The sequence below is a fragment of the Benincasa hispida genome, chromosome 6 (genome assembly GCF_009727055.1).
Source record: "Benincasa hispida cultivar B227 chromosome 6, ASM972705v1, whole genome shotgun sequence".
Classification (NCBI taxonomy): domain Eukaryota; kingdom Viridiplantae; phylum Streptophyta; class Magnoliopsida; order Cucurbitales; family Cucurbitaceae; genus Benincasa; species Benincasa hispida.
The window spans coordinates 22,974,233-23,046,321 of NC_052354.1; the positions used below are offsets into that span (position 1 = coordinate 22,974,233).

At 34.9% G+C, this 72,089-nt stretch overlaps 1 protein-coding gene across 1 annotated transcript; it reads left to right on the forward strand.

The window, feature by feature from the left end:
• The first annotated feature begins 22,330 nt into the window (after positions 1 to 22,330).
• LOC120079810 (probable apyrase 6) lies at positions 22,331 to 44,076 on the forward strand. The gene is made up of 8 exons (XM_039034220.1): positions 22,331 to 23,219; positions 23,376 to 23,488; positions 29,036 to 29,143; positions 31,275 to 31,332; positions 42,534 to 42,716; positions 42,829 to 42,926; positions 43,110 to 43,306; positions 43,401 to 44,076. The coding sequence occupies exons 1-8, from the start codon at positions 22,625 to 22,627 to the stop codon at positions 43,678 to 43,680; spliced, it is 1,632 nt and encodes a 543-aa protein (XP_038890148.1). The 5' UTR covers positions 22,331 to 22,624; the 3' UTR covers positions 43,681 to 44,076.
• The last annotated feature ends 28,013 nt before the right edge of the window (positions 44,077 to 72,089 follow it).

Here is a 72,089-nt window from a genome sequence, read left to right on the forward strand (position 1 = left end):
GGACGAATCGCTCAGCGATGCCTGGGCGAGGTTTAAGAGGCTGGTAAGGGACTGTCCACACAATGGATTACCAGACTGCTTGCAAATGGAAATCTGTTGTCACAGATTAAATCCCGCTTCACAGACCGCTGCCAATGCGGTAGCCGCTGGTGGTCTACTAGACAAAACATATGATAAGGCTAAGAACATCCTCTATCGCATCTCTAAAAATCACGAGGACTGAAAAGAGAGAGATCAGAGACTGAGAATAAAGGATAATGACGCAAACAATGGTGCTATCGCATCACTTCAGAGTCAAATGACTGTAATGATGAACCTAATTCAGGGAATCGCAATCAACAGCCTAACACCGCATAATGGACAAGTAAACACAATTAATCAGACTATCACAAGGTGTGCGACTTGCGATGAAGGACATGCAATGGAAGAATACCCACAGAACCCACAGTCTATTTATTTTGTGAGAAACAATCCATTATCTAATATCTACAACCCTGGATAGAGAAACCACCCCAACTTTGCGTGGAAAAATCAGCAACAAAATTTTCAATCAGTGGCGTAAAAAGAAGGGTCACCTGGATTTTTCCCGTAAAACAACGGTCAGACGAGTAGTCAAGCTAGCAATTCGCAACCACCGCAATCTTCCTCCTTGGAAAGTTTGTTGAAGCAGCATATCGAGAAGAACGAAACTGTGCTTCAAAACCAGACGACGTCCATCCGCAACCTGGAATTACAGATAGGCCAGATTGTAAGCAAACTTAAGAACAAACCGCAAGGGGCCCTGCCGAGTTCAACAGAATTCCCACTCAACCTAGGGGGATCAAGTAAAGAGCAATGTCAAGTCGTGACATTATGGAGTGGAAAAAATGTGGTTAGGGAAAGAAAGAAGCCCAGCCGGATGACTCCAATTGCGTTGGAATCCAAAATTGCGGTGACTCGAGAAGAAGAAGCGATAGAGGCCAGAAATTGCGTCCACTTCAGAGCCAAGAGAAAAAGGGACCGTGAGAGTACAGTTGCCACCTTTCTCGCAAAGACTCAGAAGAAGAAGAATGACGAGGTACCAGTACCAACGCTTCATGACTATGTTAAAAAAATTGCATATTAATATTCACTAAAGCGATTGAGGAGATGCCACAGATGCGAAGTTTCTGAAGGATATGGTAACCAAGAAGAGAGGCATTGGTAAGTTTGCTACGTGGCTTTGACCTAGAATTCGAAATCATAATCCCACCGAAGATGAGCGATCCTGGGAGTTTTATTATACCTTGTTCCATTGGAGGATTGTACATCGGGCAAGCATTGTATGACCTTAGAGCCAGCATCAATTTGCTCTCTGTCAACTTTTAAGCAACTGAATGTGGGGCAATTTGCACTCACGACTGTGACTTTCCAACTAACAGATAGATCTCTTGGTGCATCCAGAAGGGAAGGTGAAGGACGTGTTGGTTACAATTGACAAATTTATATTACCACCCAACTTCATTGTCTTAGATTACGAAGCCAAAAAGATGTGCCCGTCATACTGGGGCGACCATTTTCATCAACAAGTTCGTGCCCAAATTGATGTGCACAAAGGAGAAATCACCTTGAGTGTAAAAGAACAAAAAGCGCAAGTTCAAACATCATCCGTGCCATGAAGTTTCCTGACGAAGAAGACCTGAATGAATCTGACGACGACTAGAATTTGAATGAAGAAGAGAAGCCTGACAATGAAATCGAAGATGAGGATGCAAGCACATCCATTGTTGCATGTAATGCGATCATAAAAAAAATAAACAAGGAAGATGAGATGATCGCAACCCAAAAAGAAGAGCTAACAATAAATGAAGAAAGAAAAACAATGCAACCGTCCATAAAAGAACCACCAATAATAGAGTTGAAGACCAGAGAATGTGTTGGTGAGCATTCTGAGAAAGTATGCACGAGCGATTGGATGGACACTCATAAACATTCGAGGAATCAGCCCTGCATACTGTATGCATTGAATTCGTCTTGAAGAAAACCATAAAAGGATCGATCAAAATATCAGTGCAGGCTCAAACCTGCAATGAAAGAGGTCGTTAAGAAGGAGATAATCAAGTGGTTAGATACGGGCAATTTCATTATCCGATAGCAGACAGCACGTGGGTCAGCCCCGTGCAGTGCGTGCCGAAAAAAGGTGGGATGACGATAGTCCCTAATGCAAATAATGAGCTGATACCGCAAAGGACCATCATCGGATGACGTATTTGCATGGACTACCGCAAGCTGAATGCGGCCACGAAGAAAGATCATTTTCCTTTACCATTCATTGACCAAATGCTAGATCATCTAGCTAGAAATGACTTCTACTGATTTTTGGATGGGTATGCCGGCTATAATCAGATTATAATTGCTCCCGAAGATCAGGAAAAGACCACATTCACCTACCCATATGGAACTTTTGTTTTTCGCCGCATGTCGTTCGGCCTCTGCAATGCGCCGAGCACGTTTCAAAGGTGCATGATGGCCATCTTTTTAGAATATCTTGAGGACTCTATTGAAATATTCATGAACGACTTCTCTGTCTATGGGCACACATACGTTTTTATGTACACATATAATAGTCAAGGGACTTAGGTTATTAGATTTCTAAAAAACAATATATTCAACAACAACTTTATTGAATTCTCAGAATAAGTTCAAATGTTTACAAACCACGAGTTTTAGGATATAAAACCCAACAAACTCCCACTTGGACTTAAACTCCAGTGGTAATGTATATATCTGATATATAAGACTGAGTTTCTAAGTTTTACTGAGAAATACAATAAACTAGAGCATCCTATACCCATGGTTTTACCATTCAGTATTCCTGATATTTCTCCCACTTGCCCTAGGTTATTAACCTCTGGTTTTTCTAGTCTTACTAGATGATTTTTAAACACTTTAGCTGAGAGAATCATTATTAACATATTAGCGTACAATAAGCTTCTTATGGGGAATTCATCTAATTCTCAATAATGGCTAGGAAGCACATTTTCCTCCCACTACATTGAGGTACTCTAACTCTTTGATTAAGATGGTCTGACCTGCCTTAACAACTATTGTTAACAGTCAGAGCTAGAAATCTTAAATTCATTATATTTCGATCTTAACTGTTTAAATAACTAAATATTCGCAGATGGCTATTAACAGTTTGATTCTCAACAGAAGTTGCTATGAGATAGAACAAACATATTTCTTGAAAAAGAACATTTCATTCTAAACAAAAATATGTACAAAAGGTTCATTACAAGTTTTACCAAAACAGGTAATTTATATCTTCATCAGCAACTTCTCCTACTGAATGAGCTGAGCAAACGGTCTCCAGGATCTAAGCAGCCTGTTTTCCTTTCTCTACTCTCTTCTCTGCAAGATATTTAGGACAATTTCTCTTCTAGTGCTCTAGTTCGTTGCAGTGTTCATTTCCCTTTCTCTGCAGCGATTTTCTTGCTTTTCTTGCTAGTAGGCTTCTTTTTCCCATTCCCTTTGTCTTTCTTCGCTGGAACACTCTTAGTCTGCGAAGACGAGGCAACTTCAGGCTCGGAGTACATTTCTCTCTTTTTCAGAAGAAGCAACATTTACTTCTGGTACTTGTTTCGGACCCTTAGTTCTCAACATGGTCTGAAAAGCTTGCAGCTTATTAAGTAGAGTTGTCAAGTTGTATTCGATTTTATTCATCAAGGAATTGGTACAAAATTGTAGAAAACTCTTCAGAAGAGATTCTTGAATAAAGCCAATTTGACTTCTCTCATCCATCATAACACCGTTCACTTCAGCCACATTAAAGTAGACCATTATGTCGAGGACATGTTCACGAACATTGGTCCCCTCTTTCAGATGACTATTGTAAACGTATTTGACAACTTCATGCCTCAGAGTGAAAGACAACTGTCCAAACATCCCTCTCAGAGATTCCATAATCTCTGTGGTAGTGTTCATATCCTCATGTTTTTTCATCAAAACGTTAGACAGGCTGGCGAGAATATAAGCACGGGCTTTATCATTCGCCCTGATCCATCTATCAAACGCTTCCCGAACATACAGTATGAATGAGATTCATATAATAAAATTTTAGTATAAATATGATTTATGTTAAATTCCATGCATAGTTGAGAGAAAATAAAACTATAGGTTATATGTTATATTTGATATAATATACAGTATGTATATATAATAAGGTAATTATTATATATAAATATATATTAATTTTAATTAAATTATATTTTATTTTATTTTTAGGAGGGAGTTACAACTCCCTCCCCCTAATTTTCTCAGCAAAAAACGTGTAATGTGGGTGGTTCAAAGTGTTGAACGTTTTCATAATCTTCTTCCTCTGGATAACAAATGAGAGTTCTCTCGGGGAAAAACCCTCTCCTTCCTCTCTTCCCTCTTCCAAAAGTGTAGAGCCCACCACTCCTGCACATTCTGATTTCCAAGAGAATACAGAGGGTTCTCAAGTGGTGGTGCTCAATTAGGATTCCATATTTTGGAGATCGAGGGTTTTCACGAAGAATTTTGGGCTTCAAAGGTAAGTGTAATTCTTCTTCCCTTTTTTCTAATTTCTTTGTAAAAATTGCATGCCGTATTATTTAGATTGATAATGCATAATCTCTGTTCTGATCTGTAATTTATGAATTTTTTGAAAAATAAAAATTGGAAACGATCCCCACTTCCGCACAAAAACCTTCATCAATTTTCTTTCAATTTGTTGATATGTTGTTGATAGTTGATTGATTTCTTTCAAATTAGGGCTACATGCATTCTCCATCTTTTTTTAGGTATTTCATTCATTTATTACACATTTTCATCAATGTTATAACTTTCTTTCTGAAAGAAAGTTGATTATGTGAAGTTTTTTTGTACCGTGTTTGATTGCTAATTTAGTTTGCAAGTAATCACAACTATATTTTTATGTACGTTGTTTTTGCCGATTGTATTAATTATATGATGATAGTTTGCTGATGAATTTATCTCTGTTTCCTATATTGTTATTTGCTGATCATTTAATTATGCTAACATTTTTATAGCTATCACCAGTGATACTCTTTTATTACTATCACTAATAGTATCACTAAGAGTATATAACATTAGAAAGATATTGTTGATAGCATCTTTAAGTGATATCCCTAAAAGGCTACTATTAATTATCTGAATGTTATATTTCCATAAAGTGATATTGTTGTTGTTTGTTTTTAGTATAAATGGAGAAAGGAAAAAGGAAATTATTGGAAGGATTAACATCATTGAGAAAAAAGCACAAGAAGCTCAAGGTCCACAATCTAATGAATTTACTATACATTTATGGTTGCTTTTTTCTTATTTTTATGTTGTTAGATAAATAGGAAAATGTATTAATCGTTCCAAAAAGTGAATGGATAAACCCATTGAAAGTCAACACCTTCATAACCTTAGAAGTCCTATCCAACATAGAAAAATTAGATGAACTATCACTCCAACAATTTAGGGAATGTCCTTTTGGGCACTTCTTAGATATAAAAATGAAAATGGTGCCCATCCAACTCATATCACACCTGATTATAAGGCAATGCATGACTACAAAACAAAATATCTTGGTCTTTAATATAGAAGAACATATTTCAAAATTGACCTCAAGAAATTTTGTTTGATAACAGGTTTAACTTGTGATGATTACCTTGTAGATAGTATCTATAGTGAAAAAGAATCAATAGGCAAATTAAGAACTTCTTTTTCAAGACAAATACGAAAATTGTAAGGAGAGAGCTTCACCATACTTTTAATTTGTTAAGTTCTGATGCTAATATACCCATTGATGTAAAGGTCAAACTTGCAAACTTGTATTTTTCAGATAGCTTCCTAATTCCAAACTTGCAAACTTGTATTTTTCAGATAGCTTCCTAATTCCTACACAAGGACCTAACAAAATAAGTTAGAAACATTTAGAAATGTTGGATGATGAAGAAAAGTTTAGATCTTATCCATGGGGTAGGGTGTCCTTTGAATTGATTGTAAAGTTTTTTAAGAAGGGTGTCATCAATAAGCCATCTTCAATTTTCCTCTAAGGATTTCCACTTGCTTTGATATATTGGGCTTTCAAGATTATACCAAGATTATCCAACCCTACTATTAGATATTCCGATAGTTAAAGTGGATTAAATAAATTCTCCACTTCAAAATTTAAACACTAATCCATTCACATTAAACACTTGAAATCCGTGATAGAAGGTATCACTGGCAGCGTGATATCAATAATAGAAGCTATCATTGATAGCTTGATATCAGTGATAGAAGCTTTCATTAGTATATATCAGTATAGAGAAATATCACATGTTTCTTTCTTTCCTGTGGCTAAAGCAAAACAAAATCATCATATTGGCTAAAGAATATAGATATATCAATAACAAAGTCTGTTTCACTAGCTATCATTGATCAATCGACAAAACATTAGTAAGAAAATAAGTTGTCTCACTATCTAATGGATAAAATTGACAAACATCAATAACAAGCTGTCTCATTGTCATTAATAAATTAGCAAATATAAGTAACAAAACAAGCTTCTTAATCAAACAACTGGTTGCAATTTGCGTGTCCTACAATTATGGATACAACAATGACATTGATTGCACTTTGAGCTGCTTTTCTTTTCACAAATTGACAATATTCTTTGTTTTTGTGGTCGTCCAACTAGACGTTTAACTATTGGAGGTAATACATTCACACCAATATCAATAAAACTCCAGTCAGAATTATTTCCAATAGGATAAACTGATCCTTTATAGGTCAATAACAATGTACTGGAAAAATAATAGTCTAACACAAAAGCATATATATCTAAATTTAGCTCATAAATAACAACACAAGCATGAATGAGCACATGCAATCTCCACCAAATCCCAAACACAACAATTGCACGATTTAGAGGCCAAATTCACCACAAAATGATTGTCTCTATTGACTACTTTATATTCTTTATTGTTAATAAGATCAATCTGAAAAACAAAATAATCAACTAGGTGAACTAATGACATGTCACTGAAAACTAAACTATAAATGAAAATGTAAGTGATACTATCTTTACTTGATGAAATGTTTTCAAGTTATCAGTGAAAACAAAAAATATAGTGATTTCGAGCTATCAATGATTGTTTCTATCGCTGATAACATGTTATCAATGACAGAAGCTATCATTAATAAATTGAAATTAGTGATATCTTCTACGCTAATGGCTAATTTTGTACCTTGAAGCTTCTTGACTAACTGTGTTGCTTTTGCAACTCAAACTCCACCACACTAGTCAAAGCGAACTTCACTGAGATATTCTCAAATAGTAGGATATATCGGTTCCATCCATTTCATATAAAACCCAAACTTGCCAATTGTATAAGCTTTTGTACAACTATAATATATGTCATCAATTAAATAATCCTTATAAGTCAACTTCATATTTTGCAAAAGGTGTCGTAGACAAACACAATAGTCAACAGATGGAAAACATTCATAACACCTTTTGGAATGCTAAACTGCCAATCGAAAGTAATTACTAGTCCTTCTCATTCACCAAAACTTTTCTTTAGATTCTCAAAAAACCATCTCCATGATGCATCATTTTCAAATTTAACAATACTAAAAGCAAGAGGAAAAATCTTATCGTTACCATCAATTATTGACGGCATTAAAAGAGTCCCAACATATTTACATTTCAAGAACGAGCCATCAACCGATATATTAGGTCTACAATGCTCCCAACCCTCAATTGACGCTCCAATAGCCATATAACAATACTTAAAATGCCCATTTATGTTAGCTTCATAGGCAGTGAATATACCTAAAAATAAGATATAACATGAAATTGAACAAGTAAGCCAGATTACAAAAGATATATAATTGATTGATGCCTATCAATGTGATAGCTTCTATCACTAGTCTATCACGAATAGCTTCCATCACTTTCATGTTATCAGTGATAGACTCTTTCCAGTGATAGAAGTGATCACTGATAGATCATACAACCCGTTAATAAGTTGGAAACAAAAAAAAAACCTAAATTCCTTTCTTCTAACTTCATAAAAAACTTTAAAATCAAAGCATATAATTCATGTGCATCGCCTTTCAAAGACTTCAGTATTTACTCCTTTTCCCTCCATGCTTTATAATGATTAATATTTACTCCAAATTCCTTACGAAACAATTGTTGAAATATGGTGCATTAGCCCTAAGGGCATATTTGTTTTTTCCTTTATGCTGACTAAAATTAGGGTTTTCCTCATTCTATTTAATTTGAGTTTGGGGTCTCTTGTATGTATGACATTAATGTAATAAAAACTTCTCTATCGTGGTTTTTTCTCCCTAAATTAGAGTTTTCCATGTAAACCTTGTGTTATTTCTTTTCCTTTTCACTTTCAATATGGTATTAGAGCAAGGTGATGAAACCCTTGTCTCGATAGAAGAAATTCAGTCATCAGACGTGTTTGGTGATAGAGCAATAGTCGACCCAACAAATATGGCATGATTTAAGCGGATGTGGATTGGTATCTCCGGACAATCTTGAACCCACAACCCTAAACCGCCAATCGACCTCAACACTACAGTCGTCGAAGTCGCACCGTCGAGTAGCCGTAACCCAATCTTCGAGTAGCCATGGACGATCCAAACGACGAGCGGTCAAACTTTAGCCGGTGCACCATTGTTCACACAGCCGCAGCAGCACGCCTTATATAAAAGGGTTTAAATTGTGGACATGAGGAGTGGGGGTGTCCTTATGCAAAAGAGTTTAATTCGTTCATGTTGGGACGTGAGGAGTGGGGTTTGAAGGATCTCTTAACGAAGAGTTCCATGAGCGCGTTCAGATTACTTCAATTTCACTGTGACCGAAACACACCATATACATTCAAATGCATAGTTATGCAAGCAAACAGTAATTAACAGCATGCTTTGAACAAAAAAAATAACAAGGGAGATAGTTCTCATACCAGTTGAAGACGCTCTTCAAACTATGGAACTCAATGCAGTGGAAGACCTCTACCCGATCAACCAACGCCCACCAGATGCATCGACTACAGCAGCACGAATAACTGCAAATACACGAACGCAGCGGGGATGACACCACCAGAAATGAGCCTTAGGTATTCTCGGAGTGAGAACCTAAAGCGTGGTCTTCGGTGAGTTTGGTACAGGTAGGAGGAAGAACTGATTGTGTAGGCGATAAGCAAGTGGGAGAGAATATGAAGCTATCCCATAGCAAGATGCTTGTCTCTTAGAAGAAACTATATGATCGTGTAGATTTTACTGAACGTTCGTTTACAAAAAAGTAGGCGATTGTTTAGCAAACACGACACACTATATGATCGTTTAGGAAAGTTAACCAGTCATTTAAGATTTAATGTGCGATCGTTTAGGCACTAGATAGGCGATCATTTAGGCGCGAGGTATGCGATCGTTTAGGCGCTGAACGATTATCATATAGGCTCTCGACTTTAAGTGATCGTTTACGTTTTCACACCAACGCAAACCTTCCGATATTTTTTTGAACTTTTCAAAATGAAAAAAATTTCATTTTTATTCATCGGTTACAATAACCGATGTTGTTTCCCCACTAACGCACGCCCGAGAAAGATTTTAGGTTAATTATCATATAATTAACTAATTAAATTATTAATAAATATAATCATATTATATTTTTATCCTATAGTTTGATATCATATATCTACTATAGTAATTTCTCCTCTACTAGATATAAATCATGTTTATATCTAACTTCCTCCAAAATAATATATCTCATACATTTAGCCAATTATATCATATATAATTAACCAGGCCATATATAATCGAACTTCCTCTTGTCAATTTGAACATTTCAAATTAACCCAAATACTGATTCTCGACTTTATCCAAGCTACCCAGGGAACCTAATGGACCTGTGGCTCGAAGCTCCAACAGTCCATGAATAGCTGACTAAACTCTTTAGCCACGAGATCCACCATCTGTTAACTGTCATTCCACTAAAGACCAACAACTGAACTTTTCTTACCATAGATATATTTTTGTGTCCATCGGATATAACCAATCATGAGTACGATGACCCTTTATAGATGCTCGTAAGTGCAGCTGGGCTAAATTACTGTTTTGCCCTTGTAGTTACATCTCATTCCTTAAGTACCACTGATTCCTCTAATGAACAATACAACATAGTCCAACTATGTGTGAACACCTTTCAGACCAAGAGAAGGTGTGTGGCGCCACATCGTTCAAACCCCGGAAGCAGCCCTTAAGGGAGCTATCTATCTACTTACCCCTGCCTCGAGGAAGAAGTGAATTCCATCTTGTGGTGCTGAGTTCCCAGCTTCAAATCAGACGAATCCCCAAAATGGTAGGTTTGAATTGGCGACCTAGCCACTCATACCCATACAAATCAAAGCACCGCCCTCAATGACAGGGTCATGTTACCTATAGTCATCCTAGTGAAGTGAAGTCTCTATCATGAACGGTGTTATATAACAAGATGTTAACACTTCGTGGTCAGGTCTTATACAAACTCTTGGTATAGGCTGCCCCCGCTCGCATGTCCCCAACACGAATGATCAGGATCAGACCACCTGTGACAAGTCACAACACTTGTGACCATTCCACAAAGCGGGCCGTATCTACAACGTTACCAGAATAAGGTTTTCCTTCTATATCCATATACTACAGACTATTTTGGTTATCACTCAAGACATGATCCAATTGTATATCACCACATACATGCTTGAGTTACATACAGATAACTAGGGATTTTAAGTTTATTGGTTCTTGGTAAAGCAAATAAAACATACAACTGAGCAAAAAACAAAATGTGAAGTAAAATATCATATATTATACAACACAAGCGTTCTGACAAACTATTTACAAAATACAAGACACGAGACTTTAGGCCTTAGGGCATCAACCCCAACAAGGGTGTCTTTTTGTATAAGGACACCCCCACTCCTCATGTCCCAATATGAACGAATTAGAATCACTTCATTTGTAGCACTTTACAACTCTTTGTAACAACTACAGAGAAGACCACATCCAATAGTGTTACCAGAATAAGATATCCAACCTTATTCATATACTATAGATTATTTTGACTATTTACTCGAACCTGATCCACCTTCCACATAAGGTTCAAGTACTCATCCAATAGTCAAGGGACTTTCAGTTTTATTGAATTTCTATTAAGCAAAACATCTATTCAATAACACCTTATTGAATTTCTAGAATAAGTTCCATTGTTTACATACCATGAGTTTTAGGACATAAAACCCAACAAACTCCCACTTGGACTAAAACTCCAGTAGTAACTTATATATCCGATATATAAGACTAAGTTTCTGAGTTTTATAGAGAAATACTAGGGCATCCCATACTCATCTTTTACCATTCGGTATCCCATACCCAATATTTCTCCCACTTGCCCTACGTTATTTATTTGGTATTCCTAGTCATACTAGGTAATTCTCAAACACTTTAGCTGAGAGAATCATTGTAAACATGTTATTATACAATAGGCTTTTAAATAAACTATATGAGGATGCATCTTATTCTCAATAATGGCTGGGAAGCACACTTTCCTCATACTACAGTGAGATACTCTCAACTCTTTGAGTAAGATGCATCTGACCTGTCTCAACAACTCTTTGTTAACAGTCAGATCTAGAAATCTTTAAATTTCTATACTTTGATCTAGTCGTTTAAATATCTGAATATTTACAAATGACTTTTAACAGTTTGTTTCTTAACAGAAGTTGCTAGAACAAATATAATTTATGAAAATGAACACTTGATTTATCACAAGAAATATATACAATTTGTTCTTTACAAGATTTACAAAAATAAGTAGCAACTTCTCCCATTGATCGAGTTGAGAAAATGGTCCACGGAAACTAGTTAGCCTGTTTACCTTTCTCTGCTCTCTTCTCGGTAAGATACTGAGGTAGTTTCTCCTTCAATGCCCTTCATCGTTGCATTGGAAACATTTCCCTTTATTTGCAGCATTATCCTTGTCTTTCTTTCCAGCATGCTTCTTCCCTTTTACTTTGCCTTTCTTCATAGGAATACTCTTACTCTTTGAAGAGGAGGCAACATCAGGCTTGGAAGGCGTTCTTCTCTTCTTGGCAATAGTAACATTTACTTTTGACACCAGACCTTTTGTTCTCAACATTGTCTGGTAAGCTTGTAGCTCGTTCAGCAGAGTAGCCAAGTTGTATTCAATTTTATTCATTGATGCATTCATACAGAATTGCAAAAAACTCTTCGGAAGAGATTCAAGAATAAAACCAATTTGACTTCTCTCGTCTATGACCACACCGTTTACTTCTGCCACCATAAAGTAGACCATCATGTCCAGGACATGTTCACGAACATTGATCCTCTCTTTCATACGACTATTGTAAACGGATGATGGCATCATGCCTCAGGACGAAGGATGGTTGTCCAAACTTTCCTCGGAGAGATTCCATAATCTCTTTGGTAGTACTCATATCCTCATGCTTCTTCGCTAAAACATTAGATAAGCTGGCGAGGATATAAGCACAAGCTTTATCATTTGCCCTGACCCATCTATCATATACATATACATCCCGAACATTTTGGTTGGTGTTAGAGCTAGGAATGGGAGGACAATTCTCAGTTAAGATAAACTGCAAATCGTCTATCACAAGTATCATGTTCAAATTTGATTTCCAGGTCACGTAATTATCCTCGATAAGTTTATCCGATGCCAACAATTGTACTATTGAACTCATCATTTTGAAATTATAAACAAATTCTATAAGTGAATAGTTTTTAAATCCAATCAAGTTTTAGCGATTTTAATAATGTACCCTTGCAACGATACTACAACAAGACATTCTTGACTAAATACTATCTCCAGAATAAATCATATTTCGATAGTCATTTAGGTACCGCTTTTGGTCAGAATTTATTAACACTTAATAATTTTGTAAGTGTAGACCCGTCATTTTCAGATTTTATAGAATGGTATGAGTATGCCTGCGAAATAGAAGACAATACCCAAGACGGAACTATAAGACCTTATTCATTTTACTGAAGCTTGGATTGTTCCGAATCCTATGTTACAACCCTCCGTGGGGATAGCCGTCATTAAACGACTAGCAAAAGGCCGTTAAAGCTAACCGGTAGGCTCAACATATGAATCTCACGGTTCAGACTAATGGAAGAGACTACAGGATATGTTGACACATTTCCTTCACCCACTTACTATGAACTACTTCCTCCGTTTATCTTGATATTGATGCATACATCCACTTTTCGTATGGAAGTTACTCCCAGGGTGACACAAAGCGTCATATGAATCTCACGGTGTAAACTATGTGGACACGTGGCAGTTGAAATCGTAAACTTGATTTTTGTTCGAACAACTTCCCCTTATTCACCGGAATCTAAATTTAAGCTATAAAAAAATACTTTCTGTATGGAGGTCACTCCTAGGGTGACACGAAGTACCACTTAAATCCAGATCGTGAACTCTTAGGGATGCGAAAGCTAAGAATCACGTATCATATATGTTATTAATCTCCCACTGAAGTTTTCTAATAACCCTATCATATAAAAGTTATTGACTACCACTGAAGTATTCTAATTTTTTAGTAAATTTATACTTAGGTTCTTTTTTCGGCTAATAAAAACAACTATAAGTCTATGTGGTTTATCCAAGTATAACACTTATAAATGGACTTAAACCTACGATGTCTAGGTGATAAACTCTTTTATTACCTCACATTGCTCACGAATACTCATAAAATCGATTACCAACGCTAAATTATTTTGCTATAATCCCCTAGTAGGAGGTGTTCCATAGATCGTCAACTTAAATACCTCCAGCCTTCGACAAGATTATATACTGGTTGAGTTTTTAACCCTAGTTTTACAAGTTTAACGACCTATTTTAACTATTAAAATAAGTGGTTAACCTACATAAGCATGCAACTGTTCTTTGTTATGGATTTTAAATGTCTAACCCAATTTTATAACAACTTATAAAACTTTAGACATGCTAAATATCCACAACATCATAAAGGCATTCAATATTTAATATAACACTTATATTAAATACAGGAAACCCTAACATGCATAATTTATATTATAACAAATTATAACATACTTTCAATGCATGTTGCATGCTTTGTATGGTGAGATTTTAAATCTAAATGGCATACTATATGCACATACAAGATTTATTTAATTATAACATACATCCAATGCATAAATAATTAAACATAGACTGATATGGTTTTAGTTTTGGCAAAAACAAGCAAACAAAAATCTAAGTATTACAAAAACAGCTCCAAAACTGCTTGAACCACTCTAAGACTGCTTGAACCGGACCAACCACAAACCATTTGAAGCTGAACTAGACAGGACCTCAAGAGAACCAGTCAAATCGGTAACTCTCTCTTTCTCGCTCAATATCTCGCTAAGGCTGATCGTTTAGCATCAACGACCATCGTCATGTGTTTGCCTGATCATTTAGTATTTGCGTGATCGTTTAGCAGCCAATGCATAGTGTCTGACTAAGCTACACGATCGTGTAGTGTCTACCTTCTATTGCATAGTGTCATCGTCTAGTGCCGAAGGATGCTACACGATCACTTAGTGTCCAACACTATCGTGTAGTTCCATCGTTTAGCGCCAAACATTTACTACACGATCGCTTAGCTCCATCGTCTAACGCCTGGTTTTGATCGTTTAGCACATGCACAAGGTAAACGATCGCTTAATGCTATCGCATAGCTCTCAACGCATCATCCAGCTACCACACATAGGTAAATGATCATGTAGCGCTATCACTTAACTCTTCAACGCATCGCTTAGCTGCCGCATAGAGGTAAACGATCGCTTAGTGCTATCGCATAGCAACTCAACGCATCACTTAGCTCCCACCTAAGCTACATGATCATAGTGCCATCACATAGCAATACAACGCATCGTTTAGCTCCCGCAGGTACACGATCATCTAACGCACAACACCTCAACGATCAACACCTAAAGCTACATGATCGTTTAGCTTTTCTTCACATCATCTAACGCATGAAGCTAAATGATCGTTTAGCTATTGAAACTCAATGATGATATGAACAGAGGCTGATTTTCTGGAATCTGCAACTCGGCCTCTTCGCTTGTTTCTTCAAATTACAGCTTAATTTCAATTCTAATGACTCCAAATAAATTATAGACTCTTGAGAAGACATATAAGCTCATCAAGCAAGAGCCAATTACAAATTTAAATGAGAAATTAAAGAGAAATTAAAGGTCAAAACTCAAAAAACCATATCAGTACAGCAGTTTCATATTTCTCATATAAAACACCCACCAAATCAAAATTAAACTGAATTGAATGCTTATATGATGCTCTGATACTAATTGTTGGATAGGTACCAGCATGCAGCAGAAGCAACGAGGATTGATAAACACTTTAATTGATTAATTTTGGCAGAAATGAAAACATGCTTAAGCATAATTTAATGGGTTTCAAGACATACCTTTGAAGAACTTTTGAAATCCTTATTTCCAGCTACTAATTCCTCCAAATCTTTGTGCAGACCATCACAAGAGCAAATGTGTCAGTCTTTCCCATATTCTGAAATATGTAAACATCATTTATTGGTCATAAACAACTTTTATGACCTCTCCACATCTCATATGGAGTTTCAGAAACACTTATAATGGAATAATGTTCAAAAAACATTTAATAGTCACTACTGCATATCCTCAAAACAATTTAGACAACTAAGCAAGTGCTCATCTAACAATCGTACCATGTTTTAACAAGGTTACGTTTTTCTTCCTGATACAACGTCCTGCTGAGGCACTAGGTGTAGAGAGATGTTACTGGATTCCAAATTCTATCAAATAATCTCAAAATCTCAGATTTTGTATACTCCCCACCTTGATTTGATCGAAATGACTAATAAGTTTTACCTAATGAGTCTTATACACCTTGAACTTTTCAAGTGTTCTAAACTTATGATTTAGGTAAATATTATTGTAAAAAATCCATACCCTCCTTGTACCTAAGGGTTCTCTGGCTGTTAAGATTTTTTCTTATAAAAAATATTTCGGTCATCTTATCTCCAAGATAAGATACCCATAGTGTTTAAAAGGTTGTCTTCTAACTTATTTAGATGACCACTTTTAACTTTCTTTTTAATCTTATTAAGATTTATGTGATCAAATTTTATTTGCCAAAGATAGTACTTGAAGAAATTGTTGCCTTTTATTTGTCAGCTGTTTAAATATCTAAATATTTAAAACAACCTTTATTTTCGTTGGTTTTACCATAAAAGTTGTTTTATAGTAGAATAACTAAAATACTTCTTTTGTCAATGAACACTTCATTTACAACAAAAAGATATTTCTATATAACTTGTTTTTTTACAAAAGATAGATATAAAAACCTTCCATTACATTAACAAAAGTACATAAGTCTATCTTCTGATAACAATTTCAAGATCTCCTACTGGTTTTTCTGAGATAGTCTCCCTTGTTCACAACTTGGATAATTATCTCTTCTTCTGTAAGAAATCTTCAGGAACTAATTTCCTTGTTTTGCTTTCTCGCTCTCTTTTCCATAAAGTACTTCGGGCAATTTCTCTTCCAGTGACCATCTTCGTTGCAGTAGAAACATTTTCTTTTATCTGCAGCTTTGGCCTTACCTTAGCGGCCAGTAGAAGCCTTCTTTTTCCCTTTATTTTGTTTCACCAGAATACTTTTATTATTGGATGAAAGAAGTAGAGTTAAGCTTTATCTTAGAGGACGATCTTCTTTTATCAGCAGCAACATTTACCCCTGCTTCTTGTCCCTTAGTTTTCAAGAGGGACTGAAAAGTCTGTAGCTCATTAAGAAGAGTGGTCAAGTTGTATTCTATTTTATTCTTCGTCGCATTGGTGTGGAACTGTAAGAAGTTCTTCTGAAGAGACTCTAGAATAAAACTAACCTTACTTTTCTCGTCTATGACAATTCCATTTACTTTTGCCACATTGAAATGGACCATCATGTCCAGGACATATTCTCTAATAAAGGTCACTTCTTTCATACGACAATTGTAAACGTATTTGATTGCATCATGTCTAAGGGAGACTGACGCCTACCCGAACATCCCTTGCAGAGATTCCATAATCTTTTTAGCGGTATGCATGCATCATGTTTCTTAGCCAAAACATCAGATATGTTGGCAAGAATATAGGATCGGGCTTTTTCATTTACCTTTAGCCACTTGTCATATGCTTCTCGAATAGTTCGGTTTGCATTTGAGCCGGGGTTTGGAGGACATTCCTCAGATAAAATGAACCTTAGATCATCTATCACCAGTATCATATTTAGATTCGATTTTCATGTAGCATATTTGTCCCCAATAAGTTTATCATAAGCTAATAACTATATTAATGAGCTAGTCATTCTAAAAAATAAACAAATTCTATTAGTGAATTGATTTTGAATACAATTATATTTTAGCAAAGTAATAATGTACCCAAATTTCATTATTTTTGCAACGATACTATAGTGAGTTAGAATAAGTGCTACCGAGGGGCAGTCAAATACTCCTTCACTAAAGCAAGACATTCTTGACTAAATACTATCTCCACAATAACTCATATCCCAATAGTCATTTGGAGAATCAAGGTTGAGAATTGACCTAAGAAATCTTATCCATTTTCTGAAGTTTGAGTTGTTTCAAATCCTATGTTACAACCCTCCGAGAGGATAGTCGTCGTAATAACGACTAGCGTAGATCACATAAAGTCGACAAGCAGGTGCAAGATAGACCTCTCCTGGTCCAAAACTAATGGAAGAGACCACAGGACATGTTGACAAATATCCTTCACCCACTTACTATGAACTACTTCCCTTATTCACCTTGCTATTGACCCATGCAAACACTTTCCGAGTGGAGGTCATTCCAAGGATGACACGAAGCGTTGCATGAATCTTATAGTGTGAACTCTTAGAGATGTGAAAGCTAAGAGCAAAATATCGTATATGTTATTAATCTCCCACTAAAGTGTTCTATTTGTTTTTGGTAAATATTTACTTAGGTATGTTCCGACTAATTAAACAACTTAAGTCTATGTGATTATCCAAGTATAACTCTTACATTTGGATTTAACCTACGATATCTAGGTGATAAATCAGTTTTAAAATCTTACACCGATCACGTATGCTCATAGAATCGGGTTAACAACACCCAATTATTTGCCATAATCCCAGGTAGGAGGTGTTCCATATACCGTCAACTTAAGTACCTCCAGCCTTAGTTAAGATTATATACCTGTTACGTTTGTAACTGCAGTTTTACAAGATAACGACCTATTTAACTATTAACATAAGTTGTAACCTATGTGAGCATGCAACTTATAAAACTTATAAAACTTTTAGACATTCTTTACATCCATAACAATCATCAAGCATTTCGTTATTTAATATAACACCTTATATTAAATACTTGAAACCCTACACATGCATATTATATATTATAACTCCTTATAACATACTTTCAATGCATGCAACATGCTTCCTATGGTGGGATTTAAAATCTACATGACATACTATATGCACATATAAAATTTATTTAATTATAGCATATATCACATGCATAAATAATTAAACACACATTGATATGACTAGTTTTGGCATTTAAAGCAAGCAAATGCCCTAAAATATTACAAAAATATGCAAAATCGACTCCCAGACTCTTTTAGACTACACAAGCCGACCCAAATCGGACCCGAACCACCCGAACCAGAACTTCAAAGGATAAAAATTGGCTGAACTGGTCTGAAAAGGGTTGAATTGGACCTCTCAGATCCTGAACCAGTTCACTCGGACCGCTTATTTGGGCTCGCGACATCTTTTGGGTTGGGATGAATAATGTCGCAATGCTTCATCGCAGTGTTGCAACACCACGGGCTGGTTCCTTTAAATCTGGGCTGAAAGATGAGCAAAATTGCAATGCTATAGAGGCAGCGTCGCAACTGGTAGAAGCTTCAAAACCAGATTACTGCTACTGAGCACCTTTGCTTCTTTCTTCAATTACATCCCAAATTCAACTCTATTGACTTTAATAAAATTACTGAAACTTAGAAACACATTAAGGCCCATCTAACAAGAGCCAATTACAAGAATTACAACAGAAATGAAGAGAATTTAATGCCAAAATTGAGAAAAACCATATCAGTCCACCATTTTCATATATCTTATGAAAAACACCCACCAAGCTAAAATTAATACGAACTGAGTACTTAAATCATGGTCTGATACCAATTGATTTCAATAAGCATGTATCAGACGAATTTAGGATTACTAAACACTCTAATTCATCAATTTTAACTTCAAACTAAACATGCTCATCAAATGAAAAGAGAGTTTCAGTAAATACCTTTGAATACTCTCTTCAATCCATGAATTAAGCTCCAATCTTCTCAGCTACCAAGTGTAGACCACCAGAAGATCTTCTCGACTATCTTCTAGTAACCTTAGATTGAGTTGTGGGACTCAAAATAAGTTGGATCAAGGAAATTTTTTAGGAGAAGGTGACTGATTCTTTATAGGTATTGAATAACTTTTTCTTCAATAAAGCTTTCAGCAAAACACCTTTCGCATGCTTTCAAACTTAGCATAAAGTTGAAATTTTATACCAAGGCATTATGTAATCTAATTGTATCTTCATAAGCCCGCTCTTACTTAGGAGAATCTGGTGGGGTTAAGTGGGAATATGACTCAAATTGGAAAAACCCACTAAGAGTGGTTTTTCCAATTTTCTTAATTTAATATCAATTTTAATAAAATAAAATTGATATTTAATTTTAAAAAACAATTCTTTTAAAAATGATTAAAATAAATTATTTTGAATTTTCATTAAAATCCAATTTTAACCTAATTTTCCAAAAATTAAATTAAACAAAATTGATTTTCTAATTTTGAATTTTCACAAAATTAAATTTTTTAATTTTAAAAATAATTTATTTAATTTTTTAAACAATTTAATTAATTTTATTAAGTTAATATCAAATAATAAATTAATCAAACACCAATTCCACAATCATGGATCCCTATTCATGTAATTTGATATTTAAATCGAATTTAAATATCAACCTATTCTCTAATTTCGTTTAGTTCTATAATTAAACGTGTAATTATATCGTATAAAATTATTGATTCCCTTAATTTGAATTTGAACATTTCAAATTAACTCATCACACTATTCTAAGGTTTATTCCGTTTGTTGAGCTAGTAGGGAAACCTAATGAACCTACAGATCAAGAGCTCTAACGATATAAGATTAATTGGCTAAATTCTTTAAACCAAATTAACCCTCATTTGTTAACTATCGGGTCACTCCACTAAAGTCCAATAGTTGCACTTCCCCCACTGTAGATATATTATGTCAACTCGATATAATCATAATTTGTAACCCAACCCTTCACAGGTTGTTCGTAATAACGACTGGGTCAATAGTTGTTTTACCCCTTAGATTATCTTTTGTTCCTTAAGTCCTGTTGATCCTCTAATGAACAATTGGTTTGAGATCCAATCATCAAACCGAGTCCCTCTCGGGCCAATAAGAGGGTAGAGCTCCTTGTTCAAGACCCGGAGTCAGTACTTAAGGGAACAACCTCTCTACTATCCCTAAAAACGGGTAGGAGTGAGTTCCATCTTGCATTCTATGTCCCAGCCATCTACCCGTTCTTACCCTTGAAATGTGGGGCTTATTGAGTCGGTGCTTCAGGCCAACTCTCTCCCATGCGAATCTAAGGATAATCTCGAATAAATAAGAGTTCATAGTTAGCCCAGGATTAAGGTTAAGTTATCTAGGTCATCGTTTTGAAATAATCAGTCTTAAATAGTAAACAACGTTATAAAGTAAAAGTGACTTATTTTTTGGATCGATCTTATACAAACTCATTGCATAGGACATCCCCGCTCCTCATGTCTCCACATGAAAGAATTAGGATCATTTCGTTTGTAGCACTTTACAACGATCATAACAACTACAAAGTAGACTGCATCCAATAGTGTTACTAGAATAAGGTACCCAACCTTATTCGTATACTATAGATCATTTTGGCTATTTACTCGAACCTGATCCACTCTTATGTCTCTACATAAAGTTTAAGTACTCATGTAATAGCCATAGATCTAAAGTTTATTAGATTTATTTCTAAAATGAAATGAGCAATTCATGTATTCAATAATTACTTTATTAAATTAAGCTTCAATAAACATCTTTATTGATTAACAGAATAAGTTTATTTTTTATAAACCACGAGTTTTAGGACATAAAACTCAACAGGTTCAACTATCCACTAGATGGCCATCCCATGGAAAGTAGAGATTTATGAATGTCCCACTAGACAGTGGCATCTAGAGGACATAGATGCTTAGCCTGCCCCTGGTAGTGTAGTTACTTACTGAGTATTTTACTTTTTTAGGTAAAGGTAAGAACACATCGGCAGATGACATGCGAAATCCGTAAACGAGCCACTGAGACCAGTGATATGCTTCTGCTCATGTTTTCAGGATTTTATGTTTTAAAATTCTCAGTTTTGTTGTTTGAACTTGGAGTTTTGGTACTTGTGCTTTTAAACTTTTTAAAAGAATTTTATAGTTTTGTTTTATGGTTTTAAGGGTACCCTGTTAAATGAATTTTAATTATTTAGTTTTAATAAAGTTAATTATTGTATGCTATTTATTTGGTTTTACTAAGTCATGAAAAGATGTCAATTTGAATTGTATGCATGCATGTCTATAGTAACAACCTAGTTTAAGTCATATGGAGCTGGGTCGTTACAGAGACTAAGAGGGATACAGACAAAGGAAGGTAGATGGGTGGAGCCATTGAGAACTGAGAGGAATGAAGGTCAAGAGGGTGACGGAGTGTCCAACGTCTGTCGAGAGGTAAAGAGCCATGAGGTCTAAGGGAGAGAGTTGTGAGGTATGGGCGGTGATAGTTCAAAATTGAAACCTGAAGGTGAAACTCTTTCAACCCTAAAATATATAAATTTATTAGAAATGGGTCGGTTTGGGTTGCAAGAGTGGTTTTCGAAATTAAAATCAAATCGAACCGAATAATTCGGTTTTAGAATCACATGGAATCGCATTTTTTGGACTTTATTGATATTTCGGTTCGACTTTTCAACGCGATTTAGTCTTTGAAATGGTGTACCCTTAGTTAGAAGCCCACGTTGAATTAAAACATTAATTTAATCGGCGATTTTTGGATGGGGTCGAATCGAACCACCGCCTGATGATGAGGGAACAATTTTACGCGCATTGCGGAATGCTGGGGAATCCGAGTGACTATTTATACGTAGAAAGTAGAGACACAAACACTTAATTATTTAATTTTAATATTTGAATAAAGAGATCTTGTTCTTCGTCTCCGAGACAGAGCATTGCCGGAGAAGAGAGCAAGACCGAGACAGAAAGGGCGATATTTTTCACAGATTGCCCTCTCCGTCTCGATCGACCTTAATAATCAACAATACCATTAACAAATAATCCCTTTTTTACTTTTCTTTTCATTCTTCGTATTGGATTATTCCACTGCTTGGTTAATCTTTGATTTCTTTGTGATGTATTTCCTTCCATTAATCCGTTCTCTTTGATGCGACGGTTGAATGCCCGTAAGAGGGACGATTCTAAAGTTCCCGATATGGATCCCACCAAGCTGCACCTTCGACCCAGCAGCAGACCCAATTTGTTCGCCAGGACCAACTCCAAGAACTCTAAATCCAAATGGTGGGTTTCTCTTGCAGCCCTACTTGCGTTTGCTTTCTTCCTCTTTTCCCTCTTCGTTTTTGCAAGGAATTTGCGGAACTCTCTGAAGAGAAGGTATGGAATCGTTATCGATGGAGGTAGTACGGGGACTCGAATCCACGTGTTTGGGTACAGAGTCGAGGGTGGTTATGGGGTTTTTGATTTTGGGGAAGAGGGATTGGCGTCGATGAAGGTGAATCCTGGGCTGTCGGCCTATGTACAAGATCCAGATGGAGCTGGAAAGTCTTTGGTAGAGCTTTTGGAGTATGCGAAGAGTCGGGTTCCAAGGGATCAATGGGGAGTCACAGAAATTCGGTTAATGGCAACGGCGGGGCTAAGATTGCTGGATTTGGATGTACAGAACCGCATATTGGAGTCTTGCCGGCTGCTGCTTCGGTCTTCGGGGTTTAAGTTCCAGGATGAATGGGCGTCGGTCATCACAGGTTTCGACTTCTCTTCTCAGCCTGTGGATTGTTGTTTGTTGATGTGCTACTGTTTTTATTTTTTTTTCCTTTTTTTTTTGAAAAGTATCAGGTCTAGCTTCTGAATTTGTTTTAAATACATATCTGCTGATGTGATGTAAGTAATGGGTGTGTTAGGCTCTGATGAAGGGACTTATGCGTGGGTTGCGGCTAACTATGCACTGGGTACTCTTGGAGGTGATCCCCTTGAGACAACTGGAATTATTGAACTTGGTGGAGCTTCAGCTCAGGTTTGGTCTGTTCTTATTTGCCTTCAGTTTGTCTGTCGAGGGTGTTGCCGGCCAAGCATAAAAGTATTTTATCGTTCTTTTTCTTACAGAGCGAGAACTCTAACCTATGATCAGCTTTCTTAAAGCATTAAAACTACAAAGCTAAACAGAAATTATGTTTTAACATCTGCACTAAAAGAGGGCTGCTGAAATTTAGTGGTTCGTGATTTGACTTCTTTTTTTCCCTGGATAAGAAGAATTAAAAAAAGCCCTACAAAAAGGGAGTCAAAGAGCTACAAGATAGGATTTCAATCTAAAAGAACGAAATTTGATTACAATGCTATGACCTAACGAAAATTGAGTGGTTTTTGATATGATGATGTGATTAAGCTTAGTCATTTGAACAATTTGTAGTTTATAATAAAAAGATGGAATAAGGCATCTCCTCCTCCTAAGCACTAAGGGAATCAAGTAAATAACCCAATTTGAAACTCTAACATTCAGAGGGGATGTAGAAAAGTTTCTATGTAGTTTTGTCCACAAGGAACCTTTATTTATGCCTTTGGCTAAATGTTAGATGCTCACGATGGAAGTCTTGCTCTGATCTGTGAAACTTTGATTGGGAAATATATCAAACATTCCATTTCGTGCATATGCAGGCACACTGTGGCCCTCCCCCTCCCTCTTCAATTCTTCCTCTCCTTCCATTAGCCAAAAAACCAAGATTGTCCCAAGCATTGGTGCAACAGTAGATTCGACCATGGTGCTGTCAGTAGGAGGTTAGTCTTTTTTTGAAGACTATGTTGTCTAATTCAGTTCAAAAGTTGCGTGTAGGGAAAAAAAAGTTTTGTTAATGTTAATGTAGAAAAATCTCACTCTATCCTTTGAGATAATGCTTGAATCAAGGTTTGTCAGTTGGATGACTGATACTTTGGAAGACTTGCTCGTTACATCTCTTAATAAGAAGTTCTCTAGTAAGACTCACAGTGAAAACAGATTATTTGGATCCAAAAAGTTCGAAAAATAGAGGATGGTTTCGTATAGATATTCAAGATTTTTTCCTCTGGAATGAGAGAAACTGAAGGGGAAATTTTGTCTCAATGGAGGGAGTTCCTAAATATGGTAAACAACCTTTTCAATGGTGCAAAGGCAAATACACACAGGGAAATTGAAAGAGTTCCAAAACTAAATAAATCTTATTTGGAGATTTAAATACGCTAGGGGAAAAAAGATGGAAACAAGCATTGGTCAAGACATGGGGAAAGGAGTTTGGAGAAGAAGGAAAAGACTCAGTTATTGCCCTAAAGAATGTGGGAAGATTATCTGGGAACAAACATTATTAGTCACAAGGAGATGCTTCCATGATGATTGGATTGAAATCTATTACACATCATGCAATACTTTTTGAAGGGTTTAGATTATTAATCCTTCTAATTTGGATAAGGCTCTCCTAAAATGATTGGCCACCTTCAAGCAATAGGAGATGTTTGTGGGGGATGTATTGATGATTGCAGTGAGAAGTGTTTTGATGTAGTCTAAGAGATAAAATGAGAACTTCCTCCAAGAATCAAATCAAAGTCTTTATTATCAATTAAAAATTGTTGTTTACAAGAGAAGAATCCTCTATTTATAGAGAATTAAATGTAAGATTGAATCCTAAAAGGATAACTATAATAGGAAACTAAAAACTAATTAGGAAACTAAAATGTAATTAATCAAGGATTAACCAAAATTAATTTGAATTTACCAAACTATCCCATTCCTATTACATCATGTTCTTTGTTTATAGGGTGTATGGTAGTTGTCACTATAGTTAAAAGGAGACTAGTGTGGTTTTTTCTCCCTACTAAATTGTGATAGATCATTATAAAGGTGCTCACATGATTGTCCAAGTGGTAACTTCTGAAGATCCTTAAGGGGCATTTGGGGCAATGAGTTGGTTATTATAGTTGGTTTATAATAGTTTGTGTTTGGGGTGTAGATTATTTTAGTTTGGGTTACGATAGTATGTGTTTGAGGTATAAATTATTTTAGTTTGAGAAGTAAATACTAAACGCTATAGTCAAGAATAAAAAAAATGATAAATGTAAAGTAGTAAAAATTGTAGCAAATAATAAATATTGTAGCAAATGGGGGTTTTGAAATAGTGATGATTATAGCTAATTGGGGAATACAAAATAGTATTTACTGTAACAAGAGGTGGTTATTATAGTCTTAGGATAGTCCTTGTCCCAAGCACACTCTTAGTTGCTTGATGGAAGAAGAGTGGATATCCATGGAGGGGCTACTAATAAAGCAGTTGGTGTTTTCTTTGAAGAACATGACAAAAAGAAAGGATGGTGTACGCTTGATAAAGGCAAAATTTTGAATTTTTTTGAGTGTCTCTATTGAAGGGTACTAAAACGGAAGATTCGGGAAAGAAGTCTCTGTGTGATTGAAGGAAAAGAAAAGAATAAAGAAGAAAACAGTATGTCGGCAAGAGAATATACTTTTATGAAAAAGTAGCCTTGGGCGATGGGAGGGGCCCACCATTGGAAAGGAAATTAAAAAGGCTCATGTGATTGAAATTTATTTACCAATCAGAATTGCCTTCTAGGATCTATAATTTCCTCAAAATATCCAATATTTATGGATAGATCTCCCGGCTATTCACGAGACGTGAAAAGTAGGGGAATTATCATCTGCTTTCGAAAGCAATAATGTGTTGATCTAGTTGCAACAAGATTTAGTATGAGCTGGCGATGCCATGATTCTCCTGTCTTTCAATAACGACATTAATTGCATGGTGAATGTGAAGAAGTAGACCATTATTTCATTATTCAATTATATATAGCATAAGCATTTGTGGCAGGTAGGGGTGTGCTAAAATCGAGCTAAACCGCCAAATCGAGTTGAACTGGTTGTTTGGTTTGGTTTTCTTTGAAAAATTTTGTTCCTCGGTTCAGCAGTACAGAAACCTGTAACATTTGGTTCAGTTCTCAGTTCAAAATCTTAAAAAATTGGAAAAAACCCGAACCAAACTGGAAATAATAATAACAACAATAATAATAATATGTTGTATTTAAATTAATTGTTTTTTATCTTCCCATTCACCCATGTGTTCTTTCACATCTCCCAAGTCTACCACTTCTCTTTTCCAGCACTGATCCTTCGTGTGCCACGGTTTCTTACAATGCTCGCATATCGGAGGCGATTTGCCACTTTGCTTGTCATTCTCCGATCGGGATGATTTTACCCCAAATGCAGCAGAGTCCACAGCTGTAACAACAGAACCATTCATAGCACTCGACCTATCTTTCTCCAATCGAACTTCAGAGCAAACCTCCATAAGGGTCAGTATCGGCCTCTGTCCCAGTATTCTACTGCAAACAGTATCAAATTTTGAATTCAAACCAGCAAGGAAGCCATAGACACGATTAGTCTCCTCAATCTTCGAATACTGAACCCCGCCACACGAGCAATTCCAGACAATTTCCCGGCATAAATCCATCTCCTGCCATAATAAAGACAACTTATTAAAGTACGATGTCACGTCCATGGTCCCTTGTTTGCATTCATGGACCTGTTTTCGCAATGTATACAGTCGTGATGCATTTTGTCTTTTTGAATATAGCTTTTGGATCACATCCCAAACGTCTCGAGCAATTGTAGAATAAAGCAAGGGCTTTCCGATCTGAGGTTCCATGCTATTAATCAAACATCGAGCGGAGTAGAGAGTCCTTTCCCTTCCAGACACGTTCTTGAGGATCCCTAGGGCTCGGTCTTGGTATTTCACCAGTTAAATATCCGAAATTTTGTCGCCCCTCGAGAACCATTTTAAAAGATTGGGACTAGAAATAATAAATCTGGCCATTTAGTTTCCCTACTGTGATTATTCCTACGGAATTTCTCACAGATCCAGATAAAATATTTGCAGTAGGTAAATTAGGGAAAGCTGTTATCAGATTTTCCGCGTCTAAAGGCAAACTAGAAGATAAGTCTGGGTTAGGGTTCGTCTGAGGATTGGATGTGGTCCCAAAAAAGCCCCAAGTGTTGCAATTTGTTGTTGGAGACTAGCAATCTGTTGTTGAATTCCAATCGGAGATAAACCCATTGATCCTAAACCTCCATAACCGATCGACCCATAGGTTGTAGAATGCTACTGCCCACTCAGACCTGAAGGAGGATGCTGACCTGTAGGTTCAATGGCTTGAGCGTGAGGTTGTTTGATTGGCGGCTGCACGTGTCGCGGCTGGAGCCCTGGATGAGTCGTGACCTGGAGGGCGTTGAGGAAGGCTGGAGCGGCGCTGAAACTCGACGAAGGATGGGTCGGAGCCGCGTTGGTGGATGGATCGGCTAGCCCTGGGTGACACCCGAATGGCTCGGCGCTGAACAGCAGCGTGATCGTCGGCTGCTGGACCTGTGCGTCGATGGTTTGGATCGGCTAGGTGCCGTGGGTCTGGATCAGTTAGGTCGTGGAGTTGGACTGAGTGGCAGGTTGATCTCCGAACGGTGGCTGGAGCACGTGTGGCGCGGCTGGGATTCCAATTGGTTGTTGTGGGTTGAAAATCGACCTGAGGTACCGATCAATGACAGCCTGGATTGTAGCGGTATTCGTTTCTTCTATTGTTGTTCCATCACCCGCTAGGGTTGATGACTGAATTTCTTCTATCGGACCTAGGGTTTCATCACCTTGCTTTGCTATCCATATTGAAAAATAAGGGAAAGAAGATGAACACCAAGTTTATGTGAAAAACCCTAGGTTAGGGAGAAAAAACCACGATAGGAGAATTTTTATTAATTTTTGTCACTCTACAAGACACCACAGACTCTGATATAAATAGACATGGCAGAAACCTGAATATTGTAGGAACAAGTATTGACTAAAATGCCCTTAGGGCAAATACATCTTATTTCAACATTTCTTTATCTCTGAATTAATCAAAAGGTAGCTCCAGTAGTGCTTTTCCTTTAAGGCACCTCTAAAAATGTTAAATTCACATCTTCATGAAAACACCAAACCGATCTGAGATTGTTTCATAATCTGGACTTGTCTTCCACAGCCAAAGGCTAGCAGAAAGAGAGGTTTTTGGTTACTTTCTTGCTCTTTACAGTTCATATATACTTGTGGAAGAAGATAGATCTTAGGATTTTTCTTTTCAGCTTTGTCATTATGCTTTTGGTGTTTCTGCTCTTTATCCTCTTGGTTCATGATTTGTAATGTGTGGGAATGAACTGTTTCCTAATTGCTAATTGCATTATGTTACAGATTTTGAATTTTTTTTTTTCCCAGATTTATTAGCAGTTTTTCTAATTTCTTTTTAATTATAAAATATTTTGAGGAACCAAGAGGTTTCCCCTCTAACATTATAAGCCATCTTCATAAAATTTTAAATTGAACCTAAAAGATAATAATAGTTCTCTGACATGTATGTATGGTGTGTATCAAGAGGTAATAAATACCCAATTTAAGAAGTGAATTTAGATATACAGGAAAAAGGAGAACAGAAAACAAACAGTTAAATTTCGCAAGTTGGGAAACTCAAGGTATAGGATTATTATATTGATGTCTGATTTTCTCCGTCTCAGGTTACTTTTGTTTCAAGTGAATCAATACCTCCTGAATTCTCACGTACAGTTAAATTTGGCAATATGACATATAGTCTTTACTCTCACAGCTTTCTACATTTTGGGCAGGTAATCATTCTTTTTATGATTTATGAGCTATATTCTCTCCTGAGTTGTACGTATAAAATTTTGGAATTCATGTTACTATAAACCCCTTCTGGTCCTTGTTATGTAATCAACTTATCTTTCGTTCTTATTTCAATGATTTTTTTTGGTTTCCTTTTCAAAAAAAGAAAAAAAATCATCTTCTCTTCATTTCCTATCCCTCACCGCTCCAATGAGATTTTCAGATGTCTGCCCTTTTCTTCTTATCTTCTAATTCATATTTTATAATAAATTGTTTGCCTATAGCTGATTTCTCTCATCCACCACGAATTTCATGTTTTTTATCTACGAACGACCTAACTGCTGGTAGTCTTATTTCTTGGGTAAAGTAAAAGGTCAGGTTTGATGTAGTTTTTTCATTTTTCTTTGAGATAAAATCACAAAACAAAGATCGTTTGGAGGGAGTATGGGGCAAATAGCTGTGTGATTTTTCTAAGCTCAAAAGATCCTTGAGGTTTGAGGAGCACGACCCATTATCTATGCACTCTCTTAATTAGTCTCATCTTTTGGGAAATGGCATCTAATTTATCTGCGAAATTCATGGGGAGCATAAATTCTATTTTCAACCATAGCCATTCCATTGTGATAATACCTCTATGCAATTGGAAAAGGACTTACAAGAGAGAACCTTGGGGCTTCTGGTTACCAAAATCTATTATCCAGTCAGGAGAGGGTTCAAAATAAGCTACCCCAGAGTAGTAAGCGAAGCATCCACTAATCCACTTTATTTTGAAGTCCTTCCTGAATTTGGAGTCCTAGATTGGTTCCGTCCGTCAAAATCTTAATCACAGATCTCTATCCAATATGAAGAAAAGATTTTTTCTTTGATAGATAGCAAATTTGAAGAAAAGATGGTGGAGGAATTAAATGGCAAAAGAGACTCGCTAACTCATGTATCTTCCCAAACCTGGTGTGATACTGTTGCAAAGTCTAAGAGCAAGGGACATTCATTATATTCAGGATGGAATTGTGAAGTTTTAGAATGGGATCCATTTTTGAAATGAAAGACCACAGACTATGACTGCTATCCCTTTTGACCTCCTGTTGTATCCTGCTTGTTGACAAATACCTCATATTTGCTAACAATGATGAAATTCTACAGTGAAGGTTCTTCTTTGGGATCTGCCTCTATTAGTTGTATGAAAAGCCAGTTTTTTTGTTTTTGTTTTTATTCTTTTTATTTTTAACTTTTATTATTATTGTTATTATTATTTATTTATTTATTTATTTTCTTATGTTTGCCATCTTGTAGTGTATTTTGTTGGAAAGGAATAAGGGAATCTTAGGTTTAGATAGGTTGTGGGACCGGGTGTGGAACTTGGGGCACTTTATGCCTCACTCTGGGTTAATTATTAATTTTTTCCACTTAGTGGGAGGGTTAGTTGATTGAAGAGCCACTATGGAGACTTCTAGCTTATTCGCAAACTAGTTCTTTGACTTCCTCCTCAAGGACAAGGTGAAAATTTGGGTGGGCAGGCCTCCGATGCACTTCTTATTTGCATGGAGGAAGGTTAGGGCATATTTGTGGGGAACATGGTATGGACTAAAAGGCCGTTTGGTAATAACGAAAAATTAATGGTCTATTAGAAGGTAGGATTATGTATGGGTAGGTCGTGTAAACTGAGAGGCCCAGTAAATGTATGGTCTAGAGGAAAGAGTTCTCTAGTTGAGGGAGAACCAGGACTCTCAAATGCTTGAGTAGGTTGAAATGCTTTGATGTTGCAATATGGAATAGTGCCCGCTTGTTTTTTTTTATCAATGGACTATTCAGGGCATTTAGGTGACTGCAAAATAGGTTTGCACTGACCGCACCATTATCTTCTGCAAGCTATCAATCACAGCAATAAACAAGTGGTTCTGGATGATGACAACCACTTTTTAGAGTTTTTATATGCTTAAAGAAGTTCACTTCTTTTACGACAGATCCGTTTCTAATTAAAGTTCTGGTTGTTTAATTTTCCTCCTTTTTTGTCTTCACATCTTGAACGTAAAGTGCCTATTCTTTCTGCCATGTTTCTAGAGTTTCACCTATGTGAACTTTCTTGATTTGTAATGTTAAAAACCCTTCAAAAATTTGATTAGCCTTGTCTTGCAGAACGCTGCTCATGATTCCTTAAGAGAAGGACTTATTACAGGAGAGTTCAACTCAGGAGGTAAATGTGCATGTTTTTTCTTTTCTCTAAGTTATCTAGATTGGAAATATTGTGTAGCATTCTTAGTTTGTCTATACAGTCGTCTCTGTTTACTGTCAAGTTTGATGTCACGATCTGGATTGCATGCTACTGTTGTATGTTGTAACAAACTGTAATTTCTATTAAGTAATAATATCTTTGAATTATTTACTTAGGTAGGCCATTATGATTCTTAATATGTTCGTAGTCGTCTTGTTGTCAATTTTACTTATCTTTTATATTCACATTCATTCTTAAGAATTTCCAGGTCTAAAATCTCAAAAAGATCCTTTAGAACTTGTGGGATGTAGTTTAGAAATGATGGTTGGTAATTTAATCAAAATGTTCTCCTGAATTACCTGCACACAAGACTGATGGATTTTGATTCTTGAATTTCCTATATATTCATTTATGATGTTTAGTATGGTTAGATTTGGCTACCTGGAGATTTTCCTTGATATTTTTTCATGGTTTCTGCCTCCTAAGCAGCACGGATAACGACATGGAACAGCGACACGACACCGCGACACATCAATTTTAGAAAAAGTAGGACACGCACATTGGGAAAACATTTTATTTAAATTATATTATAATTATATAATATAATATATTTAAAAAAACATATTAATTAATAGATAAAACATGTAAAACATGTAAAACATGCTCGCTTCCCTCTTCTTATCGTTTTTCATTCATTTATATAATAGTTAAATTATTTTAATTTATTTCCTTCACATATTTCAAGGATTTTCAGTTTTCGAGGATTTAAATATTAACTTTCTAGAATCCCAGATTTGAAGGACAATAATGTTTAAAATTTCCCAGATTTCAATGATACTTTTCATTTTCCTCCTTATTCTCTTTACCCTTTGTATTCTTTTCTTCTTCTTCCTCACTTCACCATTTTCCTTTTTCATCTTCCACACTTCACAATTGTAATTGGGGGCTCTATCCAAGTGTTGTACAAAGGAAAATAAAGGCTGTTGGTACAAGTTTATCCACCAACCCTTTCTCTCCGCGGTGGAGCCACAATATCTTTTAGTTTTTTTTCTTCCTGTTTTTTGTTTTCTTATTCTTTGATCAGCCATCACCGACGTGTCCAGGCCGTGTCCAACCAAGTCCCGTGGTATCCGAAATTAGAAAATAATAAATATTTTATTCGGTCACGTTTTTGACGTCTCGTACACGTGTCAGGAGTGTGTCTGGACGTATCCATGTCTGACAGACACTCGGCCTAAATCAAAGTATCCGTGCTTCCTAGTCTGCCTCCTTTGCCTTCATTTGGTGATTTTCTATCACGCTGAGGAATTGTGAAGGGGTTCACTCCCTTCTTTTTACATAGAACAGATTGCAAGAAAGATCAAGTTCCCACCTTTCCAGTTTGGATTAGAAAAGAAAAAGAAATGTTGGATTTAAATCTACCTTCTCTGATTGTGGTAACAAGATTAATGGAGTACTACTCATGGTCTGAAATAAAAACAACTTTAGAAGATTTTTTCCATGGACATTCCAATTAATCCCTTCCTGTGATGATAAGGCATTAATCAAGTTTCATATGGAGATTGCTGAGGAGTTCTTGTCAGGTAAATGGTATGAATACGGAAGGATGCATTTGAAGCTTGAACATTGGTCAAAACAAGTTCATTCCATCCCAAAAGCTACTTCATGCTATGGTGGTTGAATTTCAATTAAGAATCTTCCATTACTGTTTTGGAAGAATTCGGTTTTTGAAGCTATTGGGCATCATTTAGGTGGTTTAGTTGAGATCTCATCAAAAACACTAAATTTTTTAGAGTGTTCATCAGCCTATATTAAGATCAAGGAGAATATTTGTGGTTTTATTCCAGCTTCTTTGGAAATCGAAGACTTATTGCTTGGAAAAGTGGTTATTACTTTTGAAAGATTAGATCCTTCGATCTCTCAAAACAATCAGCAACTTGCCAACACTTGTTTTAGGGCAGATGACTTTTCAAATTCCCTGGACATCTGTCGCATTAAAGAAGCAATCATGGATGAAGGCTTCTCGGTAGACTCTTTGAAGGAGGATATTAAAGTTTCAGAAGGTATTCCAAGGGCCATTGCACCAAATAACACGAGGAAGGTTGAAAAATTGAATTTGTCTGTTGATTTACAGCCGACTATTAATTTGGAGAGAGAAAATTCCAGCCCAGACAACGAGGTTAGTAATAATATGTTCATTGAAAATTCTTTAGCAGGCCAAGAAGTCCATTCGGCTCCCTATTGCACTCTTCAAAAAGAAAACTCAAAGGTTGCGTCAGAAAAAGAAAAAGAAGGCCTCGAGAACGCTTCAGAAGCTGAATAGTCATTCTCTAATTTATGCTCTGTGTTGCATTCAGAACAGAATCTGTTTACTCAAAAAAAAGTTGTAGAAGAAATTGAGTTTGAGCAAGAACTTCACATCATTAATGAAGAGGTTTTGAGTCCTAGAGATCCGGCATGTTCTTCACCTCAAAATAATTCTCAGAAGTTTACAAAGACAGCAGGTTCCTTGGTGCATCATTTTCATAATCCAGATGTTCTAGAAGATAAATGTGTTCGAGTACTCATTCCACAAGAGCCTAAACTTTCAAGAAAACGCCATTCCTCTCCTGTAATCATTCATCATAATTTCAAGGTAACAGGGTCGAAAGTCTCTTCATCCAAGACACATTTTCTCAAGAATATAAGAAGCTCTCTTCTCAAGAGTTGGACGATGAATCAGATATTAGTATGAGTAGTGAAGAATCTGATCATAAAGAGCCTGAAAAAATTGAAGATTATTTTATTGATCAAGTGGGGGAAGCACATAGAACACTATTTTTTCAGCAACAACAATCTCTTGTAAGTGCTCCACACCTCTCTCCATCTCAAATTCCTTCCAAATTTTCCTCTTTATTAGCGGGTTTTGGTTTCCACTTGTAGGAAATAGCACCCCCTAAGGAGGTGTCAAAAGCATGAAGATTGTTTCTTGGAACACGAGGGGACTTGATGAAAAATCTAAACAGACCATGTTGAAGCATTTCTTACAAAATCAGCATCCTGGTTTAGTGTTGATTCAAGAAACAAAGCGACCTTTTATTGATGTTCAATTTATTAAATCCATTTGGAGCTCTAATGACATTGGCTGGACATTTGTGGAGGCTTTTGGTAAATCTAGAGGTATTCTTACCATGTGGGATGAAAGCAAAGTTTTGCCTTTGGAATTCTTAAAGGGAGGATACTTACTTTCTGTTAATGCAAAATTACTTGATGGGTTACGAATGTTTATGGAGCAACTGATTATAGGGAAAAAAGACATCTTTGGCCAGAACTTGTTTCAATTTCTGATTATTGTGAGGAAGTTTGGTGCATTGGAGGAGACTTCAACATAACAAGATGGAGTCACAAAAGATTTCCTATTGGAAGAGTTACAAGAGGAATGAAAAAGTTTAATAAGTTCATTCAATATGCAGGGCTGTTAGAAGTACTATTATCTAAGGGAAAATTCACATGGTCTAGAGATGGTATCCATCACATTCTTTACTAGATAGATTCCTCATCAATAAAGAATGAGACGATTTATTTGATAACTCAAGAGTTAGCAGAAAAGCAAGGGTATTTTCTGATCATTTTCCCTTGCTCTTAGAGGTTGGAATAGTTTCTTGGGGTCTTTCCCCTTTTCGTTTTTGCAATAGTTGGAGGAGGATTAATGAATGCTCAAAGGTCATCCAAAAAGTCTTAGATCGTGATCAATCAGAAGGTTGGGCAAGTTTTACAATAGGTCTTAAGCTGCGCAAGGTAAAAGATAAAGTTAAATCTTGGCTTGCGGAATATGAGCTAGAAAGAAAAAGAAAAAGAGAAAGATTTATTATCTGAGTTGACCTTTTTTTATTCAAAAGTCGAGAGAGAAGATCTTTCAATTATTGAAATGAATATTAGATTAGGATCTTATGAATTTATACCTTCTGAAGGAGAGAAATTTAATTCAAAAAAGCAAACTGAATTGGTTAAAGTTGGGTGACGAAAATACCAACTTTTTCCATAGATTTCTGTCAGAAAAAAAGAGGAAGAATATGATTACTGAATTAGTTTCAAGCAACATGTCAACAATTCAATCCTACCGAGAGATTGAATTAGAAATCATATGCTATTTCATGTCTTTGTATGCAAAAATCCCAGGTTCTCGAGCCATTCCTTCTGATATTACTTGGAATTGTGTGTCGGTTGCTCAAAATTCAGCTTTAATTGCCCCTTTTCGAAGCGAGGAGATCCTCCTAGCAATTAAATCTCTTGGCAAAAACAAAGCTCTCGGGCCCGGATGGTTTTACAATAGAGTTTTTCATTGAATTTTGGCAGAATTTCAGGGCTGTCTTTCAGAAATTGTTGAGGAATTTCACTTTAATGGAAAGCTGAATCCTTGTATCAAGGAAAATTTTATTTGCCTAATTCCTAAGAAGGCTGATTCGTCACAGGTTAGACCTATAAGTCTAACTACCTCCACTTACAAGATCATTTCTAAAGTACTTGCAAAAAGGTTTAAAAAGATAATGTCAAGCATCATTTCTAGTATACAAAGTGCATTCATTGGAGGAAGACAAATTTAGATCCCATTCTAATTGCAAATGAAGCAGTTGAAGACTATAGAGCAAGCAAGAAGAAGGGGTGGATTCTAAAGTTATATCTTGAGAAGGCTTTTGATCAGGTTGATTGGATTTTTCTAGAATGGATCCTTAATCTATTGGGCTTTCATACAAAATGTATTGCTTGGATCAATGGGTGCATTCAAAATCCAAAATTCTCCGTTTATATCAATGGAAAACCTAGAGGACGTATTCAAGCTTCCAGCGGAATTAGGCAAGGGGATCCATTATCTCCATTTCTTTTCCTCATCATTAGTGAGGTGCTAAGTGCATTGGTTAAAAGAGCCCATGACAATGGACTGTATGAAGGATTTTTAGTTGGCAAAGACAAGGTGCACTCGTCAATTTTGCAATTCGCGGATGATACCCTTGTCTTTTGCAAGTATGGCAAAGCCATGTTAGATATTCTTATTCAAACAATAAGTTTATTTTAATGGTGTTTCGTACAACAAATTAATTGGGAGAAGTCAACACTTTATGGAGTTAATATTGATGAGGATTTTTTGATCTCTACTTCTAAGAGGCTAAATTATAAAGCCGGCAGGTTTCCTTTAACTTATCTTGGCCTACCTTTTGGCGGATACCCGAAACAACACTCTTTTTGGCAGTTTATCATTGATTAGATCCACTGTAAACTCGATAGATGGAAAAGGTATAACTTGTCTAGAGGAGGTCGTTTAACTCTATGTAATGCGGTTTGGCAATCTTCCCACTTACTACATGTCCTTATTTCTAATGCATTGATTGGTGATTTCTGAATTGGAGAGAATTTTACGTAATTTTTTTTGGGAAGGCCATAAAGGTAGCAAGCTTCCAGATCTTTAATTGGAGGCCTTGGGATTGGTAATATGAAAAACAGAAATTCAACTTTGTTGTTTAAATGGAATTGAGGGTTTCTAAAGGAACAAGACTCCATATGGTGCAAAGTTATTAAAAGTATTCATGGAGTTGACCCACATCTTTGGCACACATCAGGCAAACAGGGTTTAAGCTTCAGAAGTCCTTGGATCAGCATCTCAAGAACATGGAGTGAATTAGGATCCCTCGCTAAGTTTAAACTAGGCAATGAAAGGAATATTTTCTTTTGGACAAATTCATGGTGTACAGAAATACCTTTTAAAGGCTGTTTTCCTAAGCTGTTCCGATTAGATTCTGCTCCAAAAGTCAGTGTCAATGATCATTGGGACCCGGTTATTGGTTCTTGGAACCTCTCACTTCGAAGGCAACTAAAGGAAGAGGAGATCATTGAAGTTCAACAATTGCTAAGCAAGATTGAGGGTAGCAGAATTTCACATTTACAGGATTCCAGATTTTGGTCTTTGGATGCTTCAGGAAGGTACACGGTTAAATCTTTGTCAAAATATTTGATTGCTTCTTCTCCAATTGATAAAGCATGTTATAAAGCTCTTTGGAAATCAAAGAGTCCTAAAAGAATTAATATTTTGGTGTGAATTCATTTGTATGGTTCCCTCAATTGCTCATCCACATTGTAACACAAGCTACAGGACAAACTTATTTCACCCTCAATATGTCCTCTTTGCTTAGCCAACGGGGAAGAAATGTAGCATTTGTTTTTTGATTGTTCCTTCTCAAGTAATTGTTGGTGGAAATCATTTTCTTGCTTCGTTGTGCAATGGGTTTTTGGGAATTCAGTTAAGGACAACATTCTTCATTTGTTGGTTGGCCCTTCTCTTGCCTATAGAGCTCAGATATTATGGGCAAATGCAGTTAAAGCTTTGGTTTCTGAGATTTGGTTTGAATGCAACCAAAGAGTTTTCATTGATAAATTTATAGATTGGCTTGATAGATGGGGGTCAGCCCGACCACTAGCTTCTACTTGGAGTTCACAATCCAAGCATTTTGAAGATTATTCTATCCAAGATATTTGTCTTAATTGGAATGCGTTTTTATTCTCTATGTAATCAAGACAAGTGTTTAGTTTGTTCGTAATCTCTGAATTATTGTATCTCGTATTGGAAATGATGAGGGTGCTATGGGGGTGTCAATATAGTTGAGATGTCCGGGTGCACCTGCTGATCCTCAGTTTTCAATTTTTAGTTCTTGTTTGCTTTGGTTTGATATTTTGTTTCTTTGTATTTTCTCTCATTTATTGCTCTTTTCATTATATCAATGAAAAGTTGTTTCTGTTTCAAAAAAAACTGAGCAGCCTCATCATAGGGCCTTGGCCCAAAGGGCAGCTCAAGCCCTGCCCGGGTTTGACCCAAATCGATTCCAAAGTCAAACCTTGATGGGCCAACTATCCAATCTTTAGATTGGATATAGATCACATTTGGGTTGTCCAACGCTTATAAGTGGGTCAATCCAAATATTCATTATACTTTATATTGTATACGGTATATTACCCATATCTATCTATCTATCCATATATGCATATATATATATATATATATATATATCATAGTTTTAGTTAATAAAAAAATATAGGTGTAAGAAACTATCAAAAAATTTTCTTAAAAAATAAAAGAATTAAAAAATTATAATTAAAAAATCTTATAAAATTAACATAAAATTTCAAAAGGTTGTTAAGTAGAATATGCGGTAATTATGCTAATTCACGAGAAAGTGAGTTTGTGTCGATCAGTATGTTGAATCTCAGCTAACTCGTTATTTAGCATTATTATGCGTTCAATGTTATATTTTTGTAGCTAATGCAGGAAGTGGACGCAACCGCGGAAACTGGACCACCGCATGTGGAGAAACTCTCCATCGCAAAGGCAAACGCATTCGATCAATGCATGGATGTTGCGGTGATCAGCCGCATGCATCCATCGCATGGGAATTGCGCTTGTCAAGCGATTGTGGTCATCATGTAGAGTTGCGGTATTAAGCGAATGCGGTCATTGAATGATTGAGACTACATGATAACGCATGCTAATGGGATCAACGCAAGGTTGGTGGAATGAACGCATCAATGCATCTACCTCGAAAAAATCATAAGCTGATGCTGACATTTCACCTACCACGCCGTTAGCAGTAGAGGTTCAGAAAGAACTAACGCATCAAAAATGTCAGAATCAGAGCAGTTCATTAATGCTGTCGGCGATCCAAGCTCTATATAAAGAAGCTGATGAGCAGAATTCCAACTTGTTCGGGGATTAGCTCTGCAATCCAAGGTTTTCGCTTGAGATTCGCCTAGGGCAGATCTTTGTGATCCAGACAAAATGCGTGAGAAGACGCTTGAGAGTTCTTCACTCCCTTCATCCATTTCGAGTGACGATTGGAGCCTTCAACCGGAGCTAGATCTCGAGAGAGTTAGCTCTATCGCCCATCCATGGCACCACCGGCAGCCTTGACGCACATCTGCTGGAAGCAAGTCTGCTTGCAGCCGGTCATTTCATTTCCCTTTCTTTTCTTATATTGTATTGTATACATTTTGTAATTAAGGAATTAATACATTTTGTGTTCAACACATTTCTATGTTTTCTTCGATTCCATCTCCATCTTCTTTACTTAGCATCTTTAACTTCATTGCATCACTGCGTGAGATTGTTTGAGTATCGCATACTTAGTCATGTGGATTAGGGATATGAAGCATGTAGCAAACCACCGAGAGGTGTGTGTTGTGCGAGTATGTGAGAAAACCTTATTTGCTTAGTGCGAAGTTGTGGCAACGCCTGTCTTTAGGCTAACGCATTACTTGTCTATGAGTAAAGTCAACAACAACCAACTGCCCAGGAGGGTAAGTGGTTGGTCGCATTATGCATTGTAAGTCATTGTTCACTAGGGATAGGAACAATATTAGGGCAGCAAAGTTCATGCGGTTACCTTATCCTATGAGCGCTTCATTCATCATTTAGGCATACTTGGGAGAGTAGTCTAAAACCCAAATCTAAGACTTGGGAGAGCAGATTGGAACGCATAGGCAAGAATGGGGAACTTAGAGATAAGCTTCGTTTGCTTTCACACAGCATATGCACCCTACGGATAGGATATTGCATGCGTCCAGGAAGTAGGATATGGTGGATGTATGCGGTTATCTTGACACTTATGCATACCCATCGCATACGTCCTAGATTTAAGCTTTTAGTGTGTGTAGCATAATTGCATGACTTGCGTTGACTAAGGTTGCCCTTGCGGTCACTCTTAAGGGTTACAATGAAATCATTTCCATATTTTTTCTGTTTTTCCCATTCATTTATTTCATGTCAAGAGTTGTTGTGTCTCTACCTCCCATGCATATTCTCATTGCGTTGTCTGTTAGTTAGGAGGAGTAGGATTAACTTAGTAACCCTTCAACATTCTTTTATTTAACCGCCGCATGCACATTATCGCATTCACTTAGCTACAAGTCCTCGTGTTCAACCTCGGATCACCCGAGAAACTTGCGTTCGTGTTATACTTGGCATGAACGCAAGAAAACTTGTGACAGGATGCATGGTCATCACATACATTCGTTAATGCATTATTATTCCAACGCATGACCATCGACGCATGACTATCAATGCATATTTTAGGATCATGCATCGCATACCGCGTTCAAGGGATTTTAGTTGTTGAATATTTGACGTCTAATTTACCGTCATCAATGGCCGTAAAATGAGGAATTAGATTGCTGATTTGGCGAATTTTGTTATTTTAATATTACCTTTTCAATGACATCGCATTCTTTTCTTTCCCTCTTCCTCTTTACCATCATCTTCTTCAACCCTCCTCCAGTGAAGTTTCTGCCCCTGTCATCGTGCTTTTCCGGTTGCCACCCACACCACACCTTTCCGAATGCTTCTCGTATGTCGATCGTTGTCTTGCACTTTCTCCCTCTTTTTTCGATCTGATTGTTGGTCGGCTGCATCATGGTTCGAATTTGATCATGTCCGATGTCACCAAATAAAAAAGCCTCAAATTAGAAACTCTTTCATCTAGACCTCTTTCAACCTCAATCAAATGCTGCTAGTTTGGTTATTGGACAAGAGCTATTAGAAAGTTACAAGATAACCTTGGGAACCAAGGTAGTATGAGATGCCTTTGTCCCACATTGGTTAGAATGGGATGACCAATGTGGTACTTATGTGGCTTGGCTCTCCCACTCTAATAGCTAGCTTTTGGGGTGGTTCTCTAAGGTGCTCAAGTACCTAATAATGGTATAAGAGTCGGTTGTCGACATTTCGGAGTGGAACCGACGGAGAGTTCTGACTGGTGTGGCCAAGTGAAGTACCGTCGGAGTAGCCGCAGGGACGTTGGCTTTCCAGGGATAGGGTATTGTTAGGAACCAAGGTAGTATGGGATGTCTTTGTCCCACATTGGTTAGAATGGGATGAATAATGTGGTACTTAAGTGACTTGGCTTTCCCACCCCAATAGCTAGCTTTTGGGGTGTGGTTCTCCAAGGTGCTTAAGTACCTAACAGATAAGCACTAACAAATGCTGTTGGAGAAGAAGCTGCTGGTTATTGGACATGATGCTTGGATACTACAAGTGAGGGATCCAATTTTCCCAAATGGAACTAGCCTCCCATGGAACCAATTCAACAACAGAGACAATTTTTCCAAATACTGGGAGTGGGATTGACCAAAACATGAACGAGAAGAGGACAAAGACTCCTTCGTTTAGATCTAAACTTGAACGAAGGAGAAAGCTTCTTCTTCTTTGTTTTTTTACCCAACAAAGCACGGTGCAAAGGTCCTCGTCTTGGAAGTGCAGCGATGGTGGCCCAAGCTTCGCTGGAGGAGGATTGAAACAGACAAGAAAAGGAAAAGAAGATCATGAGGCCACAATTGGCACATCATTAAGAAAATTAATATTAAATTAATAACATTTGCCAAATCAGCTATCTAATTCCTCATTTTACGCCTCGTTATTTTATTGTTAGTCAACTAACGGTCTAAGTAGGCTCAGGGACCATTTAGACCTATTTCTCTAATCTCGAGAACTAAAATGTTCAATTTCAAACTTTAGAGACCAAATAGACATCAACATCATATTTTAGGGACTAAAAGTACATTTTGTTCTAAAATTTATTAGAAAATATTATTCTAATGACTAATAAATTTTGGTGTAGAAAATTTATAAAATTGTTTACTAAAAATATTTGAATAATTAATTATCTAATGGGTTAATTCAATGAGTTGACCCAACTCAACTTAAAGTTCAATCCAAGGAGCCAAGCTTGTACCCGAAATTTGGAGGCACCTTGGCTCTTAGCCTAAAATAGTATCTTAAACCAGTTGGGTCAGCCTAGGTTAAGCTTGTTTCTGTCCTTCAGGGTTGGGCTGGCGATGTTGTGACTGCGTTTAAGGATGCAAAGCATGATGGTTATTTTATTGTGGGATTCTCAAGTTTTCAGTTCTCTTGTCTCTTCCTGCTTGGCAATTTTGTAGTGTTGTGCTTTCTGCCTTTCCATTCATTTGGGGGTAGGACTACCGTTTTTAGGGATTGAGAAATTCTTTCTTTTTGCATCGAGACTAACGTTCGTTGGGACATTCTTCTTTCAAATTTGCTTGTTTTTTTTTAGTATTCTCGAGTTTTCATTCCCATTTGTTCATGCAGCTAAAACTAACGGATCGTCTGTGGATTCTTGTACTCCCAATGGGTACATTTGTTCATGCAGCTAAAACTAACGGATTGTCTGTGGATCCTTGTACTCCCAATGGGTACTCTCATACTTCGGAGTCTGAAGCACTATCTCCAGGCTTTATGGTAGAAAGGAATTGGTATTTATCAACTTTCCATTCCAAGGGAAACTTCTCTGAGTGCAGATCTGTTGCTTTATTGCTGCTGCAAAAAGGAAAAGGTTGTACAAATCTTCATATGGTTGACTTCTTAAAACCCGTCTGATAACTGATCTTTCTTTTAGAAGTGCATAACACTTCCCCCTTTTTTCCTCGCTTGTTCTGTCCCTGCAGAGAAATGCACCAATGGGAACTGCTCTGTAGGATCCATTTACACACCAAAACTTAGAGGGAAGTTTTTGGCTACGGAGAATTTCTTTTACACATCAAAAGTACGCTTTTCTTCCACACTTTCTTTATTATTTTCATCTATATTCTTTAGCATGTTTCTTATTCAACGTTTATACTCTTTTACTCTTTTACTTCTTTTCCTCTTTATTCTTCCTGATGAAATGTAATGGCACGTGGTCTTATCGTTCATGTTTAATATGGACCTTTCTGCTTTTTCTCGTTAGTTCTTTGGTCTTGGACCGAGAGCTTTTCTTTCAGATCTGATGGTGGCTGGACAGGAGTTCTGTGGTGAGGACTGGTTGAAGTTGAAAGAGAAATACAGGCTACTCGATGAAGATGATTTGCTGCGTTATTGCTTCTCATCAGCGTATATCGTGGCCCTACTTCATGACAGTCTTGGAATTGGATTAGAGGATCAGAGGTACACTTCTCATCTCATGCTAGTAATATGCAAATACATATTTCGCGTATGCAATTAGTTGGTGTTTCTTACCGGTTGTGAACTTCGTGATTAGCATCACTGCTGCAACTCAAATACAAAACATTCCGCTTGATTGGGCATTGGGAGCTTTCATCTTGCAAAGCACAGCTGCAATAGAGTCAGAACCAGAGCAGTGGGATTGGATTATGGCCATCTTTGGCTATGAGTTTCCTACAAAGCTCTCACTAATTGCGGTATCAATTCTGTTGTTGTTTATAGCATGGTCTGTATCAAAGTGGAGGAAACCTCAGTTAAAGACGATTTACGATCTAGAGAAAGGACGGTACATAGTGACCCGTGTGAGTAAATGCTGATAAAAACTAGTTAACTTTCCTGGGTCGGTTTGATTGCACAAGGAAAGAACACAACTACACTACATAAAATTATTATACAATTTAGCCTCCGTATCCCATAGACCAAATCTGCAAGTCCAAGATGTTTGAGATTGTATATTATGTGATTTTAATTCACATCTCATGTAGACTACAACTGTTGTAGAAAAAGCTTCCCTTTTTGCTTAGCGGGAGAACAGGCGACCATTCCCATTTCCATTCCCATTCCCATCGTCAGTGCCATTCCCAGTGCCGACTTAGGGTGAAATGAAATTGTAGGAGATTGGATTCCCTTTACGTTAGAAGTCCTCCCCCCACCATTGTATTATGACTGGTTTTATGATGAAATTAGATATGCTTCCTGTGTCATCAAGTCATCATGGTGTCTGTGAAATGTGTGTTCGGAGGAAAAGATGATTTCAAGGTTTGGAAAAGGCTTAGGACGTGTTTGGTAGAGAATCTAGATTATGTTTTACGTTTTCAGATCTATTGAGTTCAACAAATATGTATTTTATAGATAACTTGGATTTTGTTTTTGAAAATTGTTTGTGTAAATTTTGAAAATAATATTTTTTGTCGTATTCAGATTTTGAATTTTAAATAGAATTATATTAAATAAAGATAAAAATATTTAAAAATACAATATGATATTCTAAACTGAATTCATTTTTAAAATTTTTTAATATGTATTACGTAATGTGTTATAAATTATATAATATTACAAAATATTGTTTTTTTTTCAATAGATTTTTACATGTAAGATCCTCTTTGATTCATATTTCATGAATGTCTTTAAATTTGAAAATTTTCACTAAAGGTTTTTAGGGTTAATTTTGGACAATTTTATCATTCTTTTCCTTTGGTTAATAATATATTCATTTTTTTCTTGTAATTAATGAGCTGTTTTTTCTTTTAGCCAGTAATGTGCCTTTTATTTATTTACATTTTGTTGTTTATAAATATCCATTTCCATTTTAATGTATTTAATATGTGTGATTAATGAGTTTTTTTTTTTTTTTTTAAATTTTATTATTATTTNAATTTTATTATTATTTTTTTATTTTAATTATAGGGGTGTTAGTTTCATCTTCTTCATCCCTTCATTAACGATATTTAGTTGTTCTTAATTATAGGAGTGTTGATTCATCTCGTTCATCAAAGTGTAGAATTATGGTTTCAAATATTCATTTTTCTTGTTTTTTATGTAAATATATGAGGCTTATTTAAAATGTATACCATCGTATTTCAAATGCAAATCCACACTCATATTATATGCTGCAAATCAGATCATAAATTAAAATAAATGACATGATCAAATTATTTAAAGAAAAAAACCAATGCATAGAGTTCAAATTCTTAAGTTAATCCTCTAAAATGTGTTAGTAATTTTTTCCTTACAATATAAATTTTCCATTTTATATTTATATATTGTCGGAGAGAACTGTATGAATATACAATGTATAAATATATATTTAAACGAATATCACATACTAACTATAATCAAATAACAGTGGTATAATAGTAATAAACCTATATATATTTGAAATTAAAAACAAAATGTACAAATACACCCAAATTCTGGTCCATTCATCTACAACCTCAAATTCGTTGACCAGATCGACTACATATATAAGGATTATTTGAAATGAACCTAAATATATATGAATTATTTGAATTAAACTCATATACATCTAGCGATCAGATCAAGATTCATTGTTGACACCCATCTCAACTTCATTTATTTGTAACCTTAAATCCGGCTTCACCGTGCTCTACTCAGATACCTCGTCCATCTGCGAAGCTCTCCAACCTCATATCTAGCACCGCCCACCAGTTCTAATGTCACTAGCCAATATTTGATGTCGATTTAACCCATATCCATCATGGACATCCATTCGTGGATCTTTGCAAACTCAACCCAACTTCATCTGTTCGTTGTTGCTTCAACTAGCTTTGCAACTCCTTTGCTTGCGATTTTAGGGGAGAGGTAGATGATTCTGTAATTGCAAGAAGCCATGAATGAAGGAAAAAGAAAAAGAGAGGGGAAGAAGAAGGGAAAGAAAAGAGGAAGAAACGTGAGAAACACATAAACTAGAGAAATTTTGGGAGAAAAAGAGAAAAATGGATGACTCGAACAATTTTTTCTAGACTATACATGAATGGGGGAGATACACATAACTCTAAGCTTTTTTTCTAAATATATTTTATAAAAATAGTGGATGAAGTCTTAATGGTAAATAAACCACAACATTAGTGACAATTTGTAATTTGCTGGGTTATTTATGTAATAAACGGAGTGTAGAAGACAATAATGTAATATGAGCCTACAATTAAGGCTGTGTATGTAGAAAGCTCAATTTTTTTTTTAACATAAATCATATTCATAATAAATCCATAATAGTTAATTGTCAATTAAATATTAGTGGGTAACTACAACTAATTTTATAATTTATAAATATATAGTATCAAATACATTTTAAAGAATTATTTAAATTAGAATTCGATTTCTCAACCTATTATCCTATTTCTGAATCAGTTATCAAACAAATATTTGAAAATATAAAATAAAACTGTTTTTATTAAATTTCTTTTCAATTTTGTGAGTAATTAAAACAATGAAAGTTTGTAGATCCACCTTGAATTCTTCTTAAGCAACTTTCTAAATTCCCAATACTCTTTTTAACTTCATTAAGGCATTAGATTTTCGTTGTTTAAATCATAATAATACATCTCAGTTTTTTTGTGTGTAATAATTGACTTAACGTACACCGATTATAATTTAGTACAGGTATTCAAAAAATCCGATGATTCGAAAAAAATTGATCAACCCAATCCAATCTATGCAGTTTAGGTTGAGTTATCAACTCATTTAGATTGGGTTTGGTTCAAATAAATGAAAATTCTATAGGTTGAGTTGGTTTATGGGTTCATTTAATATTACCCAAACGAACCAACCCGTATTTATTATTAATTTAAAAAATATATATTTTATTACTTATAATATAATTATTTATACAAATATTGATTTTAATTTTATTTAATTCAAATATTTTTTGAATAATTTATTTTTCAACAACTCTTAAAACTAGTTTCTTTACCCAAAGAAAATTTTCACTATATAAATTAAAATTGAGTTGTTAATCTTAATTCAATATATGAGAATAATTAAATTATATTTTTATATATTTACGTTTTGTTTCGTTTTAAAACAAAGTTTTAAATAAATGACCTGATTAACTCGAACCAAACCAACTCAAATATTTCATGATTGGGTTCATTTTTCAATAAAGATTATTTGAGTTGAAAAAATTTACAATTGGAATAATTGTGTTGGGCCTAAAAATTTTTTCAACCCAACCCATAAATACCGTTATAATTTGGTGTCAACTATGGTTTTTTTTTTTTTTTTTTTAATTATTTTTATTTAATTTCTAAGCTTTGTACAGAAAAAGGAAAAAGGAAAACTTCTAGGCTTGAGTTTTAAATATATTCATCGAATCTTGTTTTTGCTTCTATATGATCCAAAGTTAACATGAAGTAATAACTAAATCACGAGGTTATTTATTGGAAAAACTTTGACTTCATAGGCAAATAAAGTTGACCAAATAAACGATAAGTTAAAAATGGGGTTTTTATTTATTTATTTATTTTTTTCACTCGGAGATTATAAAATGAATTTGATACTTTGTTTGAAAGCAAGGTTTTATCTCATTAGTAAATTCGCTTTGCTTTTGGATCACATCATATTAAATCAATTTATTTTTTCATTTGTGACTATAAAATAAACACAATTAAATGTGATTAAATGTGTAATTTAAACATATATATAAGATTATAACTCGGATTACATGCTTTACATGTGACATTTATATGTGTAATAAAATAAAATCTCTTTGAACTTAAATCTCGTAGTTCGAATTCCATGATTAGAAATAAATTATTTAACCGGAGAAAAACAGCAAATTAGGGTTTTTCTATTTTCAATAATATATATATATATATATATATATTATCAATAAGGTTATATTATATAAAATACTTGAACTTTAAGATACATTTTAATTCTGTTACAAGAATTTGAAAATTTTCATTTTAACGATTGAAATTGTTAAAAAAGAAAGGGAAAAAAAAAAACATGTTGAGGGAGAGGGCATCAATTTTGGGATGTTTTGGGTCAGAATATCAGGTTGAGATATGAAGTATTTGGGTCCATTTTGTATGTCACAAATATTTTATATCCATACCTACCAATCTTGCATTGCACTCAACCCTCATTACCACCAATGTCCCCATTTGCCACTTCGGTCACCACAATTGGCCACATTCGACCACCATCATCGATGGCTAACTCGACGACCTCTGATGACAGCCACCTCCACCAACTTCAGCGACCATTATTTTAAATTATCACTACTACAAATTTGGACATTGTTGATGCACAAGTATTTTGTTTAGATGATGCTCGTGACATAAAACCGTCCATAAAACTTTGCTTTAGAGCTTAAAAGTAACTATTAGTTTAAAAATATGTATTCTAATGTTATAAAACGTCAATAAATGTTTATATTTAAGTTGACACACAAAAAATCAACAAAAACACCTCTATTGACAAAAAGTACGTAAGTATGTTCTATTATTTTAAGTAGCTTTTTATCAAAAGTGTTTAAATGAAAATGACTTTTTGGAAAATATTTTTTGCAAGCTAATCTGAACAGAAGCTTGTATCATGAAAAAAAGATAAGTATAAACTTGAGTTAGGGGGACAGAAGGCAGTTATTGAACATATCTATTAGATAGAGAATTTGGATGGACGTCTATGTATGTTTTTTTTTTTTTTTTTTTGTAGGTGGACTTGGTCATTTGTTGGCCCATATCATATATAATTTTTTTGGGAATTGGAGTGTATGGTGGAATTTGAGGTTTTATTCTGAAAAATGGCAAAACCGTACCGGAATAAAAATTATGGCAACTCATGTGACATGCACATGACCACAAATTTCTAAATCTTTGATTTGTCCTTGCCTTGTTTGTAGATGTTGTTGATGAAATTACAAATATTAGGTAATTCCAAAATAGAAAACGGGGTCGGGGTATATATACAGGATAATTGTTATATTTGTTAATGACAATCGCCCTCCTAATTTTGTTTATGTAGTTAACATAATTTCTATATTTTATTATTATTTTAGATTTTATTTAACGGCTTTTCGAATTTATCTCACCTTAATAAAATATCCAGATTTTTCTATCAAATTTATATTTGAAATATCCATATATTATTAAAAGTACTTTTATCCATATATTTTATTCAAATCTCTATATTATTTTTCATAATTGTATAAATACATTTTTTGAATTAGCTGTATATTTCTCACATTTTTAATAAATTAGCTGTATATGCTATTTTTGATATTATTTTAATGTTTTGGGAAAAGAAATATCACTTCCTAAAAAAATGGTCATACATTGATGGCACAAGGTTGCTCCATACATTGCCATAACTTTTGTTATTTATGCAAAGGTTTCATTGATTTAGGTTTTGTTATAGTTTCTTTAACAAGCTATTGTTTTTGCTATAACTTTCCAATTAGGATTTGATTTAAAATAAACCAATATCTTCCTCATTTTTTCTTCTTTTGAAATTTAAATTTATTTTTAATGTAAAAAATTATATTTTGATAACTACTTCACGAATTGATTTAAAATAAACCAATCTCTTCCTCATTTTTCTCTCCTAATTGATTCAAATTCACTAGTTTTGATTTGATTTAACCACTTTTCGAAAATATTCAGAATTAATCAATATTTAATTTGTTTATCACCATTTGGATTTTAATTTATAATACATCTTTAGATTTTATATTTTTTTATTCATTTTTTATTATTCTAAATTCGGATTAATTTTTTTTAATTTTAATTAGGATTTTACGGAATATTTTATACATATTATCATCTAATAAACTATATATTTCATTTAAATTTGATCATTTTTTGTATTTTTAATTACCTTTTATTCATTATCATCTTATTATATTATTATATCATTAATTTGTTTTTTTGACAAACAAATAAGTATTTACTTTTGCAATCTTGCAGTTTTTGTTATACCTCTACAACGAGTTAGACTTTTTCATAGGTTTTTATGGTTGATGGAGTTATAAATATATTGTAATTGTTGAAGCTTATGAAAATGGAATTATAAATACAGTGTAATTGTAAATAAACGAACTCTCTTTCTGATTTTTCTCCCTAAATTGAATTTATATTTTATTATCAAATTAGATTTTATCTAACTACTTATCGATTTTTTTTAATCAGAATAAACAAAAACTTACTGTTTTTTCTCTCCAATTTATATTTGAATTTATTTTTATTATCAAATTTGATTTTATCTAACTAACTTTTGATTTGTTTATATGTTTGTTACAAATTCAATTGTATCTAAATATATTTTTTAATTATTTTATACATATTGTTATCAGATTAATTTGATTTTTTTTCTTTATATTTTCGATGTTTTCAATTTTTCATATACAAACATGTAAAAATGACTTGTTGAGCCTACAAAGAAACATATAAATGAGAATTAAATTTTAAATGTTATTAATATTATTATTTGTTATTCTCAAAGATTCCAATAGAAGGATAGGTGGTATCCCCAACTATTGGAAGAGAGTGAGGAGGAAATTTTTTTGGGAGAGTAGAGAGGATTTCTTTTGTGGCTTAGGAAAAAAATTGCACAATGAATGCTTGCAATTTTGTTGTGTTCTGTGTCCCCAAAAGGGTCATAAGGAAGACTTTATATAGAGAAGGGTCAAACCCTTCTCCTAGTCTTTTTCCAATTTTTCCTTGTGCACAATTAATTAAATAATATTTATTTAATTAATTAGTACAATCAATTAAATAACACTTATTTAATTAATTAGCACATTAATTAAATAACTATTTATACATTAAATCTAACATATATATATATATATATATATATATTTAATTATCATAAACATCATATGTATACGTGTAACACCTCTTTATTAATTAATTCTTTGTGAATCTAATTCACTTGAATTAATTATTTGAATCTTATTCAAATGTTTCTTTCCAATTTAATTTGAATTATAGATTATAACCATAACCAATTACATATTAATTATATTAATATGCAATTTCCTCAAATTGATTTGAACAATTCAAATCATCCCTCTTTAATATCCTTTAGTGAGCTAACAAGGGGACCGGTAGATCAGAAGCTCCAACAGTATGAGATTAATTGGCTAAACTCATTAACCAAGTTAATCAATAACAACAAGTTAGTCCTTTTTACAACTCCAACTGGGTCAAATTACCGTTTTACCCTTAGGTACCTTTGACTCCTTAAATACCAATGCTCCTCTAATGAACAACCTGTCTATGGTTCAACTAATAAACAGAAACTCCTCTCAGGCCATGAGAAGGTAGGGCTCTTTGTTCAAGTCCCAGAGCCTCACTTAAGAAACACTCATCTACTTACCCTGAAGACGAGAGAATGAGTGAATTTCATCTTGTATTATTATGTTCTCAGCTCTTCACTCGGTCTTGTCCCCAAATGGTAGGCATATTGAGTCAAGAACTGGCCACCCTCACCTATACAAATCAAAGGACAATCTCTCGTGAATAGAAGTTCATAATATACTCAGGATTAAGACTAAGTTGCCTAGGTCATCCTATTGAAATAGGAATCTAACTAGTTAACAGTGTTACATCTAGTGATTACTATTTCGCAATCCGGTCTTATGCAAAGTCATTGCATATGATACCCCACTCGTGTATCACCTATATGAACATGTTGGATCATTGCATTTGTATCGAATACAAAGTGGGTCATATCCATAGTGTCACCAGGATAAGATACCCAGTCTTATTCCTATAATATAGACCCCTTAGGCTGTATTTTGAACATTGATCCCTATATGTCTCCCATATAGTTCAAGATTCATAAGGCAACTTTAGATGTTAGTTTATTGGATATATGGTTACTAAGCAAAAAAAGAAAACAACACAATAACATTTATTGAATTAACATATAAAACTCTTTATTGATGACCGTCAATTAATAATACTTACTATCTATGAGTTTTAGGGCATAAAACCCAACAGGAATAACCAATACAAACTCCCTAACGAGAATTAACATGCCGTTAATCCCTAAATTAACTAAGGTCGTTACAAAGGTAATTTACTTAGTTAATTGCATTACGTTAATGGATTAATTAAGACAGTAAGCAAGATCAATTCTACCCTAATGCATTTTCAATCTTTAGGTTTTGATATCAATTAGGTGATCCTAGATAGCTTAGAAATCATGACATAATTCGAACTAAAACCTATTACTACTGAATTGAGCATGCTTTCAATGTAATTATGGACATAAAAAACACACATAGAAAAGACAAACATACAAAAAATTGAGTCGTCAATTCATCAATAAAAAATTGAATCAAAGAATGAAAATCACAAAGAAACAAAAACATCCAATAAAAAATTTATAACAAACCTCAAAGAATTCAAGAAAATCCCTACAAACCTAAAAAACCGACGTCGTGGCCTTCATTCGTTCATCAAATCTGACTAAAAAAGCCAAGATATATAGTTACAACTTAAAATCAAAGGAAATCTCATGAGTTTTGGCCTAGGATGACCAAAATCGAGCAACATACTCCCAAAGACGGCCTAACTCTCCTCTCTCCTTTACTTGATTCAGAAAGAAACAATATTATAGTCGCAACGTTGTAACGCTCTTGTCGATCCAACCCTCGAGCGTTGAAGTAAGGTTGAGGTAGTGTTGCAACTCTAGTGCAAATTTGGGGCATGTGTGGATTTCAACACTTTTCCATCAAAATTCGTGCAACGTTGCAATGCGGATATTACATCTACACATTCTGCCTTATAGCGTTGCATTATAGTGTTGAGTGAGGGTTGCAATGCTCTAATCAAGGGCATTTTGGTCATTTCTCCTTTAAAGCTGGAATGCTCAAATTACCTCCAAATTGTTTTAAATTAACCTCGTTTGATATCTTAAACTCGATTATACCTCTTTGGTGCTCAATACCTACAAAATAGCATAATTAACATGTAAAATCCGTTAATGAGCCTAAATTAAGCCTAGGAAAATAGTACTTTTATCACTCTAACTTAATTCTTACTCGTCTAGAACAAGGTAGAAGCATGCATTCAAGCAAACATATCCATTCTAAAAAAAACATGCTTGCTCAAATTGCTAAGATTGTTACTCTAGTCTCAACAGTTAAATTGGATTAAATTTGCAATCAAGAATGAAATTCGATTACAATCAATCAATGAAACACATTTTTAAGAATGATTCTAAATCCATTCATGCATGAGTGAGCCTAGAGCCTTGTTAGTTAAGCTTGCAAAATCCGGAAAGTTTTACAAGGTCCTTAATCCGTTTTCCCCTACTCTGACTTGATTATCGACCTCGGACATACCAAACTTGTAAAAAAGAGGTCAACACTAAGATAAGAGTGCCTAAACTCACGTACACAAAACATAGAAGGCATTTGTTTTACCTAGAGGGCTAGCTTTCATACTCAATCGCCGGGAACCTATTAACTCTTTTCTCGCGAGGCCCTAACTAGACACGGCGAAGGTAGCTCTTTTCACCTCTATCCATACACACACACACAATATATATATATATATATTGCCTCATTTTAATTTTTTTTTATGCAACTAATCTGCTCTTTTTTTTTTTTTTAATTCACACTAGGCCCTTTTTTATCCACTTTGTATACTTTTTCTCAAAAATAAGTACGGTCACTCCTAAGTCAAAGGTTGGCCTTTCGGGGTGATAACAGAAATACAAACCAGATAACACAATTCTAAGCACGAAAGACTTTAATTTTGCAAGAGCAACGACTTAAAGATGCATTAGAAACAAGATTTTTTTTTTTTTTTTTTTTTAAATTAGGCTAAAAATCATGATTATGCTCTCCTAACATTATTTCATGTAAATCTATCACAGAAGAGTTCGTCATAAACTATTATTATAACATACAAGCAACAGAGCAAACAAAAAATTAAGTACACAACATTGTCCAAGCACAACGTTCAAGGACCCCAACTAAAATATACTACCCAGCGGGTATCCCACCCCTAACTTAAGTTGATACATTGTCCCCAATGTATCTTTAGTTAAGTTCAATGAAATAAAAAGAGACAAGAGAACAGAAAACCTCCTCTGTAAACGTTTACATGCACGAGATGGTGGGTAGGCTGCCACTCACTTCATTTGATTTGTCTTTCTTCTTTAGGACCAAGGAGAGGAACCTACAAAAGAAAAAATAAAAATTAAGCTAGGAAAGCAATAAAAGAAAACAAGTAAATTTGTTCACTTAGCTCCCCTAGGAATGAAATTTTTTTAACGCCGGTTACTTGATGTGACCTGTCCCCTATCAAGGTATAAGAAATTCTCATATTTCTCCGGTTCTTTCTTGGATGAATCGATATAGCCTGGCAAGGCTATAAGGGTTCTCATCTTTTGAAAAGAACCAGACAGATTGAATTTGTGATTTTTTTATTTATAAAAGAAAAAAGAAATACAAAAGACTCAAAGACTGACACTTCTGAAAATAAAGATTCTCACTCAATTGACTTTGACTCGTGAGGGAAAGATGAGCAATATTAAAAAATAAAGGAAATGCCAGAGGGAAGAACAAAACGAGGCTTTGTAGCCTCTAACTCTATCACTTGGGGCTCCTCAAGATGAAACTTGAGCTCATACTTAATCTCACTGACTTGTTCTGGACATGGCAGAGAATAAACATCATCATCATTAAAAGGGTAAAATTCCTCCACAAACGTAGCCTCAATAATATAAATGTTTTGAAGCTCTGGACAGCTCTCTAGTGTTAGCATGGAAATTGCAAGTTGAGAAATAAGATCCATCTCAATTAGCACAGGGGCTTGAGTCTCTAAGTGAAACTCAATAGACTCCATGCATGCACTAAAAAGAACTATCAACAAGTTCATACATTAAAGGACTCAACGTCATACCTTGGTTGAGAGTGTGAGGAATCAATTGCTCATTGGGGTAGTCGATGTCAGTCAACTCTGTGTTCATCCCATAACTCTCAGAAGGTGGATGCACCAAGGATTTTTCAAGTCTTCCAACTGATTCAGTGATCTAAGCAATAAGGTCATTCAGACTCTGAAAATCAGTTCTAGCTTCGGATCCAGAATAGAAGTTATCTTGCCAATAACTTGAGAATTCCTGATGACTAGGTTCCTGCACACACTCACTAAAGTTATTAGAAAGTTTCATAATCAAAACTTCCAATGAAATACCTGAATTAGCAGAATAAGCATCCATCAATGTCAAACTCTGGCTAAGCATCTCCTAAGGGAAATAGGTATCGCGCACAGGATCGCATGAAAGCCGGGGACATGCTTTGGATGGATGACCTTGAAGCAAACAAACTCTACATGCCCCAAGTTCTTGCAATTATCTAGTAACCAAAACTTGAACAAGAGAGGTTAGTTCAGATATTTGATTTCTAAGCTCACAAAATTCTTTTAGTTCTTATTTTCTTTGTTGAGCCGCTCGCTTCGCAAGAAGTGCATAATAAATGTTCAAATCATCTGCCATGATAAAACAAGTAGACACAAGAAAAAGAAAGAAAAATATTTTTGTGGTTTTTAAAGTTTACAAGTCAAATTCAACTAAAAGAGATTAATTGGCTTGCTTCCCTAACAACGGTGCCATTTTGACAGGTGTAGAAAATCTAATGTCGTTTCTTAGACCCCTAGCCTAAACAAAAAATATTTGTAAATTCACCGAACTACTACTTATACTACTAGGTAGCACAAGTAGAAAATATAGGGTTGAACCACAAAGAGGCCAAGAATTAAATCTCTCCTATGCTAAATTTGATGGTGAAAAACGATAAAAACGAGGAGTTTGTTATTTGATTGACAAAAAATCTAAATATAAAAATTAAAATGAGGAAAGGTAAGATAGATTGAGAAAGAGAGAGATCGAACATAAGATTACCTTTGCTGGTTTAAGGATTGTAAAGTTTTCTATGAATCTAATCATTGATTAATTATGAAACCAATATTGAATTAACTATTTCTTAAGCCTAATTGAATGTAGGGACAACCCATACAAACCCCCCAATGAGAATCAACATGTCGTTAATCCCTAAATTAACTAAGCTCATTACAAAGACAATTTACTTAGTTAATTACATTATGCTCATGGATTGATTAAGACATTAAGCAAGAATGACCAATTTTATCCTAATGCATTTCCAATCTTTAGGTTTTGATATCATAGGTGATCCTAGATAACCTAGAAATCATGCGATAATTTGAACTAAAATCTATTGCTACTGAATTAAGCATGCTTTTACTGCAATTACGGACATAAAAACACACATAGCAAAGACAAACATATAAGAAATTGAGTTGTCAATTCATTAATCCTATATGCTTGTGCTAGAAATTGAATCAAAGAATGGAAATCACAAAGAAACATAAACATCCAATAAAATATTCATAACAAACCTCAAAGAATTGAAGAAAATTCCTACAAACCTCAAAAACCGACGTCGTGGCCTTCAATCGTTCATAAATTCTGACTCACGATGCCAAGATATAAAATTACAACTAAAAATCAAAGGAAATCTCATGAATTTTGACCTAGGATGGCCAAAACCGAGCAACATGCTCCCTAAGACGGTCTAATTCTCCTATCTCCTTTACCTAATTCAGAAAGAAACAATTTATATTACAATCGTAGTGTTGCAGCGTTAGTAGGAGCGTTACAACATTCTTATCGATCCAACCCTTGAACATTGGAGTAGGGTTGAGGCAGCATTGCAACTTTGTTACAAATTTGAGGTGCGCAGGGATTTCAACACTTTTCCATCAAAATTCGTAGCATCGTAACGTTGTAGGTAGCGTTGTAACGCTGATCCTGCATCTACACATTTAGCCTTACAGCATTGCGTTAGAGCGTTGAGAGGGTTGCGACACTTCAATCAGGGGCATTTTTGTCATTTATTCTCCTTTGAAGCCTGCATGCTCAAGTTACCTCCAAATTGCTTCAAACTAACCCTGTTTGATATCTTAGGCTCGATTCTACCTCTTTGGTACTCAATATCTACAAAATAGCATAATTAAAATCCGTTAACGAACCTAAATTAAACCTAGGAAAATAGTACTTCTATAGCTCTAACAAATGCTAATCTTTTTACTCACTATCACAATCATTGCTTGCAGTTTTATTCAAAATTATTTTAGAAAGAGAAACATGAGTATACACAATTAGTTTTCACAACAAGTCCATAATTCTTTTTCTTCAAACAAAACATAAAAAATCATTTGAATCCCTGAGAAAAAAAAGAGACTAACTTTCATGTCATTCAATCTTTCATTCATTGCGTACTTCCATTTTTATAGGAGAAAAGATGCATAAATGGAGTTGGAATAGTCGAGTCATATATGTATTTACTCATTAGTAAACTAACCATTCGTTCATTCAATTAGAGACATTAATTGGAAATTTGACCAAGACATTCAATTACTTAAGTGTGAGATCACATGAGTACAACACAAACAACGAATCTTCATTTCAAAGAAATACTAAACCACAAAACATGTTTTCTCACAAATAAGTCTCAATCAATCAATTTGACATCCGTTTTAATTTTGGCTACTACGAAAGCAAGCATGCAATTTCCAAAACAAATTTTGCATATTCGGATAGCCTCAATCAAACCTATCAACAAAATTCATTCAAAAGCATTTTAAACAAAATATATAATTTCAAATAGCAACTCTAGTACCCAAAAAAAAAAAAAAAAAAAATCCAATTGAAGAATTCATCCAACCAGACCATTCAAGTATTTCAATAATTTTCATCCGGGACAAAACTTAAACATACTTTCAATTTGAGACAATTTCAACAATACTTTCATGTGGTAGAAACAACTAAAAATCCACACCATAATTTAAGTCAAAATTCAAACCACATAAAAATACTTGCAAACATGAGTAATACTTTTGGGACAATCTATGATACATCTATCTTTCTACCATCCCTCCAATTACATAGAAAAATAAATTAAAATATATTAAAAGAAGAAAAAAATGTTTGTCACGTGCATGGAAACCGTGATTGGACTATTGAATGAGCTGCACGAAGATAAATGCAACTTGAAATACACCCAAATATTTCTCTTCAAACAAACACACTTTCAATAAGGGTTTATTTAGCCATTTTGAGTATTGAGTTTCACACTCCAAAGAGATGTTTAGCTGAAGATTGAAGGTGTAGAGAATGAATGAAAGTGCTTGGAGGTCGATACTCTTAGTTCTAGGGTGTTGATCATAGACTAGTGTTTCTTTTCTATTCTTTTCTCTCATTCTCTATGATTGATCAGTATCAAACATGTATTTGACAATGATGAATGGCTATACTCTTAGTTCTAGGGTGTTGATCATAGACTGGTTTATGCATTTGAGTTAATTTTTAGGATTTTATGGATTGTTATTGAATCGAATGCTTTTTATTGTTATCGTATTTTATCTTTATTGACTGATCATTAATGATTGTTAGGTTAAATATTCAATTTTATAAGATTGTATGTTTAACCGATTTAATCGGATCTATAACATTGAATTGTTATTAGTTTCTCATATAAATAATTAGGTTAATGAAAATTGAGTATGACTTTGTTTAATGCCACGTTACTTAATTTGATCTCAAGAAATTATAAACCAATCAGGTTGCATGAGAAAAGATTACACTTTAAAAAAGAGTAGTCCACCCTTAGTTTCTAGATTTAGGTATGTCAGTGAACATGAGAATCATAGAACCTATGAATGACTCAAAGAATTGAACACTAAAAGCAACACCATGGAATGTTTGCATCATTGAAATTCGACCTTTGTTTCTATCTTTTGCATTGAATAATTTAATAACTTATTTTGTTTCCAACCCTTAAATAATTAAAATCAACGTTAATTCTAAGATAGCTAAAGTAATTTGTGAATCTAGTCTTTTGCGGACGATATTTGACCTTTTGACCGCTAGTATAAATTGATCCATGTGCATGCGGTTATCATCTGTTGTCTAAAATTTTAAAAGGTGAATAGTTTTTAAGGGTTATAGATAGCGAGTTGGGAATGACAAACACATTTACATTACGACGATTCGTGGACCTCTAAACTCTAGTAACCTTAAGAGCGTTTTATAATAAAAAATGATTTCTTACAAAAGTGGGTGGCCAACCTTCTCTCCTTGAATGGCGGTTGGAATAGCGAGTTGGTTAAAGATATTTTTACCCTCATGAGCATTCCACAAGGCAATCTTTCTTGGGAAGATGAGATCATTTTTGGAATGAGAAAAAAAAAAAAAGGCAAATTTACTATTAAAAGTGCTTATTTTATGGGGAGGAGGAGTTCTATCTCCGTATCAGCTTCTCAATCATTCAAAGTTAAGCTTTCTCATTTTTGAAGGATTGTTTGGAATTCAAACGCGTTACGAAATGTTAAAGTCACCAGTTGGACAATTATAAATGATACATCCACACTACTAGTAATCTTTTAAAGAAAGGAATTATTGTAATCTCTCGTCCCTTTTGTAGGATGTATTTGAAAACCACGTGTCATATAACGTGGAAGTGTAAGATTTCCATGTCCATATAGAATTCTTTCTTTCCATGTAATGTTGGTTTGTTTTCAATTGGTAGGGATATTTGGTCCCCTCGTGATCATTGGGTGTGTATTATAGAGAGTTATTCTAAAGTGTAGTTGGAGAAAATTCCTACAATGCTTTGGAGCTTATAGAACCAGAGGAACATGATTCCTCTCTGACTATCTTCTCATTAAGGTCCCCTCCTGCTCCCTTTCCCTCCATTCCTATTGAGGTCCCTCCTCCAAAGCTTGGGTGGTTTACTCCTTTGGAGGGTCGCTTGAAGCTTAATATCGATGCGACTTGGTCTTAGATTTTTGGAGATTCTCTCAATCGATCTATTTGGGAAGATTGCAAGTTCATTGGTTACGAAGGCCAGAAGGAGTTGGATCGTAGGTAGTATGGCCAGAATCCTTCAATGGAAGTTGAGTCTGATGCTTTGAAGGTTGTGAGATTATTGAACTTTGAGACCCTTAGACTTGATTCCTAAGTAAATGTCATCTTTTGTAAAGTTCTTACAGAAGAGAACAAAGTAGCCTATAACTTAGCTTCTTTGGCATCCTCTTCTGAGATTTCTTGCATCTGAAATGATGTCTTTTTCTGCATCAATTATCCCCTTATGCGAAGGAGAGCGATTTGGTCGTTGTTTTATTTTGATTTCTTGTTTTGCATGTCTAAAAAAAATCTAAAAACTACTCTTAAACATGACCAATCTTATCTACCCTAATTTTTCATTCAAAATAAAATAAGTACTTGGACTAAAATACAGCAATCGAAAAACTGTGTTTAAACATTTAAAACCCAGTAATAAATACTAGAACATAGTAAAATAAATACTTTTCATTACATAGTAAAATACCAAAAAAAAAAAAAAAAAAAAAAAAAATCTAGCTTTAAACCTTTAATTCATTCAATACTATCGCAAACTAAGAGAATTAAATCTGAAAAAGTTTCTGCTTCATAGAATAAAACTTTCCAAGATTTCAAACAGAATTTTGTTTTTAATTTTTAAAATTTATACATGTTTTTTTATTAAATTTCATACTATAATTTTTACTTTTTTTAAGAAAACTTTGAATTCTTAGTCAAATTTTAAAATAAAACAACTTTTTGGAAATTATTTTTATCCCAAAAAATTTGGGTTGATTTTTGAAAAACATAGATGAAAAGTTGATAACTAAATAAAAAAAATTTTAGACAAACAAATAATTATCAAATAGAGCCTAAAATTAATTTTATATGGACTATTTTAACCTAGAAACCAGAACTGATAATTGCAATTAAACTACGGTGAAATGGTAATAATACACCCTTTTCATGTAGAATTAAAAAAAATCAACTTGTCCCAAAGAAAATCCAAAATAAACGCTAAAAACAACCTCAATTTTGAAGAAAATCAATGCTAAAAATATCTGGGAAAAAATCCCTTCATCAAAACTTGGAATTTAAACCAAAATCCCCAACAAAAAAAGATTTTCTAGAAAATATGGGAATCAAAACCCAAAACTTTTCCAAAAGAAAGAAACCACAAAAGATGGAAAGAAAACTTACTGCTGATCACTTGAGGAGGAAAGTAAAGAGTGCATTCTCCTCGACTCTCTTTTTTGCCATAAAAAAAATCAAAATTAAAATTAGGGTTTAAAGAGATCTTTAAAAAAAAAACAACTCAGTAAAAGATTCTCAAAATGTTATTATCTTTGGAACAAATAAAAGGATAAGTATCAATTTAATTAGGGTTGGCAAAAATCTCCGCAGAATCGGGACTGTAAATTCCCAATTTGACTGGAGATGGGGTCAAACCGAGGATTATAATTAGGTCCCCGATTGGGGACGAGAGGGAGACGGGAAGGTATCCCACCTCGTCCTCAACCTCGACCCCATCTCTGATAAGTGTTTCGAAAAAGTTAAAAAAAGGAAACAAATCCTATATTAAATAAAAGTTTATGAAATCTTATCCTTGTCGAGAGGTTTGAGAATTTAGCAAAAACTTAGAGAGTTAAAATAAATTTATTTTTATTAGTTAAATTTTATCCTCAATATATAAAATAGGACATGCCAAGCCTTGTAATAGTTAAATACACACCAACCAGTTGGCAAAAAAATTGTTTAGTTGCCAATAGTTTTCCTTCTTCCTTAATTAACTAAGGATGATACCATTGGAATAGTCATTGGTTTTGGCTCATTCGTATAAAAAAAATCTAATAAACATGTTAATTTCAATCCAACTTTTATTAGGGATATTAATGGAGATAAGGAGAGTTTAAGAGGGTAGAGGAAAAAAGAAAAAATGGAGAAAATGTTAGGCGATATATTGAAATAGAGGAGAGACCGGAAATGAAAGTGGAGGTGATACAAAAAATTTTTCCCACCATACACCATAATAGCAAGAGAAGTCTTGAACATTTTTTGAGAATATTAATTCGACTTTTAAAAAGTTTAGGAGTCTTGTAGCAATTCAAAAAAGAAACAAAGTTTAAGAATATAAATAATATTTTTCTTCCATATACAAACTGTGATAACATTTTCATTTTTTTTTTTTAAGTTTAAAGGTGTTATTGACATTTAAAATTCAAAATATTATTGAAACAAAATAAAAAATTCTAGTAGTGTTTTCTATAATTTAGTGTAGAGTTTAAATATTAAAATAAAAATGATTTCAAGACCAAAGTTTATTTATTTTTTAATTGTCATACCAAAATAAAGAAACTAACATGATTGTTTTTAAATAAAAGAACAACTTGGAACTATAGCTTTCCTAGGAAAAAATTTTTAAGCGACTAGGCAATTTAATTTATTATATTTAATTGTTTAACTGTTATAATATTGATTGAATAATAAAAAATACTTAGGATTTTCTCATAATAGTGATTTTTTGACCGAGAAAACTCGAAACCATAACTTATATAAAAATAAAAAATACTTGTTATTTTAGTTTTTAAGTTATAATTAAATATCATTATATGGAATACAAAAATCACAAAATAATTTGATATATTAAATGTATTAACAATTATTTAAAGGACTCTCTACACATATAACCTAATTATATAGGTCTAATTACTAAATTGTCTTAAACTTCCCTATTTTTCCACGAATAGCATGATGAGATGAAATATTATATAAAAATCTAGTCAAAATGTCTATATTAGCATCCACAAATTTCAAACCTTTTGAAAAATAATAAGAAAAAAATAGAAATGAGAAAAGACACCTATGAAAAAAAAAAAAACTATGTTCACATGCCTTAAATGATTTTTTTCATATTCATATGGAAAAAAAAATAAAATTTTAAACATTTTGAAAAATAATGTAAGGAAAAAAAATAGAGATAAGAAAAAACACATGTGTAAAAAAAAAATACTATATTCACGCGCAATAACTCAAAAAAATATACTATATTCACGTACAATAACTCGCACATGAAAGTCATGTAGGTTATAGTACATTATACATGTGAGATTTATTTCTACATTTTGTTTTCAATTTCAAATATATATGAATATATTTCAAATAAATGGACGACATCATCTATATGAGTACAATATACATATATGTACATGACAAAGTATGTAGAATATATATCTCAATAGAAACGACATCATCTATATGAGTACAATATACATATATGTACATGACAAAGTATGTAGAATATATATCTCAATAGAAACGACATCATCTATATGAGTACAATATACATATATGTACATGACAAAGTATGTAGAATATATATCTCAATAGAAACGACATCATCTATATGAGTACAATATACATATATGTACATGACAAAGTATGTAGAATATATATCTCAATAGAAACGAGACTAACATTAAAATATGAAGTATATATTATATAAAACCTTAAATTTGTACTTGTTCTAAATATCTTTGGTATAAATCTTGTGCATATTTGAAATAACATTGTATATATTTAAAATAAATCTGGTATGTATACATAAATAGCACCAAAAACCTGTTGTCGGACGCAAAAGAAATGGAATTCTGTATATTGACAAATGGAAGCTGAAATGTAACTACCCTATCATATTCCTAACATTTAGAGATATATATCATATTAGTTAATGAATAAAATAAGAAATCATTAAATGAAAATCATAAAATTTAGGGACATATACCATATTAGTTAATAAATAAAATAAGAAATCATTAAATGAAAATTCAAAATTAATGACGATATATAGGGTAATTAATGATTATTAAAAAAAAAACTCTAAATAATTAATACTAATTTCGTTTTGACTATTTTTAAATATTTTAATTATAAAATAATATGAAAATTTAATATGAGAGAGGATGTACTACAAGGTTAAAATTGTCCTAAAATTAATTAAAGTTTAGGATATTTGTGAAATATTAGTTGTGAACATAGTTTTAAATTTTCGTCGTCATGTCGATATTTACACGTTTCCATGGATTCAACATCGGTATTAGGGGTAAATTAATATTTCCTTTATATCGTAGAAAAATCCATGAAACATAAAAAATAAGCAACAAAATGTCACTAATGTAAAGATTGTTGGGATTGGTGTCCTAATTCTCCCGGAGTCTCGTTGTTTTGTAAAGATACACATTGTTTCATGAATAAAATAAGTGTTATTTAATTCTGGCATTTACTCATATCCAATAAACAAAGCTCCTTGGTTATCTATGTGAACTTAAACATGTATATATGATATACAAGTGGATCATGCCTTAAGTGATAACCTAAATAGGTCTGTAGTATAAGGATTAAGGTAGGATACTTGATCCTGGTGACACTACGGATACGACCCGCTTTGTAGAGGTTTACAAGTGTTGCAAACTACTGCAGATGGTTGATCCTGACCATTCATGTGGAGACATGCGAATGATCCTATACAAAGAGTTTGTATAAGACCTGGACCATGAGATGACTAGACTCTCTATATAACGACGTTGATACTAGAGACTTACATCTCACCTAAACGACCATAGATGACATGACTTCAATCTTGAGTGTTTTGGGGACTTCTGCCTTTGAGGGCCGTTATTTGATTAGTATGAGTGAGAGTGGCCAAATTGCCAACTCAACATGCCTACCTTTTTGGGGACTTGTCTGATCTGGGAGCTAGGAACTCAATCCACAATATGAAATTCACTTATTTCCTGAAGTAGAGATAAGTAGAGAGATTGCTCCCTTAAGGGCTGATTCCAGGGCTTAAACATAGTGGCTACAGTTTTTCTTTGAAAGAGAAGACTCAGTCATAGTAGGACTATGACTTATGTTCAATAGAGGGATTGGTGGTACTTAAGAAGACAAATGTAACTACAAGGGCATAATGGTTATTAGCCCAGCTATACTTAGAGCGATCTATGAAAGGTTATCGCACTGCTAATTGGTTAAGATGGACACATAATATATTTGTGGTAAGGAGAGTTCAGCTGTCGGTCTTTAGTGGAGTGCCTGACAGTTAACGGATGGTGGATCCTGTGACTAAAGAGTTTAGTCAGTTATTCACGTACCGTTGGAGCTTCGAGCTACAGGTCCATAAGGTTCCCTTGGTAGCTTAATGGATTCAGTTGAAGATTAGTTCTTGGTCTTGATTTGAAATGTTCAAATTGACAAAAGGTATTTTGATTATATATGATATAATTGGTATGATGTATAAGATACATCTAGTGGAGGATTGATGTAAATGAGATTTACATTAAGTACTATAGAATAGAAAAAGAACTATGGTTTATGTGTTTCATGAGATGAAATATTAAAACTATAGGTTATAAATATAGTATGATAAGTTGGTTATCATTTATATTTATAATAATATTAATTATTGGATAATTAATTATTTTTCTTTAAATGACCAATTGAGTGGGTGGTTATTGTTTTCATAGTAACTGTGAGATAAAAGAAAAATGGTTTTCCTAATTTTAGTAAGATTTAAAAACCGTTGAAAATTTTTTCATAAAAGTTTTTTGAGATTTCTCTCTCGGCAAAAAGGATCTCACAGTAGTCGTCAAATAAATACAGATTTACTAAACGATGGTTAGGGCGAGCTGAACGATCGTACAATATTTACTAAACGATCGCATAGTTTTGCTAGACAATCGCTTGCTCAAAGTAAACGATTGTGTAGTGTCTGTAGGTAACAAATCGAGCTAAGTGATGAGCTAAACGATCGCATAGCTTTTGCTAAACAATCGCTTAGCTTTATCTAAATGATTGGACATCGACCTATGTGATAGGTCTCTGCCACCTCCCACTTGTCCAGTCGTGTACATGTGTTTCCTCATTCTTCTACCTCATACCAAGTCTGAATAGAGCCCACCCTCTAGATTCTCACACCGAGAATACCAAGGTAATCTTGTTGGTGGTGTCATACTTAACTCGACACCGTCGAGGTGTTGTGAAGGTCGTTCGTGCTGTTGCTGAGGACTTCGTGGATGAGGCGACCGTTGAGGACAAGGCAAAGTGTTTGTGCTGTGTTGCGGTCGTATAGATCGAGCGTTCGAGGTTGTTGTTGTTCGAGCGGTCGTGCACAAAGGAGCGTGGAGACGCATCTTCAAATGTTCGTAGAGTATTCTCTTTGTTCATTTGAGTTTTCATCCTGTAATTTCTCTATTAATTGTATAACCGCATGTTTCTGTAGACGACTGTAATATGTGATGTTCATTCATGATTGTGATTTGGTATTATCTTATTTCGGCTGCTCATGGAAATCTCGAGTCCGATTTCCTTCAATTGGTATCAGAGCCAGGTTCTCTGATATTCTAAATTACAACTCTGAATTGAACGCATTTTACAGTCGTGGTGGGTTTCTACATTTGTGGTTAACCGTTTTTTGTATTTGTGGATGAATTAATGAATGTTTCGGGTTAAAATTGCCTTTTTGTTAAAGCTTTCGGTATTAAAAAGTGTTAATTATAAGGGCCCTTGTGTTTTTGGGCGAAATTAACATCGCAATCGAGTCTATAATTCAAAAAATTTGAGTTCGTCGAGTCGTTCGTGATGAAACTTCGGCGCATGAAGATGCGATTCTCAACGAAGAAGAAGACCAAGCGTTGGTCAGATCGTGTAGCCTCAGGTAAATGATCGTTGGGATTTAACTAAGCGATCATTTAGATTTTTCTAGACGACGTTACTAGTAATATTCTAAATGATCGTTTAGCTAATGCTAAGCGATGGGGTAAATCATTTACCATATCGCGTAGCGTTGGTTACCCGACGCGTAGGCACTGGAGGTAGCAATCGTAGAGGGAGCATGCAATGCTCATCGTTTAGTAGAAGGCGCTACGACTAGACGAATCGTGTAGTTAGCAAGCTTTATTGCTTAGTTACTACCTATGCGATCGTGCGTATACGATATGGAGGCGCTAGCTAAGCGATCGCTTAAAGTGATGGTGCTTCGCGGCATGTAGTCGTTTAGACGATCGCGGAAGGTGGGCATTGTGTGGAGTGCACTAAGCGATCGTGTACTTCAAGCTTCATCGTTTAGTAAAGGTACACGATCATGTAGTAATAACTAAACGATTTGTTTGGGATTTTTCCTAAACGATCGTTTTAGCTCTGGGAGTGCTGGTAAACGATAGAGCAAAGTGTTTGTTTTATCGTGTAGACGATCGCGGGGTGCTTTAGTACATGATGGTTGGAGAAGCGATGCTTTTGCCCGAAGCAATTCAAGACCCGGTTTGCCTGTCTGAACTGGAGACTCCTTGTCTTTGTAATAGTTTGGCTTTGTTTTTTTTGTTTTATGGAAATTTTACCCGGTTAATCAACATTGGTTGTTTATACATGTGTGTATGGTACTTATGCCAAAGTGTTTGTCATATAGTTAAAAACCCACCTTAGATTGTACAATTATTAATGCATCATGTATTATAAATGTTATAATATTGCATGAAGAAATTACTTGAAAGCATGCGCATGCATCATGAAATATAAGAGTTATATTTTGCATGCAGTGAACATTAACATGCATTATCCTTTTATTATAAGTGTTATAGTCTAAGGGTGAATGAAAGCATGTTTTGCTTGTTTCATTATTGTTTTGTATAAGTATTATATAAAAGAAGTAGCAATGAATGGACAATGCATTAAGGACACTTAGGCTGTTTATAAACGTTATGAATGCCTTGTATGTGTTAGCTTTGCATTGTGGTTGGTTTCCGTTTATAAGTGTTATAAAAGAAATTAGACCTAAAATCAATAATTCAGGCATGTGGACTTAGGGTGAACTCAAGTTTTTTAAAAGGGTTTTAAAATTGGATTAGGATAGACCTAAGTTCAAGTGGTTCTAAAGAGCTTAGTAACCTAGATTAATCTTTTAAAATCGGTTTAATAGGATTAAATTGTTGAATAAAAGATTAAATTAGTTGTAAACCTATCTATAAGGGACCTTTTGTCTAAAGCAGGTTCTGGCTAGGCTGGGGTTCTTAAGTTGACGGAAACGTAACACCCCTACCTGGGAACCTACCTGGAAAGATGAATTAGATAGATTTTCAACAAGCATGTGACGATTTGGTCAAAGATTCTGTTAAAGAGTTTAATGGATGATGATCAAAAGTTATTTCACTATCCAAGGTAAAAGTTACTCTTGGGAAAACTTAAAAGTCACTTAGTTAAAATCCTTAGCCGTGTTTTTCCTAAGTAAGCTAAATCCTAGGTTATAAAATACTCAGTGGGAGGAGGAGGCATATCAGATATGTCTATGATTCCACTCACGTTTCTCCCTGTATGTCCACACTGTGAGATTCATGCTTGGTCTCGTGGTGCCCAGGATGCATCCCCCTTTGGATGGTGTTTGCATGAGTCAATATCAAGGTGAATGGAGAGAGTGTTAATAGTAAGTAGGTGAAGGGTGTATGTCAACACGTCCTATAGTCTCTGTCATTGGTTCACACCGTGAGATCATTTTGTACTCCCTCGTGTCGCCTTTGGTGCGTCCACCTTCGAATGGGTTTTGTGTAGTTGGTCAATATCAAGGTGAACTCCAGAAATGGAGAGGGTCGCTTTAGATTTTGCCCCAATCGGATTTTTTTTCTTCGGGTTGGCCTTTTAGGACGGACCTCTAGGGCTTAAAATGGCGGGTCACACTTAGAGAGATTATTAAATAAGTTAATGATCTCTTGGCCAAATCAATGATGGCTAGTCGTTATAGGAGCAAGAGTTTTTCTGGATTAATGACTGGTTGAGAACTTCTCAATTCAGAGGAGGGATAACTGACCTCCCTTCGGTGGATTTTGTCCTAAACCTTTGAATCGTCATTGCGAAACTAGATGTCACACGGGGTTCATGTTTGTTTTGCTAAAACCTTATTGGACGTTGTTTTGTTTTACAATGGGTATTTGCTTAAAACCTAACGTAGGTCAATGTGTTTTTCTTTTCAGCAACTCATTAGTATTTCCATTTAAAGCTTTTAAAATGGACGATTACTTACAGTGGAAAGAATTGTATGAAACGAATTTCGTGGCAAACGACCTCGATCCTACTACTCTTCAAAAGAGGAGACAAGACAGTAAATATGATTTATTGGTCTTGGAGACGTGTCTGGTAGAGAATGATGATTCTGCCTGGATCCTTGATTCAGGTGCTACCAATCATGTCAGTACCTCTTACCAAGGATTCAGCTCCTGGCAAACGTTGCCCTACAGGGAGAGATGACTCTTCGAGTCGGTACTGGTGAGGTTGTTTCAGCTTTTGCTATAGGCAAGCTGAAGTTATTTGTTGACAAAAAACGTTATCTGTTACTGGATAATGTTTTTGTAGTTCCTCATATTAAGAGAAACTTAATCTCGATTTCTTGTCTCATTGAACAAGACTACACCATCTCCTTTTCTGAGAATAAAATGTTTATTTTCAAGAATGGAATGGAGATTGGTTATGGTTCAATAGAAAATAATTTATATGTACTAAGGCTGTTAGTCATAAAAACCTTGTTTAACACTGAAATGTTCAGTACGGCGACAACAACTAAAAGACCAAAAGTTTCTCCAAAGGAAAATGCCCATATTTGGCATCTAAGTTTAGGTCACATCAATATCAATAGGATTGAGAAGTTGATGAAATTGGACTTCTAAAGAGTTTAGAAGAAAACTCCTTGCCGGTATGTGAATCATGCCTCGAAGACAAAATGACCAAACGACCTTTTGCTGGAAAAGGTTACAGAGCCAAGGAAGCCTTGAAGCTTGTACATTCAGACCTCTGTGGTCCGATGAATGTTAGAGCTCGAGGTGGGTATGAATATTTCATCTCTTTCATAGATGATTATTCAAGGTTTGGGTATCTCTTCCTAATGCAACGTAAGACTGAATCCCTTGACAAGTTCAAAGAGTATAAGGCTGAAGTTAAAAACTTGTTAGATAAGAAGATAAAAACACTACGATCTAATCGTGGTGGAGAGTATGTGGACATCCAATTCCAGAACTATATGATAGAACATGAGATTGCGTCCCAACTCTCTGCCCCTGGTGCACCTCAGCAGAATGATGTATCAGAAATGAGAAACAGAACCTTGTTGGATATGGTTCGGTCTATGATGAGTTATACTCATCTTCCAGACTCGTTTTGGGGTTATGCAGTGCAGACTGCATGTTATATCCTGAACAACGTTTCCTCGAAAAGTGTTTTTGAAACACCTTTTGAGTTATGGAGAGGTTGTAAAGGTAGTTTACGTCACTTCAAGATTTGGGGCTATCCGGCACATGTGCTAGTGACTAACCGAAAGAAGTTGGAACCGCATTCGAAGGTTTGCCTCTTTGTAAGCTACCCCAAGGAAACGAGAGGAGGATATTTTTGTGATCTGAGTGAGAACAAAGTGTTTGTTTCCACAAATTCTATCTTCTTGGAAGAAGATCACATGAGGGATCATAAGCCACGAAGTAAGCTCGTTTCACGTGAGATCTCAAGTGAGACTGAGATTGCTGAGAATTCAACAAGAGTTGTTGAACAGGCCGACAGATCAACAAAAGTTGTTGAGGTCGGAACATCTAGTCAACCAGCTCAAGAGTTAAGACTGCCTCGGCATAGTAGGAGGGTTATGAACCCACCGGATCACTACATGGGTTTGACTGAAGTCCAAATTGTCATTACGAATGATGGGGTTGAGGATCTATTGAGGATGTTGACAAAGATGAATGGGTTAAGGCCATGAACCAGAAAATGGAGTCTATGTACTTCAATAACATCTGAGAGCTTGTTGATCCACCTGATGAGGTCAAATCTATTGGGTGCAAGTGGATCTATAAGCGAAAGAGAGGTGTAGATGGAAAGGTGCAACTGGATCTATAGCCACATTTTATGATTATGAAATATGGAAAATGGACGTCAAGATTGCCTTTCTTAATGGTAATCTTGAGGAGATCATCTATATGACTCAACCAGAAGGGTTCATAGTTCTAGATCAAGAGCAAAGAGTTTGCAAGCTTAATAGGTTCATTTATAGGCTGAAACAAGCATCTAGATCTTGGAACATCAGATTTGACACTGCTGTCAAGTTGTTTGGCTTTGACCAGAACGTTGATGAGCCTTGTGTTCACAAGAAGATCATCAACAGCTCAGTAACTTTCTTGGTATTATATGTGGATGATATCCTACTCATTGGGAATGATGTAGGGTATCTGAATGACATTAAAGATTAGCTAGCTGCCTAGTTCCAAATGAAAGATTTGGGTGAGGCACGGTATGTTCTAGGGATCCAGATTATTCGGGATCGCAAGAATAAATGGTTAACCATGTCTCAGGCACCGTACATTGATAAAAAATTGATCAGGTACAGGATGTAGGATTCCAAGAGGGATTTGTTACCCTTCAGGCATAGAATCATTCTATCTAAGGATTAATGTCCTAAGACACCTCAAGAAGTTGAGGAGATGGGATGGATTCCCTATGCTTCTGCTGTAGGAAGCTTGATGTATGCAATTTTGTGTACTTGACCCGACATTTGCTATGCATTAGGGATTGTCAGTCGATATCAGTCCAATCTAGGATTTGATCACTGGACGACGGTCAAGACGATCTTCAAGTATCTTCGGAGAACGAGGGACTACATGCTTGTGTATGGAGATAAAGATCTGATCCTTTTCAGGATACACCGACTCTGACTTTTAGACCAATCGAGATTCTTGCAAATCGACATCGGGGTCAGTGTTTACTCTGAATGGAGGGGCTGTAGTTTTGCAAAGCATCAAACAAGGATGCATCGCGGACTCCATTAATGAAGCAGAATACGTAGTGGCTTGTGAAGCAGCTAAAGAGGTTGTTTGGCTGAGGAAGTTCCTTTTAGATTTGGAAGTTATTCCAAATATGGATTTGCCTATCACTCTTTATTGTGATAACAGTGGGGCTGTGGCAAATTCCAAGGAACCTTGGAGTCATCATCGAGGTAAGCACATAAAACGAAAATATCACCTGGTCAGGCTGGCAGATTGTGCATTGTGGTATGTGACGAAAGTCACGAAGATCGCATGAAACACAACGTTGCTGATCCGTCTACAAAGGTCCTCACGTTAAAATGTTCGAGGTCACCTGGAGAGTCTGGTCCGCGGGACAATGTGACATCTTGTCTAAGGCAAGGGGAGATGATACTAGGGTAATGCCATAGTTTATTGTATATTGTACATTAGTCTCCTGAGTCATTAGAACAAGTGGGAGATTGCTTGGGATTGGTGTTTTAATTCTCCCGGAGTCTCGTTTTTTTGTAAAGAATTATACATATTGTTTA

Bases quoted from the DNA above. Each gene is read 5' to 3' on its own strand.
- LOC120079810 (XM_039034220.1), top strand. From the start codon at position 22,625: ATGCGACGGTTGAATGCCCGTAAGAGGGACGATTCTAAAGTTCCCGAT. The intron at 23,220-23,375 runs GTTTCGACTTCT...TGGGTGTGTTAG, and splicing joins ATGGGCGTCGGTCATCACAG to GCTCTGATGAAGGGACTTAT. The intron at 43,307-43,400 runs GTACACTTCTCA...CTTCGTGATTAG, and splicing joins ATTGGATTAGAGGATCAGAG to CATCACTGCTGCAACTCAAA.